The sequence below is a fragment of the Apteryx mantelli genome, chromosome 2, assembly GCF_036417845.1.
Source record: "Apteryx mantelli isolate bAptMan1 chromosome 2, bAptMan1.hap1, whole genome shotgun sequence".
Classification (NCBI taxonomy): domain Eukaryota; kingdom Metazoa; phylum Chordata; class Aves; order Apterygiformes; family Apterygidae; genus Apteryx; species Apteryx mantelli.
The window spans coordinates 172139217-172210427 of NC_089979.1; the positions used below are offsets into that span (position 1 = coordinate 172139217).

General features: G+C 44.4%; 2 protein-coding genes across 5 annotated transcripts in view; one reads left to right on the forward strand and one right to left on the reverse strand.

The window, feature by feature from the left end:
* Positions 1–1086: 1086 nt before the first annotated feature.
* Positions 1087–43766, reverse strand: LOC106493894 (KAT8 regulatory NSL complex subunit 1-like). The gene is made up of 13 exons (XM_067292229.1): positions 43363–43766; positions 31470–31611; positions 29076–29261; positions 19170–19300; positions 14015–14219; positions 12074–12239; positions 10688–10852; positions 8223–8389; positions 6215–6333; positions 5197–5251; positions 4532–4644; positions 3561–3792; positions 1087–2486 (listed from the first exon to the last, which is right to left on the reverse strand). The coding sequence occupies exons 1-13, from the start codon at positions 43764–43766 to the stop codon at positions 2187–2189; spliced, it is 2385 nt and encodes a 794-aa protein (XP_067148330.1). The 3' UTR covers positions 1087–2186.
* A 6736-nt stretch (positions 43767–50502) lies between these two features.
* Positions 50503–71211, forward strand: part of DHX30 (DExH-box helicase 30) — a 34870-nt gene continuing 14161 nt past the window's right edge. For 2 of the 4 annotated variants that reach the window (XM_013959871.2, XM_067292087.1), the window contains exons 1-5: positions 53216–53429; positions 54451–54502; positions 66240–66370; positions 68479–68589; positions 70630–70985. In XM_013959871.2, coding sequence (XP_013815325.1) covers positions 54472–54502; positions 66240–66370; positions 68479–68589; positions 70630–70985 — 629 coding nt within the window. In that variant the 5' untranslated portion in view covers positions 53216–53429; positions 54451–54471. Of the gene's footprint in view, positions 50536–53215; positions 53430–54450; positions 54503–59136; positions 59330–66239; positions 66371–68478; positions 68590–70629; positions 70986–71211 lie in introns of those variants that run through there. The other 2 variants (XM_067292086.1, XM_067292085.1) reach the window with 2 other exon arrangements.

Below are 71211 nucleotides of genomic sequence, written 5' to 3' on the forward strand. Positions count from 1 at the left end.
CTGTTTTCATTGCTGCTGTTTCGCTGCATCCTCAGATACTGCAGAGCAACTGAAGATCTTCCTCTACGAGAAATTATACAAACTGGGGCAGCTGCACGGAATCAGATGGATCAACAGTAATGAACACGAATCTGTAGCAAGTGTTCACTGCTGGGCACATTTAAGTTTTATTTATCATTTCATAATCACATCTAGTCTAATGTACTTCTGAGTCATTATGAAGCAATTTTCCCACGTTTCCTCTTTTTAAGACACTCTAGCCTTGATTGAGCCTCTGCTCAGCTGTTTTATCTGTGAATCCAACCATTCAAAACAATGCAAAATTTCAAAAAGTGACAGGCAAAAAAAAATTTCTATATAAGTTACACTGTATGACAGACTTTATATTAAAGAAAATTTAGTACTCTTATATGCTTCACTCCTGTATTTAACTCTAGAAAAGTAAAAAAGATGAAGGTGTTTCTCCAATTTTCACATTTTCAACGTAAAATAGCAGCAAAGTCCTTGGTCCACTCAAGCAGTAACAGGAACCTGCACCCAGGTGTGGCAGCGCCTGCTTAGTTCTAGGCTTTTTATTTTCTTTTCGAAGTCTTTATCATTTTGCCCCATGTGTACATGCTGCGGTACAAACTGGATAACTGCTTCTGCCTGCCAGGTTGCAGTTACCCGTCTGCAGGCTGCGGGCAGTGCACCACTGCACCATTACAGCAGGGGCCAGATCTCTCCGGTAAAAGGGAGGGCGTCCGACAGATTCTGCCACCTGACTCTTACCCAGGGCACTGCCGAATCCTGCAATCTACCTTGCAGAATGTGACTGGGCAGCATTTCTGCATCCGACTGCCACTTTATTTCATATTTCTTCTGGCAGCCCCCAAAACACTCGTCAGAATCACAGTCCCAGGACGCTGCCTTCACTATAGTTTTGTAGTATTCCCACGGCCCCTGAGCACTCCAACCCAGAAATAAATACTTGCAAGGAAGGACACTTCTGGGGATAAAAGAGAATGATGAGAACAATCAAACATCCAGAAACCTAAACTTCCCAGATCATTTTTAAAGACAGCAAAGCAAGTATATTCCTTAAACTGGTAATAAGAACTTTTATTTATTTTTAGCTCTAGAATGTAAAAGAGAGACATTCTTTAAGATAGTTATTTCAAGTGAGAAGATTTAGTCAAGCTGGAACACACCACTGTTCCCGATTAACTTAATACAGTTCCAAGTCCTTTTAAACAGCAGTATTAGATCTGACACATTCTGGTAGGACACCTATCAGACCTGCCAGGTTTCCAGTGCATTCCCTGAAAATGGCTTACTGCCCTGCTCACCGTGAAGCAGTGGGCAACTTTAGGTCCCTTTTACAGAACGCACATTTTTTTCCCCAGCTGTATTGCTTTTCCGTGGCTTGTTGCTAAAATCCCTGAGACAACGGCTTCACTCCCAAGAGAGAAGGCAATTCTGAAAAAGTTCAAAAAGTCAGAGAAATTTCCATTCATCCTGTCAATTTTGTTACAGCAAGGATACTGTTAGACAACTGTTACAAAATGGACCTGCAGTTTCTTTGAAGAAAGTTGATACAAAACTTTAATTGTGCAAGGCAAGGGGAACCTGATTGAAGAGTAAATAGCAACCAGTACTAGAGAAAGGCCTTCTCCTTCCTTCTTCCTCATCAGGCCTTTGGTTCATACCTAATTCACAGCCAGACTTCCTCAGACCTTCTGGGGCATTTGTAAATTGATCTGAAAGTGGGTGAGCACCACCTGAAACCTGTTCACGTGTCTGCCTCTAGCCCCTAAGCACCTGATGGCCCACTGGTAGGCACCTTTACAAAGATCGAGATCAAACAAATCCATTTCCTTTCTGTCACTGGAATTCCTTTTACCTGACTCTTTTCCCCTCCCTGGGTATTGCCCAGTGTTGCTGTGGCTGTAGCAGCACCTAACCTTCTTGTGGCAAGGCAGTTGAGCCTCGTTTTCCAGAGCTGATCAGAGACTGGTCTTTCTGAACAGCACCACCCTCCGAGGAGCAGCACCGTAGCTCTGTCTGGTGCCTAAACCCCTCCTGGATCTGGGAACGTCACCTGCTGAAACCAGGTCTCATGCCCAGCAGTGCCACACGCTGCTGCTGCTCCACTGCAGCGCTTCAGCAGCCAGCCTTTTGATACCGAAGCATGAGCATCTAACACTTCATACACCCCACAGGTCAGGTTTATCTTTGTTGACAAGTGCTCCTGGGTTGTACTGCTGGACCATGAATTCCTCCATGTTTTTATTGCCATCTGTTTGCAGGTACGTACTTGCAAAATGCATCTCCCTGAAGTTGGATATGGCAGTGTCTGCAGACGTTGGCCTGATGCCCTGCTTATGGCTAGACACCCATGGTTGAAAATCAGCCTGTTCACAGCTATCTTCATTTGACTGCTGCAGAAGAGCTTGGTACGCGGCATCTGAGAGCGGAAACGTGCGAGGCTCCCACGGCTCGACGCTCTATGGAGTGGAAAGGAGAGAAAAGGGAAAAGTTTCAGTGTTGCTGGCTTAAAAGCCTAGAATCAAATAGCCAAAGAGCACTACAATACTCATCTCCCTGTCTCCTCCCTCATCTCCTGAAAGACCAACAGATTCAGTTTAGAAAGCTAGCTCTGAGTTTATCAGGGTCCCAAAGCAGAGCCCAATTTTAAGATCAAGCATTGTGTGCCATTCACAGCATTCCCAGGCTCACTAGTTCAGTTCTCCATTGATAAAGACTACTGCTTTGCCATTTCTACTTATAGTCCTTATTTTTCATAGTCTCATTAATTGAACAGGCTTCCAAAGCAAATCTTGTGCCCTGACACTGAAGTCCATATGAAGGACAGATGTGGCACACTTCGTTATGACCATCTGTATGGTCTTATGGCAATATAGGTAAGTGAAAGACCATACTTGTAAGATTTCCTAAGACCATCCCTAAGGACAAGAGGGAAGTCCAATTCCTCTGCTAGCTTCAGAATTTAATCTATAACAAAGTTAACTCCTTCTACCAAAAAAAGTAGTAGCCTATGATGTGGACAACTGTCTGAAGAGATGTCATGTAGGTGACCCGGTCCCACCCACCAGGAGGAATCTCAAGCTCCTGGTCAATATTGTTTTAGAATGATTTAAACTATGACATAAAGAAGAAAAGTTCTTTATTCCACTCTGAATCCTTTAACCAACCCAAGTCTCTGCAGAGATACAAACTGAACTATCCTTTGAGCACTATGAAGCTCATCACGTAGCTTTCAGAAAGCTTACTTTATATGCCAATATAAATGTCCTTGTTTTTAGAAAAGAACACAGAAGCTGAAGCCAGCCGACATTTATATATTAGCATAACTTGGTGAACAGTTACCTGCCTGTACATGATTCCATTTCAAATTTGTTTTCAAACTTCAACTTTTCCTAGCATTGCCTTTGCATACCAAGGCCGCAATATCACACTGTTATGACCACTGTCATTGTTTTACGTCATTAACTCACTGCAACGTCACTGAACAAGCCCGGAGAACAGACATAAACAAAACCTCCCCGGAGGAACCTCACCCATATTGCTCCGTCTGATGTTTCTAGGCAAGATCTGGCGTCTTCGTTGCAGGACGGCACCATTCTGGTCCTACTGTTTACGGAGGGAGAGTGCAAATTGTTGCAAGTCTCAGGGCTGTGCAAGCCAGCAGAAGAAGAGTGCATATACAGATCATTAAGGCAATTAAGTCCAGTGACTGGAGATGCTGGCTGAGGCTGCCCAGTCCATCGGCCATCTACTTTGTTGGAGGACCTAAAGCAAAGTAATATTCGGAGCACAGTTAGTTATAACATGAAACCCAAATAAAAATAAGATCACTGTACAGTGAAAAATGTAAGCTGAAAAACAGTTTGAACAAAATCACTTTATTGCCTCTATACAGTAAGATTATCATATTGCCCAGTTGGTGCTTTAGCTGAATTGCCCTTTCTCTTCTATCACCTCTTCAAAGAGCATCTCACTGTCTTCTTGGGCAACCATCGACCATTTCACTGACGCTGAACATGAAGAGAACAATTAAGCATTAAGAAAGATTAAAATCTTGTAAAAAGCAAGACGAAACAAAACAACGCACCAGCTACCAGAGACACAACCACTAGAACTGAAGCGTCTGGACAAGGGGCAAAAAGGCGAGGAGATAGAGAAGGCAACCTCCACACAGGGGTACACAGAGCAGATTCTGTCAAAGGTGTTAAGAAAGCCAGAGGAAAAACTTTTGGAAAAAGAAATAGGAAGTTACAGTTAACGCAAAGCTCTTAACACAAGAGACTGAGGTTAGTATGAAGCTATTTAACATGACTACAACATGCCATGTTACTATCCTGCTGATTAGACCCCGTTTTATCAATGTTTTGTTTCTGCTGTTTAACAGACTAATTATATGAAAAAAGTGACAGGCACTTAAGAACCACCTCTGGAATCCAGGTCTCTGTACAACTTAAAATGAAGAACAAATAACGGTGCCTTCTGCATCTGCTCGTGAGACCAGTACCTGCTTCCTCGCTTATGGGAAACAGCCGGTGCCCAGGAAGCCCAGTGGGCTCGTTCGAGTTCTTCGTATTTGGAGTGATGACTCAAGTACATCTCATCGGAAGTATCCTCCAGCTAGGAAAAGATGTTTTGTCTGAATACTTAGAGCATGAAATCTTGCCTGCAAGGCAAGACTACTGTTCTAAGAATTCAGGTAGGCAATATCTAACACGTTCAAACTGTTTGGGAACCAGCATGCACATTTGGAATCGCTACCTCATTTTTCTATTTTTCATTACATACTGAATTGGGACCTTGTCAGCCTGAATTCTCAGAGGTACCCGCGAGACGCAGGCGCTTCTATGCATCATACAAATAGATGCCAAGGCCATTAAATCATGCACAATTGAAAGATTTGTTCTGCCTGCAGCTAGCGATGGTGACGCACAGATGACTTTTGTAACAGCTGACATCCCACTATGACCCTCAGCTCTGACACCTTTCACTGACTCAAGCTGCAGCTGCAGCGGGCAGAGCTGAACAGCAGCTGACGCGCTGACTTCGCTTACCGGGCCACCTGGCTTTAAGAAATAGCAAAGACTGACTACAAAACCGTTAAAGTGCCATTTGCACATTCTCAGCGCGGCTACGTGTTTTTGGGACAAATTGACAAAACAGCGTTCTTACCTCGAAATCCACTTGACTGAAAGGCTCCAGTTCCTTGAGCTGAACTATCCTCCAGCTGCAAGAGACAACGCTCCATATCAGCACCGATAGTCTTGGCTTTGCTGGCATTTGGCCTGGCTCGTGCCCAGGGCCTTTGGCCTCTGTTTCGCTTTCAGTTGGACCTGCACTGTGTCCCAAACTCAGCAGTGGGTTTAAACAGCCAAAGCAATTCTGAAGCCACTGAATGTCTACTTTATTCACAAAATTTCCCAGTAGATACCACAGTACTTCACCATATGTGGATCTTTTCAAAAAGAAGGGTTTTTTTCTCTCAGATTTGTGCCACTCAAAAACGTGACATCAGAAAAACTGATCAAAGCAGTCTCGTTGGTGTCTGCAGAAGTGACTAAGCCCATGAATAACTGGAATTAAACACATCAGCCGCGACTGTCTATCTTCTCCCACAAAAATACTCCAGCCTATTTACATTGCAAAGAACCGGTCTCACTGCATGCTGGCAGCACCAGAGCGCCGGCTGCTACACGAGCAGCCAGGACAGCCGGGAAACAGCAGAGAACTGCATTCCTCAGCGCACACTTCAGTAGCCTTCGCCCTTGACCTCCAGCAATGCACAGTTATTTCAGTCTTCAGAACGGGGAACAACATTCTTGGAAACACCAATATGAGAAAAAGTTAACTTCTTGGACTAAGTATGCGCTGGCAGTCAAACAAAACTTCAGTTTTCCCTACAGTCAAGCGTTTCATTTCCCAGGCTAACCTGATAAATATCTAAGAATGAATCAAGAGCTGGAGGTCGCTTATTAAAGGAAAAGACCTGTTTGGTACTAACAATTAAATCCAGGAAAAACTAATCACTTATTTTTTTAAAAGATGTACTTTTTTTTTTAATCCATTAGGAATAATTTCTGTGTCATTTCAAATTTCAACACAAGGGGAACAAGCTTTCATTATGCATAACTAAAGCAATTTCCTCCTGTCATCCACACCAGAAAATCATTAAAGCTCCATTTGTAAATACCTCGGTGTCACAATCTCTTTGTACTGAAGCTTCTCCACCCGAGTGGCTGCTGCCATCGACGTTGGGATCACAATGTTATTGATGTCGTAGGAACATTCCACTTTTCTTCTTTTGGAGGACTGCAGAAACACAGAATGATAAGAAACCCCCTAGAGGCAGAATACTGATTTAGCACAAAAGCATATTTGAATATATCACAGAAAGCAACTTCATAACAGCAAGTGCAGTAGATTCTTTTCATACCACTTACACTGGCTTTCAATGATATTTTGGTCCCATCGTACAACCTCTATGGTTCAGTTTATTCCTATATTAAGCAGAATAATATTTACCTACCTTTGTGGGTTGAATTTCACTCATGACATTGAATTACTTTTGCTATAGGGATGACTTGAATATATACAAACAGGAAAAGAAAAGCTACAGGGATGATTCAAGGAGTAAAATCCTGTTATTTTAGTAGAATAAAGGAGCTTTACTTGTTTGGCCTTGCAAAACAAGGGCTGAAAAGGAAAAAAAACAAACCCCTTCAATAGGAAGGTAAAAACATAGAAGAAACCACTTTCCTAATGTTGAGAGGAGTGTTGCTGAGACAACAAGTGGAAACATCATCTCATTTAGGCTGGAAGTCAGAAGATTTCCAAACTGAGGAGTCAGGCTCTGGAACAACCTCCTAGGAGCACTGGGATAAAAGGAACCCTGAACAGTTCTGAGATGCATTTTGATCAGATTATGAAAAGGGCCCTATACTGTGATTGCCCGCAGTAGCTGGGGATTAGACCCATGTTTCAGAATGGACATTTCTCCTCTACTTATAAACCAGAAGTTTCCAAGATGCTACTGCTTGCTTGTTCCATTCTTGAACAACCATCCTTTCGGTTCCAGGCGAAAAGGCCAACCCCAAACTGAAGCTGTTAGTGGCCAAAAGGTTAGGTGTGATTTATCACTGATGCGGTATTATATAAACGCCTTAGCAGACACAGGGAAATGCTCAGAAGCATCCTTAAAAATCCGATTAGGAAGCTTATGTAGAGACTGTTCCCTAAGGAAGAAAAGCCAACAAGGCAAGCAGCCAACTCAGAGCTGCCTGTTAAAACTTCTGTACCTGAGGGGGGGAGAAGAGCAAAGGTGGCACTAATAACGCAGGAGCCATAAAAACAGAAGATGGGCAGCTGTTGGCAGTGAAACAGGTGTAACGAGGACTGCAGGCTCCACCAAGGACTCACTGCCCCCTACTTCTGCAAGAGTCCATGAAGGTCCACACAAGCGCTGTGTCAACCCCCATGAGAAGGGTCTAAAGCCTAAAGCAAGCCTGGAGTTGGTCAAACCTAACAAAATTATATGAGGAAGCCTCTACGCTGGGAAAGGTCTGCTTCTGTCACTCAGACCTGACACTGACCTATTAGCAAAAAGAGCAAGGGAATAGTGTTAAATATAACAAATCTGCAGCCCTGTCCTTCAAGGTCTCCTTTGACAACGTACTTGGAGAACCAGGAATTATTCAGTGCTTTCCTACACTTAAAAATGTTATTGCAGGATGTATTTTTTAATCCTCTTCTACTTCTAGAAAAACAAGCAAACGTTAAAGATCATCTCTTGACTGATGTTCCTGCTTCACCTGGAGAAGTCCACAGCAATTAAGTTCTCTTCTGTTATTTTTAGCCAAAATAAAGCTGTAACATGACGTGTGTATAGCTATTCACTTAAAACCAAAACAAACAAGAAAACCCACAGTACTAAATTCACAACCGACCATTCTGGCTGGGGAAGCAGCGCTGCAGGCCCCTAGCCAGCCAGGTGCTGCCTCAGGAAAGATGAAGCAAGTAGTTGTAACTGTTTATTTAATCCCAACATCCCAAAACACACTTCCCAGGAGTCCATCCGCAAGCTGAATTCCCAGCAGGTCCGCAGCCCCGAGGCAATGCCGGATAAGAGAAGCGTTTGCCAGTGCCTCTAAGGCTGCTCCCCCTTTTCAGATTCACGGGCCGCAGCTTTTGTTTCGACTCACCATTGTTGAGCCGCCAGGGAAAGGGATTTGGCTGCAAGGAGTCGGAGTCTCTGGGGACAAGGATGGCGAATGGTGCAAAGGACTGTACGTATGGGCCTGAGGACTGGAAACAGGAAAGCTGTGGCTGTACGTTCCTTCAAGCTGCCTTTCCCCTTTAAACAACGAACCTGTTAATAAAACGTGAACAGAAAACCAAGATGAAGTCAGACTATTTTAAGACCGGTTGGTGAAGCTGCTACCCGAAAGTTCACCGAAACCCTCCTGGGGAACACCGTGCAGAACGCTGACACGGGAGAACAAACGTAACGCAGAACACAGGGGCCTCAAATGAAGAGTCGCTGCTATGCAGCACTGAACCTTTTAGCTCAAGAATGTTGCTTTTGCTGTGTGTTTCCAAACTGAGGGGGAAGGTGAAGTAAAAATTTTAACCAAAACCAAGACTTCTCAGTCCAAAATACAACCACGTAAAACAACCCCCAAAACAACAAAACAACCAAAATCCTTCCTTCACTGTAGAAATGGTCAAGCTGGTCCCATTTCTAACAACCACTCCAGTGACAAGTCACACTGATTTTAGGACAAATGTACTCTCCTCTTCAAAGTCCTATATAATATCGGTTTGACATATTTTTTTTTTTCCACGTCAGTTAATTTCTTATACTTTCTCCCATTTGCAACTGGGTTCTTCCATGCTGGATACCACAACGGAGCAATCTTCCGAACCTACCGTGCCAAACTACTCCATGCTTCACTATTCAAATCTTTCCTACAGATCTGGCTCTTCTGTGAGGCTCTTAGTAACTTAAAAGTATATAAAAGTTATCCTGCATTACTGCCTCGCCCATTAGAACATGCTCTTCGTTGTGGGTGCTGTACTCACACAACAGACATGTTGTCCATAATAATAGCTTTTGTGCAGTTTCCTGGCTAAATATTTGAAAAGGAAGGAGATTTAGAAAGGCGGATTAGTTAAAAGTCAAACAGCTGCTGCAGTTTCTCTTCATGAGACTACTTCGAAATCAAAGACTGATCTTTAATCCATACTGAAATGCAAACAATCCTTCAGTGGTGAAATTCAATAGGAGATCAAAATTACTTAGCCTCAGTACACAAAGAAGTACGCCAGCTTGTTTAATTAAAATAACAAAGAAAACTATGTGCTCTCCCGACTCCGATTCAAACTGAATTATCAGTTCAGGCGTACAGGAAGGAGGCAGACTGTTGGCGAAAAAAATCGCTTGCTGGAAAAAAAAAGAAATTCAGCACCACTGGAGAGGAGCCATGGTTAATCTCTGAAAAGAGCAACCTAGACTAGAATATTATTGAAAACAAGGTTCCACAGCCCACAGTAAAAGTAACAGGAACCGAAGGCAGGAGGAGCAGTCGATAGAGTTTATATTGGTGCGGTGTTCAGGCCTCCTCTAGCAGGTTCCTTACCTCTGCTCAGCACTAAGCGCCTGCCTGTTCTGTACTCACTCATCACATCCTGAGCTGACATTGAAAGGACGGTATCTCCAGAACGCTTCTCTCAGAAGAGAGCGTTCACCTCCATTCAAGAGGAACCTCAGCTTTAAGAAAGAGTTTAGCCTGATTAAACCGTGTTAAATCAAGCTGTAGCTCAGGACTCAGCTGGCAAGCACACAACCTGACGCTGCTGATTTACTTTCAGCAGGTTGGTTTTCTTGGTTTTTTGTTTTGGTTTGCTCATGACAGTTTGTATCAGCAACCGCAGAACATAACAGGTATTTCGGACTCAGCAGTTGCGTGTCCCATATCGAGAATGTCAAGGATACGTCCAGCTGGCAGCCTGCACGTTATGTTACTTTTTAAAAAAGAAGTATTTGGCATAAGAACATGCCTTTTAAAGAAAGCCAAATGGAACACCAGCTCTAGCTCATTAAAGAATTAGGATATTCTTATCTGGGTTTCCCTGTTCCTAGCCTGAAAGTGGTTTGAGTCTTCTGTTACTCATCTTAAACTTCTGTAGATCATTTTAACAACATCAAGTCTAATGGGCTGAAGAAAAATGAGACCTCACAAATCAGTACAAGCAGCATGCAACTGTCAACAACAGTCAGTTGCTATCACAACAGAAGAAAAGATGTCAGGATTTTCCAGGCAAATACTGACTACTCTATTTTAAAATAAAACATCATAAAAGCTTCTTTTTGGTTAGCTTGTTCCTATAAAAGAAACACGGATAATGGTGATTTTTTTTGTTTTATATAATCTCACTGAAGCAAGTGTTTATGTGTCCTTTTAAGGTGGTCTGAATTTCTACAGTCTGCAAGATGCTGGACTCGGTCACTTGGGCGTTACTATCAGACAGAGTTCAGGATTATCTTCCACTGGAAGAAAGGGACCCACTTACTCCATTACGTCTTGATTGGTTGCCCTCAAGTACTGGTTAAAAACCCGTATTTAATTCTACAACCTCATGTCAAACTCAGTCTTGCTTAACTTACTGGAAGCGGACAGAAGCGAGGAGCGTAGCTTTGGAAACAGGCTGCTAGCTGGATCTTGTTGCTTTGCGAAACGGGACATCTTCAGAGCCGTGAGTTTACGGCTCAGCAGTCTGTGCAGTCTGTCCTCTCTCAGCAAGGTTTCAAAGTGCAAGTGGAGAGGGTTGCCTGAAGGTAAAAAGAACCAGTTATTCTGGTAAGCAGAAATTTCCTCTTTTCACAGACAAAAACCAGTGCTGCACGCACTTCAATAGCGATTAACACCTGCCGGTACTTGGGTAAAACAATGGAATGACATGGGTAATTATTTACTAAAAAATAAAAAATAAAAAGCACGGTCTGTTGGAGGTTTTCTCTCCACCCGAATGATGTGATACGGAGGGGGCAGGATGAGCATGTCCCCAAAACAGCAGCCTCTGTGCTGGCCCTCTGCTCTGGTGCAAACTGACAGCCCGAACCTGACACCCTGCCATGGAGCCTCCTCGCTCTTACACTATGACGGCTTGAATCCTGTCCAGCTACGTTACTTGGCGCTGCTTTGCATCCTTACTGGAGGAGCTTTAGCAGAGCTAAGAGGTGATTTTATGCTTGCTTGTTCTGTGGATTTTTCTTTTTTTTTTCCCCCCCCCCATTTAATAAAAACATTTTTTTAAAAGATGCTTTCATAGTCGCATACTGAAAATAGTCTATTCCTCTTGGTTCCTTAGCCTATTCAAAAACTCCTTAACACACGTTTTTGCTCTTCCATGGTTAAAGGCACTAGAGGTGCTACAGCCACTATCACCCTTCAGTTATTTAAACAGAAACTAAGCCTGTAAGATTCTGGAGGGTTAGGGAGCGTACTTCATAAATAACCACAGAGCACATCTGGAAGGCCACAGGGTTTTAAATGAAGAGTGACAGAGCGACTGTCAAAACTCAAACAGGGATTTCGCACTCAAAACTGGTGCCAGAGGTCTACGAAATAACCACCGCGTGGCCTGTCAAGTTGGCCAAGTAGCTCTCCAGGGCAGAGACCTGAAAGGAACCTGCAAGAGCTGTGCTGCAACTTTGCAGAATTAGAATATTCCTTGGAGAAGGCCCAGAGAGCCGATTCTAAGGAAATGATCTAGTCTGCACTAAGCTACAGATGGCAATTGCCTCGGACACGAGCGAAGACGCACGCTTTACTGGGCTCAGGGGTCTCCACAGACTGCAACCTTGTATGAGGATGAAGCAGCTCTGGTTGCACTGCAGAACTTCAGTGGAAGGCTTCTATCATCATCTAGAAGCTTGGTTAGAATTTGGTTAGCGTGCTTTAAACCCGCTTGCTTGTGAAAGGGAAGAGCAAAGCGGGCAACGGTACAATAACAGATCCTGCTTCACGTTATGAGCATGTGATCTACTCACCGTGAGATAGAGAGAGGATGGGATGGAAGCCAGAATCCAGCAGCGCTATACGCTCTCCTAATGACATGGTGTCAGGGTCGACCGTCTGGATAGAGGGTTTGCAGCTACACAGGATGCAAGAGTTGGGCCATTCACAGCCGCACTTCATGGTGAGAGGTTTCAGCGGCTAGCAGGAGAGAGGAGATCAGACAGTTAAAGAGGGAAATATTATGCGTTTCAGATTTAATAAATAAGATTGAAGTTGAGATCCGATATTTCCAGTTTGCTTTCTACAGATACGCTAGTTTCCATTCACTAAAACCAAAGCCAGGCAAGTTTTGAGAAAACTGAAAATACATCTCTGGCATAATCGTCTTTTCCAAGTTAGAAAGTAATCACTCACAAACATACAGATCCCAGCAGCGCTGGCAAAAATAAGCAGCAGATCTGCAGGGTGAAAAATAAAACCAAGACCTAGGGTCAACGTTAGAACAACGCGTAAGAGCACTACAACAGGCGCTCTCTCTCGTTTTGACCATGGATGAATTGCTATTTTAGCCAGTAGATATACTTGCACCTCTTATCTCCACCAAAATAATTAACTGTATGAAAGGGACACATTTTATGTGTTATTCTTTTATTAATATTTCCAAGCCAGAGTACTTCCTTCGCAACTCCAGTGAAGCCATAATATCACTTTCTTTTCTAAAATTTCAAACATCTCCATGCTTTTTCCCCTGCTGTTCTTTCTCAGCTTCCTTAAAGACTCTCCATAGCTGTGTTGCTTACAAAACCCTCAGTGCTTTGCTGGCCTAACGTTTTAATCGAGAACAGCATCCACCACTCTCACCAGTACTGTCTCCTTTTCCACCCTTTCCGTGTCTGTAACAGGCTGCTGTCTTATTTTTGGAGCATAAGCTCCTTACAAAGGGGCCGTTGGCTGTGCTGTACAGTGCCTAGCTTTAGTCCAGGCCTGAGGTATCAGTAAGCTACAACCAAAATAGCCCTGTCTTAGGTCAACTATTCTTTTTCCTCACAGTTGCTAAAATACACGTCGTGTCCCCTGTCCCCTCCCCAACAACAGATCAGGTTCTGTAACATCAGCCAAACCAGAAGAGGGAGCATTCACAGTCCTTTTACCTACAGCCTAAATAAATAGGCTGAATTAGACCATATTGGCTTTGCGCTCCGGCAAATCAAGCGATCCAAGACTGGGGAAAATAACACTTAACTTTGAATCTTCGTCTTAAATTTGCAGCCTGTTAATTTCTGTTACTTGTAAGCCAGTATTTGAAGTTTAAAAGGCAACAAGCAAGCAAATAAGGTACGAGCAGCATAATGAACTGCTGTTTATCAGCTGATGCATCTGACCACACACGTTCTTCGTTTGTCATAATTAATATATTAAACAAACCAGCTTAAACATCTTTTAAACATCTGCTTCAGTAACTCAGTGTTTCACAGCTAGGTGCCTGACGGGTGCTTATTTGATCAGGCCTGGTAGCTCAGCGTTTAGGTGACAAGTCAAATCACCACAACCCACTTAAACGCTCAGTCACACACCAACATCCCAAGGCTCAACTGGTGTTGGATTTTCTTTTTCTTTCTCTCTCTCTTTTTTTTTTTTTGACCGTTCCAGTGTAATCAACTCCAAAAAGTCAATGGCAGAAGGTTGCTGCCCAGGCTAAAATCTGAGGTACACTTTGGTCATCAAGACTCCGAAAAGCAGCCTGATTTTAAGAACTGAAATTTAGATTCAGTTTCTGAACCACAGTTAAACAGAGAACAGCTCATGCCATTCTTTGCGTATTATCTCAGAATATGAAGTTTAGAAAAGAGCTCAGAAAACTTTGGATTAGGAACAGAGTCTTGTGTTATGACTTTTTTGCTAAAAATAAAAGCACGCGTTCTAAGTAAAAACACAGCGTAGCTTCATAACCACAAGATAAATCCTTCACTTACCTTCCTGCTCAAGTGAGACACAGAGGTAGCTCGGACAAGCCTGCGTTTCTTGTATTTGCAAATAGGGCGGATTCTAGCAGCGACGCAGGTACTGTCCGACGTAGGTGACGTAGGCACAAGGTTACGAAGCTGGTTTTGTTTGCCGAGTATCTCTTCAACGCTCAAGCTGATCAGAGAACTGCTGCCGGAGGAGCCGGTGTGCAAACTGCAAGCAAATGAGAAACAGCTGTCGCTATCTCAGAGCAAGAGGGAAACTGCGATGCTGCATCATGGCCCTGCTGCCTGGTGCCTCCTCAGTACTAACAACAGCGGCTAGCGCTCATCAGTTTTGTTCTCATCACGTTTTTAGTCTTTCCTAAACTGTATCTCTTTAAGGGTATATGAACTTCTGCATGTTTCATTCTCAACACAGAAATGGATATCAAAGGGTCTTAACAGCTATATTTTCACTAGTGAAGTGCAGACATTCTCATAGCAGAGGCGGTTGCCATTAAGAACACACATTCTTTCTCTGACAAAGAACTTTAATCAGCAGCTTTATTTATCATCTGATAACACAGTGCTTTGCTTTCTATAGAAAGATAGCAGTTAAACTTAGACAGTGCCAAACATTATAATCTTATAACCGCAGTTGCATAGTGAACAGAGAGAGAAATGGAAATATTTCAATGAGCAGATAAAATGTTATTGCCTCACAGTGTACTCTTCTACCAAAACCAACCGCAAAAACGGTGCCTTCTTAAAAGATCTTCTCCCTTTGTATTTGGTCATGCATTCATATCAGCCGTAGGAAAGCTCGTTTATTCATTATCTTTGTTATCCCTATACAAGTGTGATAAAACCGTTTGAATAGCAGAAGCTCTATTGAAACTACAAATGTAAAATCCGTATTTTTATTACGTGAGCCAAAAAGACTAGCTGGATATTCCAACTCCACGCTGAGCTTGCAGGTCTGGCTGTCAGAAATCAATGTCACCAGATATCCACCCTAGGTGTTGGCTGGTGACGAGGCTTTAAAACAACAACAAACCCCTGTCCGTCCCCAAATTCTTCACTGAATGGAAAGTTGCTGGTTTCATCTAAAATTAGATCCTTCTACAGTGTCACCCACTTGTTTTCAGCTCCAGACTTATCAGCCACATCCTCTCTAACTACATACACACACGAGGCAACGTACCTGTAGGAAAAGGAGGCACTTAGAGCCCCCAATTTGCCCAGTTACCTCTTAACTGCACAAACTAGGAAACCAATGAAGTTTTATGGACAACAGAAAAAGGCAGCAATGCAAACGCGGGAGTGAGAAATATCGAATGTGCATGTTCCATAAGCGAAACCAAACTAATTATATAAAACGAGACAGGAGAAGCCCTTAAAAATCTGCAGCAGAACTGCATGAGATTATTTGTCCCCCCCAACAGTCTCACACTTCCTGTTGCCCCGCGCTGTGCTGCAAAGCGGTGATCACTGCCCGTATTTTGTACCCGAACAATTACAAACCATAACAACTTCCACAACGGAGAGCCTGGACGGGGAACAGGAGGAAAGGCTTGCCGTAATGGGACGTCAGCTCCCAAACCCGAAAGAACCGACTGCCGCGTTACACAAGCAGGCCATCCCATCTGAAAACAGGATCGTTGCAGAGCACGTTGTAGCTCTACCTACCAGTCCTACCAACACAAGCAATGGTTTGGAAGCAGTGTTAGCCCTGTGATGAGCCGTAAGATGATTTGCATTACAAATCAATACAAATTAGCGCTAATTTCTAGGATTTCATGGTATAATACACATCATCTCGTACTTTGATAACGATCCTCAGCATCCCTTCTCCCTTGCGACACTCGGTTGTGCTATGGTGCAAACCCTGCTGCCCGACTACGACGCACCCAGAAGACGAAACACCGTCATTCGGCCAGCTGGGGGGGAGTTGCTGAGGGGCAGATCCGTCGGGCCCTCCGAAGCCAGGCCACCACCTTACAATTCACTGCTACTACTGCTCCACACAAGCGGAATAACAAGGAAAGGGGGAAAAAAAAAAAAAAAAGGTGTCCAGAACCACAGTCATTAGGATCATCTCCTTCACCAAAAAAGCCTCATTCATGCACGTTTCTATTTCTGCCCTATTGGTATTTGGCACACGCGAGAAAAAATAAGCTTTAGAACTTAATTTTCTAATAGCACAGTATGGGAAAAGAATACAAACATGATTCATTTTATTTGCAATTTCTCAATACTATTCTCACAAGTCAGTCTTAGACTTCCACTGTGAATTTTTAATTTGGAGTCCACCTAATTAGCCTATAAAAACCTAGGGGTAACCACACTAAAAAAAATGTAAGGCAAGTTTTCAGATGAGTCACAGGTACAAACGTTTCCATGGCACTTTGAAAGTCTAACTTTAAGTGACTTGCACTCAAGTTGTCCAAGAGCTTGCAGTCTAACTGCATTTATTAAAATGCAGAAGCTCTTATTAATAAAAAAAAGTTTGAGGAATTCCTATTACCTTCTGTGTTAAATAAACAGGAGGTTCAATGTATCAAAATCGTACAGAAAGGAATTCTGTGGCTCGTACTCTTTCCTGACTGTTGAGTAAACTTTTAGGCTAAGAAGAAGTTATTGCATAGCTTGTACAGTCCATACATTCAGATCTACACAGTTAAGTTAACAGAAAATTTTCCCTTAATGAGAGATAGGAGCCTCAAAAGCCATTATAGAAACAACACAAGCAAGTTGAGACTCTGCTTCCAACACAAGCAGAGGATTTTTTTTTTTAATTAAAAGTCTGAAGAAACAAGGTATTTAAATTCTGAGATTATGTTTCCTGCTTGTTTAGGAGTGATTGATAGTAGATTATACTACAGAGCACAAGAACTAAGCACAGGAATTTATTTTACGAGTTCTCAAATGGAAGTCCTGTTTCTGAACATGCACTTGAAAACCTTTCATCTCTTCCCCCAAAAGGCACAAAGCAAATTCCCAACATCTTACAGAAATTCCAGTTTGGGTATTTATATTTCCACACTTATCCTGGGACATGATCTGGACACAACACAAGTTCTGAAAGATTTTCTACTCTGCCTATGAGAGAGTTGTTCTCCTCCTCCCCCACCAAGCACCCAGCCAATTCCGAAGGGTAAACAGCACTGGGAAAAAAAATTAAAAGTATTTATGTACCAAAGGAAAAAGACAGAACAATGCTTGTACCTCAAAGAGACTGCTCTCAATATATTACTGAAAACACTGAGTAATGCAATATTTGCAAAAAGAGGCTATAGTGATAGTCTAGGTAACAAGTTCGAATTAACGTGACCAGATCTAAAGGCAAGATGAGGATTCACACATTACGGAGTAGAAGATGAGAGGTTCTCAGCAGGTAGAAAAAGCAGGCTAAAAACATATATGCTTTACCGCATCTCTTCTTCGCCCCCCATCAGCCTAAGCTAGAGCCAAAACCTGACTGCTACAGCTCACGCGGACCTCAACACGTGCAGTTGTTTTCCTGCATTCAGACTGCAGATGTTGGGCATCAGGTCTCCAGTGGGGCCTGACCTCCCGAATGATGCCTTTAACCCCAGGGGCTGGAGAGGCACCGGGGGCTCGACCAGCTACCATGGCTCAAATCACACCCGGGCACTTTGTCGGCCCTGTTAACTCCAACACGTCATCAACCCTGGCACATCAAATGTCATACCTCGCGGAGTTTTATAACTTATTATTTCACAGGAACTAACAAAACGCTCACAAAGTTTATGGAACCATTTTTATGCTCTGGTGCAACTTCAAGCGTTAAGGCTGACGTTAGCTGCACTAAAAACACTGATGTTTCCTTTAGAAAAGAAGAACATTGTTCAAGGAACATTTTCTTTAAATGCTGCAAAGACGGCAGACATTCATTCGAAAACGGAGGCAAGCAGCATACAAATGTTGTCTTCATGAACTATACTGAGTTGCATGATCCAGACTGTACTTTGACAGAATAAGCCAGTCCTTTAGACGTGCATATTCCTAAAAAAATTGTTAAATATAAGATTGGCCCCTGACCTCTGGCAGCTCTCCGGGCAGAGCACAGGGCACGCTGACCCAGCTGGGGAATTACCTTACTGACCAGCCTGTACTTCGCTGTTCCCAAACACGACCACCCGAGAACAGCCCTGAGTGCCCTGGACATCTGTTTGGAAAAAGCACTGAGAAGTTTCTTGCAATCTGCAGAAACAACAAGTGATTGCAACACTGACATTTGCCTTAAATCCCACTATTGCTCCTGGTCTTTAGCTCCTGCTTTCGCACCATGGGACCGATCAATTCGGAGAGACGAAGCAAAGCAGTGGTTTTTCAACCTGTTTGCAGCACAGCAACCAAACATTGCTCCTTGCAAGATCAGAGCTTCACTAACGCTAGTTTGCAGATTTAGAGATTCACGTTCACCAGCTGCTTACACTGGAAGTACAACCCCAGGGATTAAACCAGACAGCAGGACAGTGAAATGAGTGATAGCAACTGAGAACGCTGGACAACAGAAGGGAAGTTCCCAATTTAATTAAAAATTACCCCCCCCAACATTGTTGAGCAAACAGTTGATTACGAATCTCTCTAATAAAGATTCAATTCTCCATAAAAATATGAGAAGTTACGAAGCTGAATTCCAGGCAGTTCTCCATCACCAACAAGACCGCCAAGCCTTACTTCTCCATGTTCAGAACACAAGAGGGGTTCTACATTCTGCGCACACGAGGGGACTGAAAAAGCTGAGAAATCCAGTCATTAGGAGAAATTTCAAAATTACATCAGCAGGATGCTGGGCAACCTCCTATCCTAATCTAGACAGGTAAGGTACACTTTGGTCATCCATTTATAAAAAGGAGGTTAACACCTTCCAACAGGCCGCCTACATGACATGCAGCATCATGTACGTTTGCCATTCTTTGTTTTTGGCAGTTTTTTCTCCCCCTTTACAAAATAGATCACAGCTACTCATTTAATATTCATCCTTAAAAGAAATTCCCCCCTGGAATCCTCCCAACAGGCATGCAAACTCATTTTCACAACATGAACTGTACATAGAAAAGTCTTTTACCTAAAGATCACATTCTTAGCCACTATCACCAGTGCCTTAAATACAAAGTTACTTTGATCAACCTATAGGAAAAGGAGAACTGACCAGTTAAACACTCCGTTGACTTGGCGGGGTGACGTGGTGCAGGCTTTGGGGGGTCCTGGAGACCCACGGATGGGGGCACAGGAGGGACTTTGACACATAGGGTTTCCTACAGACTGCGTAAGGCCAGAGCTCTGCAAGAGAAAAAAAATCTCAAACTCAGGAAAGCTTAAGGTGATAATGAATCTCAAGGAGGACGAGAGCAGGGGGGAAAAAGGCCAGGAAACTGGAAGAGCAGAGTAATCTAAGGAACATTTTGCAATTACAAACAATGTTGAACTTGAGCAGACCCAATGTAATCAGTCATTTGCAATTAATCAACTTAATTTCAAGTAACAGTCTCCAAATTAGCCTAAGTGCATATTTCAAACATTCTGAAATGTCGCAAAAAGTTACAAACAGCTTGTAGCTCTCTGTTCTATAAGCTGGAGGCCATTCTCAGAGCAAGACCCCCTAATTTTTGAGCTATTTCACCTTCTCAACTGGACAAATAAAGCTTATGCTGAACTAAAACCCACCAATTTCATAGAAACTTCTGAAGTTCTAATAAAACTCTAGGATTATTTAAGAATATTTGATGGCTCACACAATTATAAACTCATTGGACGTTTCTGAAGTGTCAAGACTAAAATACTTTGGAATTCCACATCACTAAACCTCAGTATCTTCAGTTTATTGCATGCATATACCTACGTTAGTGTCAGTTAAAAACAACAAAAACCCCACAAGGATACAAGAGCAACGGAAGTACAGCTTTCCTCATGCTGCACCATCAACATCACAGCAGCTTCACTTGAAGGAAGCATCTTTATGGGTACAGAGAACTCTTTCAGCAGGTATACGTACTGCTGACATAAATAAGAGTAGGTTTTCTTCAAAAAACCCCACAACATTAGATATATCTATCAGCCACGAAAATAAGTGCTTCGAATTCACAGGAGTATGATTGAAAAGACAGCCTCTGCTACACAAAACCCACTTTCTAGAGTGGCTGTTTGTGAACAAGGTAAAACTTAACAGGCAAGTTTACTTGCACTCATTTACAAGGGTACTGTTGACAAGAAATTATCACTGTTAAAGCTGGTTTTATTACATCTAAAAAAATAAAAAAAATTGTAGTAATTTTGGTTCCACTAATTATGCTGATATATTCTGGCTGAGTCTCATACTTCTAAAACTGTTCCCATGGCAAGGTGAAACCTAGATTTTTTTTTTTTAATGAAGAACTTTGTTGTTGCTCCCCCCCCTCCCTTTTTTAAACAAACTGTATGCTACTGAACACAAGAAAAATATAGAAGAAGAATACATTTTTTTTAAAAGGAATAGAGGAACTAGTTTGCATGTCCACCTAAAGACTACACTGATCCTGCTAAGTCTCTGGAAACTAGTTTCCCCTTTATTCGAGTCCTACCATCTGCCCTGGCAACACGTATTTGTCAAGATCACCGGAGAGGACACGGCAGAAGCCTCGGAGCTTGACTTCAAGACATCATTCCAGGCACCATCAATGCCGCCTACGGCTCACCCTCTTGCCGGGGCGAACCCAGAGAGTCAGGCCGCAGCATGGCAAACTAGCTTGTGCAAAATTCTTGACTGCAGCAACACTGTGAACTTGCAGCTTCGAAAGCAATCAACATCATTATGTTGCACTTATCCTCTACTTCCCGAAGCTTGCCTACGGCCTTTGACCATCTAGTCTCCCAGCCACGGGCAGTCCAAGTCTGCAGACTCTTGTTCTCACCAGAAACACTAAAAAAAATGCTCCGAGTGCTGGGCATGGCATTACTGAAAAGACCGTGCAAGCAGTAAAGAAAACAGAACTCACCTATTTGCAGAGTATACCTACAACTACATACGGATACGCACAACGGCATAGAAATGCAAGATTACAGGCTAGAAATCAGAAGGTTGGGTCATAACAAGAATGCTACACACCAGAGGAACTGAGCAAGAAATTCCACATACCAGGAGGTCCTGCCTGTCTTCTGCTGTGGGCCCACCCTAAGCCGTTCCTGAGAAATTAAGATAACCAAGGAGCTCTCTGATGGTAATGGGAAGTAGGGGTTTTTATCCAGAGTGGAAAACAAGCTCCACTACAGGCTGGACAAATGAAATCTGAGAAAGTGGTCAGAGCTGTTGACTTGCACAAATCAGCACTGGCTCCTACCTCCCCCCTTCTGAGAGAGGATAAAAATCAGGAGTTCGAGTTGCCTAATGATACTGCGTTAAGTTTGCTCTCATCCACTCTTCAATCCCAAGCACTTGCTTTGCCGTATCCTCTCATCAAGAGTCTTGTCTCTTCACCCTGTTTTCTTCTAGTACACATTTAATATGTGACTTTAGAACATGGCTTTATCTTTGCATGTCCACCTTTATTCGGGAAGTCCTCAGAGGAAGTGGAAGGAGCCTCATCACAGGAATCACTTCTGCACCTGGGACAGCATTGGTTATATGTTCTGCACGCTCCTGGGATGGAGAAGTCTTAGCCCCCTAAAAGTGGGATTGGTCTGGAATCACTAACAGATACATGGTGACACACAATTTTTAAGGGTTAAAGAGGAAAGGGCTGCTTGTTGGTGACAGTAAGCTACATCTGGAAACTTTCAGAAGGGAAGGGGTAAATGGACAGATTAGTTTTAGACTCAGTTCTAGAAGACAAAGACACAGAACAGGAGGAAGGGAAGGGAGTAGAAGAGGGCAACTGGAAGAGATGAGGAGATCATTGGATGATTACTCCAGAGATTTTACTGACAGCTCTCGCATCTGATAGTATGACAGTGACATGCATCATTCAAATTAGAAAGAAAAAATTGCAAAAAAATCCTCTTCATTCAAACAGGTCACAGTTCTCCCACCCTATACAGTCCCCGCTGAAGTCTTGGCTGCAGAGAGCATCCTGTGCTGATCAGTAAAGAAACCTACTCTCTTAGGTAGTTTGGGGAGAGACTAATCCGTTATACTGAGCTAACATTCAATTTTATATCCCCAGTGCATTAGCCAAGATGTGATGCACTGTCCATTAGCCTTTGTTCAGAGGTGGACAGGGGATCAGGAGCAGCTCTGCCTAACTTGGCTCAAGCAGAAGTTCACAAAGTAGCACAACTTGCTTTTAAAATGCCAATGCCTGTATTTGCATTTATTTTAGCTACATTGTCATCATACACCTTGGACAAGCAAGTTCAGAGAAACAGCAACGTCAGCAAGGTATCAGGTGCTGAGGATGCAGAGAAACAGCCCTGGACATGGTGGACACTGCTCGTTGGAGGCATACCAGCCTCAGCCTACCAACGTACCCAGGACAAAGCTAAACACAAACTCAAGCTGCAAAGGACAAAAGCAGCTGTCTTGAGCTAACTTCTAGCAAGAGCAAACTGCTTTCACCTATGCTCACAGCTTGTATGTTCATAAGCAGGTTGCCACAAATTTTGGAAGAGCAGAACTTTAAAGACTTTTAGATGTACAAAATAACTCAACTAATGCGTGTGAACATTTTGAAAATTGCACAAACCTTCTTTGCTGTTGAGAGGAAGGGGAAAAACCTTAAAGAGAAAAGGAATCTTATTAAAATGTGGGATATTTCATTAACTCAGAAGAACTATAAATGTTTGATTTGTTTATTCTAAAGTTTAAGAACACATTTCACACAACGCAGAAAGATTAATATGAACCAAGTTTTCATACTTAACAAAGTGATCCCTGAACAAGTGTAAGATTTATCAGATACAAGGAAAAGACCATCTAAATCCATTTGACCTAAGATTTGAAAAAGATGTAAAGCTCTTGCCATATTGGCACTGAGTGGGACTCGGATCCTTGAACCGCCAAGTCTTCTGCAAACTCCTGTACTACCTTGGTAAGTCAATTAACTCCTGTTCTCAGCTTCCATTCATAAAACAACAGTTTAATATTGTCCTTAAATCTCATTTGTTTAGATAGCACACATATGGAACAGAGACGGTTACCAACCAATGCTATATAAAATAGTTTTTAAAGAGTACTAGATTTCTAGACATCTAGCTCTCCTGACCCACTGGGATTACTAGGCACTCTGAAAATGCAAGTTAATAAAAACTGTCACTCATAACACATAGTCTCTTGTAACATTCAACTGCTTACTGAAATAATGGAATTCAGAGCTTGCAAAGCTGGCTTTCAAAGGGGCATTTCATCAGGATACAGTGTGTGAATTAAGCACTCCTTTCTTGCCTGAGTGAAAATCAACTGGAAAAAAAAAAAGCTTAAGGCAAACTGGGAAAAACATGTACCTAAAATGCTTTGGAGGAAGCGAGGGCAAGAGAAGACAGAATGGCTGGTCGCTTAGGTAAGTAACTGAGCCCCTAGCACTCACCTGGAACAAACTAGTAACATCTTCACTCGCGATTTCAAAGAACCTGCATATTTTTCAGGCCAAAAGTTTTTGACAGAGTGAACAGAGAGCTGTAAGTTCCAAATGACTTTTACAGGAATGGAAAACAGTTAAGTCCAGGAGACTGTTACCAGGCATAACTGGGAGAAAATGGAAGCAGGCAAATCTTGTAGGGCTCTCACAAGCAGTTGTTTCTGAACATGAAAATGCAGAAAAGGGACCATTACCTATTAATGCATTACTTAAATTTACTGAGAAAGTCACTGGGTAGGAACAGGATGTCTTAAAATTGAAAGTGATGCAAGGAAGAAAGGAAAGGAAGCATATATGGCAAGGTTAGCAAGTATGAAAGTTATACAAAAATAAATAACAGTGATTGAAAAAGTTTCACCTTTTTAAAGGCTTTAAAATACTAATATTTACCATATTTCACCACAAATCCTTGCGTGTGGGAAAAGTTATGGTAGATACCTTTTCATAGTGGAGGTCACAGTCATCAGGATGGACGGGAACAGACCTCTCTAGAAAGAATTTCTACGCCTGTAAGGTACTTGCACTTACCTGTTTGACTGTACCGACCTTTTGGAAACTTCTCCCATCACAACTACTGCTGAAAATCCTGCATGTTTCTAGGCAATGCTTTATAACCTGAAAATTTCCAGCAACTTTAAATTGCAAAGGGTCGCAATTTTGCCTCATTGAGATGAATTTATGCTTTCACAAAAAGCACACACAATAATCTGGTCCTGGGACAGCACAGGCTATCTGCTTCAACTAGGTATATTTAAAAACTGAAAAGCAACATGAGGTTTATGAAAGTTTGTGGGTTTTTTTTTTTTTTTTTTTTTTAAATGAGGAAAAAATCCCTTTGGCTTTCAGTAACTAATCTGGCCAACCCAGAATTAACATTCACGGGCCGTACATAAAAATGCAAAAACCATACTTCTAGAGTGACACAAAATGCCAATATCAAAACATTTACAGCTTTCCCACATAAATAGGTTACCTGTTTCTGTTTATATATGTGTATCAACCATCTTGATTTATGAGAAGCACAGACAAAATTAGACAAGAGTTAATGAGTTTCACAGGAAACAAATAAAAGCTTGAAACGGCTGGGAGCAGTACAAATACCACAGCACCGGTGATGCAGCCAGTACTGAGCACCTTATTACTCTTCAGGTTTCTTTCCTAGACAGACTTATCACAGTTAGAAACTGCCCTTGAATCCTTCAAGGTTATTACTATTTTAGCAGACCGTTTTGGCTCTTGTTGCAAGAATTTTCAGTAGCTTTCATCAGCCACCAATTCAGGTAGCTACTAACTCCCTATTCACCCAGACACCTGCAGCTGTTACAGGACTCTGCAGCTTTCTCTTCCGGGGTTTCAACATGTAGTTCCACCACCACCCCCCGACGCAGAAACACCAGAAGAACAAGGTACAGTGCTTGGCAGAGTGCAATCACACCTTTTTATCGTACCCGAGAAAGGTGGGTACAGATATCCCACTATACCAGTGGAGAAATGGAACCACTAAACCAATTTCTCTACCTACAGAGAAAGCACGAGGTTTTAACCGCAGTTTTCACAGTACTTAACACTGCGCCCGCGAGCTTCTGTTCCCCTGCACTAAACCAGGGAATTGGCACAGAAGCCAACAAAAACACATAAAATGTTATGGTACAGCTAAAAATAAGTGTGCTCATATGAGTGCTTTCCCCCCTCCCTCTCACTTTGTGTTCTGCCCTCTGCTAAACTACTTGTGCGTTAATAACCTTCCTGGCAAAACAGTACTACTACAAAATTTTTTAAGAGAAAGCACATTATGAGCTACTCTTTACAGTTAAAGAAAACCAAATAGCCCACACTTTTCCTTGGATACTTTGTCTACAAATGGGTTAAATAAGTATACTGCAATCAGTAAACCACATTCACATAAATGACAACATGACCCACTGTAAAAGACTTTGTATTGATTTTCACAGATATGATTCCTTTGGTCAAGATGTTCCTTAAACATCTGGAAGAAAAGATAAACCTGAAGTTACAATTCTTATGTTCTCACTTGAGAGAGATTTTGCATGCTGTTTCTACAGCTTCTGTGTTTGCTGTGTGATACTGAGCTAGCCACTGAACTTTTCTTTCTCAGAAGTCCAACTTTTAAAGCCAGATAGATTTACAGGATTATAATTGTCCCATCTTCCACGTTACATAGTTTAGTTTCAAAAACAAAGACTCCCTGGATGAGCTTTATGGCTCCCATCAGAACCATTCTGAGACTCCTGTTGGCCTCAACTTCTTCTGATGTGTTGTTCTAAGGAAATGCGTCTAACTGTAAGAGATTACGGTACCAAAAAGATGAGACTTTCTCCAGAAACATGGTGTCAAAATGGGTCAGACTAAAGGGTCAGCTAGTGCAGCCATCACATCAGCAGCAGCAGCCGTTGCAAGAAAACAAGGCACCTATGGAATAACCCTTGCCCTCATCCATCCTCTTTATTCCCATCTTCTTGACAAAGAACTTATACAGAGATTTGAGTTAGAGACTGTATCTGGACTATAGTGTTCCTTGGATAGAGCTCTCATTAACTTGTTTGATCACTTTCTGAACAATTTAATTTTGCCATAGGATGCTTCGATTCTGAATGTAATTATTCACTGCACCTCCTTTCAGTAGACACTGATTTTTATTGTATAGTGAAAAATAATCATTCCACGTTCATCGTGAGTCTATTGAGCACGACCTCTTGCCTTTCTTTCCACAAAAAAGAGTGTCTCCAGTTACTACTGAAAAAATTTAGCTGGGTTAAAAGAAAGGGAGTTTCTCCCTTAAATTCCCTGCAACACAGATATTCTCCCAGCCCTACAGCTGCAGCTTGTGATGGCTGACCATTTCATAGCTTCACAGAAGTTAAGGCTAAAGCAACTGCTAAGTCACTTGGTCTAAAGACCTGTATACCTACCACAAGCTACCTGCACCACCCAAGAATGCTCCAAACTTTTACTGAGAGATCAAGTATTTCAATCCTTAAAAAAAAGTCCTTAAAAATATGAAACAAAGAACATAAGTCAGAAGTACCATCAACACCAAAACACAAGCAACACCTTAAGATCAGAAGGTAAAATATTCCTAAGCAATGGTTTTCAGTTTGTGACTTTGCAGACTCGAGCACCTTCCAGGGACCCTGAACAGTAAATGTAAATTCCACAGTAGATTAGTTTGTTTTTCTTTATTTTAGGGGGTCTTTTGCAGACCCCTAAAACTCACGGATCAAAAGATGAAAATTACTGGCCTTCGATTCAAGCAGGCAAGCCAAGACCAACACTGCAAGAGATGCCAAAAAACCTAAGGTCGTGTCCACGTGATCTTGAAGGAAATTCCTCTCTGGTTTGGGTACTCAGGTTTATCGCGGCTGCTGAACTCCAGCAACATGTTACTCAGAGAGCTGAGCAATCTTCTGAGCCACCCCGAAGTATTAGTCTTCGAACTCTGTAGTCTTCGTTTCAGATAAAAATCAAGAACATACCAGGGAGAAAATGATTCCTTCCAACCTTCTGGAACACAGGACGATCTGTAAACTGCCTTAGTGCATAGCTGCAGGCATTATAAATTTGCCAACAGCAATTCTGCCACTCCTTCCCCCATCTTTTGCCCATCAAGAGAAGAGACATACCAGTTTGCACCAAGAAATGTTAGTCCAATAAACTGTCCTAAGGATGGAAAATAGCTGATGTCTAGGAAGGTCTAAACACAAGGGGAAACGTGTTGAGAACCCTGAAGACTCTGCTGATTTCCAGCAACTTGCTGTTCAGGGACTTTTTGAGCGAGAAGTAATGGCCTTGTATTCAAGAGCTCTCAGTGCATTTCTCAGCTCCTCTGGTCAACTTTTGAAACCATTTATCATCCATAATATCCAATAACAAGGAATTCTATGGTTTGTTCCACACAAAGTATGAACAGGCAAATTAAGGTCAGACTCCAAAGCCAAAAAATAAAAAAGGACTAAATTAACCACACAGCTCAGCACAGCTGCATCCCCCTTGCACATATAAATAAAAGAATCATTATGAGGCAGGCTACAGCATTTTTAAGATACCTAATCTCCTTTTTGATTTCAGTGATATCAAATTGCTATTTCTCTTATGCTCCACTGTTTAAATCATTCATTTAAGTCTTACAAAGTAGCCTTGCAAGTTCCACTTTACTCACTGAGAAAAAACACATTGGCCAGCTAAGTACAATGTGGTTTTTATAACAGACTGTGACAGTCAGCTGAAGGCTGCTGTTGCAAAGCCAGTTTCAGTTGAATTTATCTTTAAACTTTCACTGACCTCTAAAGGATACTTCCAGGAGAACTTCAACTTAAAACTGCAGCTGATGAAAGGATCACTGTCTTCACTGATCAAAGAAAAAGTCTCTCCAATACTACACTGCTTATGAGCTGGTTGGAAATTACTCATTTAATCCATCAGATATTTGGTGTCAGAGGCAGGGAACATGTTTTCCAAGCCAGAAACGCACGGGTGATTCTCAGACATCAGGCCCCTGTCATCCTCTTTTCATCTCTCCCCCAGCAAGAAACAGCCATTCTGACCGTGATTTTAACAGAAACAACCGCATTCCTGGCACTACACAAACTGCTTGGAAGCAAAATCCATGATTCCCTGCTCCAACTTGCCCCTGTCATCTACCAAATGAATAGAGCTGATCTCCAAATTTCTTGTGGGGGGGAATCAAGTCAGAAATTTGTATGCGGTCAACCCACTGGAGTTTTGGGTCTCACAAGTAAAACAGCCAAAGCACTTTACCATCCTCCGACTACGATTAACTTCCACTTCTCCTTACCCTCTACACCTAGAGATGAACATAACTGTACCTATCACCACAGCTGCCTTGTGTATTTTGCTAAGAAAAGCAAAAAGTTGCTCGTGGCTCTGACAATTAGCAGTCAATTTGCCGTAACAGGGATCGTTTTAGACGTACATATTGGGCACACAGAATTTCAATGAAATATGTTTATCTTCTTTTGTTACTGCTGTCAGGTAACCGAGTTCAGGTTTCCTACCATCAAGCACTGTTTTCCTTGGGGCACTGGCTTCTGCTCAGTGAGCATGCAAAGTGATAACACAACAACTGAGTCTTTATAGTCGTGTTCTAAAGCTCCAAAGATCAAGCAGTAAGGCTTTAAAATTCCATTCCTAACAATGCTTATCCATTCAATTTGACTGAAGCAAGAATTTAAGGATATGCAAAAAATGCAAGAGGTTTTTAAAAGCAAAGGGTGAAGCAAGTTCAGTTATCACATGTCAAATATAAAATACTGGTTTGCTGGTATCAGCTGAGGTATTAATGTATGAGAAAAATTTAAAATGGCAACAGTGAATTATAAACATTAGAATAGTATACCAAGACCAAAGTATTTGATGTGATTTATGAACTAGCTTCCGCAAATCATACTGCTGTTAATTTAAGACGCTCTTTAATGCATGGAAGCTTTCTTCTTTCCTTCCATCACTGCACAATGCGTTTCCCGAGTACTAACCTGCTTCTCCATATTATGCAAGAAACGGGAGGGAACAGTGTCTCCTGTAGGGCATTTTGGGACGGAAGACAAAGAATGCAAGAGCCACTTATTCTTTTTAGAAGTCATCAGTGATACAGAACCCAACTGGCCCTGCTGTTTCATCAAGTCTTCAGGCTGCCGGTCACCACCAAGGACTACTGGACCCTGGGAATAAAAAGTGACACAGAAATTCACTCAAGAGATGCCACAGTCCAACCAATTATTTCTTGAGAATGCTCTAACAGGGAAGCAAACAACGAGGAGTTAGATTTCTATAGAACACTGATAAATTCTGAATTAACAGTGTTGACCCCCAAACTGAAGCAGTTTAAAGAGGAAATGTTACTAGGCCGGTATCAATACCATTGCTTCTTGTCCTAGCACCATGAACCTCTGAGAAGAGTCTGGCTCCGTCTTCTCTGTACCTCCCCATCAGGCAGGACAGCAAGATCTCCCCTTCACCTTCTCTTCTCAAGGACAAGCAAACCCAGTTCTTTCAGTCTCTCCTTGCACACCGTATGCTCCAGCTCCCAACCATCTTGATGGCCCTCTGCTGAACTTGCTCCAATACATCAATGTCTTTCATGTACTGGCAACCCCAAAACTACACACAGGACTACAGATGTGGTCCCATAAGCAAAGTCAATTGCTAATGAAAACAGGGTGGTTTTTTTTTTTTCCTTAAAGATTTGAACAAACAGACCTGTCCATAAAGCAGCTTTAAAAAAGAGGCAGTGGCTTCCTGATTTTTTTTCCAGGAAAGTAAAACAATCTCCAATAGAAGAAAACAAGTTCGCCAAAAGACAGGTATTCCTGTCACTAAAGTTCAGCTAGGTTTTATTTCCCTTTTAAATCTCATCTTCATTTATTGGATTTATCAGATAGAACGTACTTTCCTGTATTCACAAAACAATGGCGATGAGAATTAGGGTTTAAAACCAACAGATCACTAATCCTAATAGTCATATTAGCAGTCATGCCCGTTATATAGGTGGGGGGAAAAAAGCACAAGTCATCCTTTGAATTGAAGGGATGGCAAAGGATACCTAATGGGACACACTTCCAGAAACTATCTGCCATTTCTAATTAGCCTGTGCTGGAAGTACACCAAAGCTATAACCATCCCATGGCTGTTTGACAGCCTGGGTGGTGTGACCTCCCGAAGGAAACAGATAGAAGTCTGGAACAGCAGAAACTGTATTACTGCTATCTGACTGCAGGCTTCCTTCTCCTGAGATCTTGCAGGACCTCCTACAGAAGAGGAGCAAAGGCACAGGGACACTACTCTCTTTTGTTGCCTCATGGACACATTATAACCCAGCAGAATGTAAAGTTTTAGATTTATCAAAAAGCAGTCCAACATATTTGATTTATAAAGCTGATGCAAAAGGAACATGCATTTATCCAGAGAAAATATACACATATATATTATGGACAATACTTAAAAACACTGACAATTTCTCCTCCAGAAAAGAAAGGAGGGAAAAAAAAGCTCAAGCCAAGTACAAATCCTCACACACTGTTCTTTTCAAAGTCTAAGGAAGCGAGCGTTGCGGTTTACACTGAGAGCCAAAGAGATTCTTATTATTTCAGATTGGAACATGTAAATGATTTCAAGACTTAAGTTATCCTTTCAGGGTGCTTCTGAAGTGCTTCCAGAGGCTTCTGCAGTAGGCTGAGAGACTCTTAAAAAGGGGAAATCCCAAAAAGCATTTCGAGTTTTGAAGATGGAAAGCCATGTTGAAATTTCTCCCCAGCAAGCCTAGCCACGCACTTGCAAGTATCATTCTACTCAAGAAATAAGTATTTATCCTAGCCTTTTTCTATCATAATACTTCTCAGATATTCAAGAGAATTTTTAAAAGGTAACGTCCTAAAAGGAAAATACAGGGCTTGTATACACAACGTCCTTGAGATTTAAAGGCTAGCGTGCTTCAAATGATAACACTTTCCAGTGGGCATCAAGGTGTGCACCTTTGATGCGAAGCAACAATATCCACAAGGTGACACCGGTGCTCTGCCAAGCTAAACTGACATTGGCACAGATCTACCTGGTGTCTTAAGCCACCATGGAAACGGGTTCTTATCAATGACCTGCTGTGCCTGGACTTGCTGATGAAATCTTGTCCCCTTCCCTCAGCAAGCTCTTACTTTAGTCTTGGAGAAACAGACAGAAGTCACAGCCCTCAAAAGATGCAGGTGACACCTCCTACTGATATGGGTGAGCTCAAATGGGTTTTCCGCCTGCCTTTATTTCTACAGAGACAGTAATACATTCTACACTACCACCAACCAGTGACCTCGGCAAAAGAAATACTCAGTTGACAGCTTCTAGAGAACTTTCCAAGTCACAAAATAGACAGCTGAAGTCACCTTGTTAGCACGCAGTTGCTTGTAGATATCCGTCTGCTGCCTTATTCGATATTCCAAGTCAGAGATCTGAGCCTGCAGCCATGTCCAGCGGCAGATAATGGCCGCTCTCTCCGTTGCCCACTGACACTCCGCATGATGACGTCTGAAAAGCAAAAGTTTGCTTGTGCTTATCATGTATATTAAGTAAATTAGTTGCAACAAAAAAAATTAAAATTCACAGAAAACCAAGAATAATTTGTTTATTAAAAAGAGATATAATGCATTTTTCTTAAATCACTTAGGAGTTCGTCTCTGATACAGAACCAATGAATTTTTTCCCCCACAGATACTATGAATAACAAGCCTTAATACCAGCCCCTCTCCCCAAGATGGAATGGGCAATTCAGCTCAACTGTGCAACAAAATAAAGTGAGGAGCAAATTTTGACTATCACAAACCAAGGCAAGAGTCCAGCTCCCTCTAGATAAGCATAGAAAGATTTCTCTCCTTTGTACAAATTCAAAAAAAAAAAAACCAAAAAAAACCCAGAAGGGACAGAGACTAGCTTGTGTTGCTTGCCACAGAGCAGCACTAAATGGTTTTTGTGACATTCCTCATAGCTTTTTGTCTGACATGTTCTTAAAAAACCTCTACCGAGAGAAATTCCCTATGCCCTTCAGGAAGAGTACCCCAATGCTTCATTATCTCAGCTGGAAGATTTTTAGGGCATCACCTGAATCTCCTTTGCTGTAACAGTAGATCATTCTACTATTGATATGAAGAACACCAGATATCATAAAGAAAGAATTATTGGTGTTTCTTTATTATTATTTTTTTTAAATACTTAGATTAAGAGTCACTGCTGTCTTCATTCAAAGTTACCATGGGAATGAAGGTCTACCTTAGAGGGCTGCACCGTAAGCCGTAGCGGGTTCAGCAGCTAAGGTCCGAGCGTTGCACGCTGTGCAGTAACCTCATCCACCTGCCACGCAGCAGCCCTGCTTGCAAACCAGAACCACTGCAGCACTCGGACAAGAGCTGACAAACCTCACTCCGGCATTTTATCCTGCCCAGCACAAACGACAACCCGGTGCAGCCACTGTAAAACTCGGCACAACCATTACGCCAACAGGAAAAGGGAGACGATTAGAAACAATGACTAATGCAAACATCACTTTTAACAAGCGGAGGTTTGTAGAAGCTCTGGTGTTTACAACAGTCTACTATTGCTATCACCAGTAGCATCTAATAGAAATTACACAAAATTACTTCAAAATCTGTTAGTGCAGACAGGAACCTGCCTGCACAGGGAGAGAGAGAGAAAAAAAAACATGCTCAAGTTTAATCTCTTGTTTTTAAATTCAGGACCACTCGCTTCATAATCTGATGTATTTTCCATCAGCAGTATGACGACTAAAGAACAAAGAATAGATAACAATTAGGTCTAAAATCACTTTGGGAAGAGGTTCCTTTTCATCAGCGTGGGAAGGCTGCTGTGATCAGATGCAGTTACAGTTTAAGAATTCTAATTTTAATAAAGAAATGCACCAAGAAATTGTGTTATTTTGGAACAATAAATCAAACGTAAGAACAGAGCACTGACTAGATGAAAACATCAGCTTTCTCAAATAAAGAGAAACCTTGGATTTTCTTTAAATTAAAATGTCTAGAAAGCATCAGGAATCAATATGCGAGCAGAGATAAGACTCAGAAGGGCCCCAACCTAACGACGCAGCCTCAAAGCAGCTTCAGAGTCCAGTTAGCGGATTAACGAACGAGATTCTTCTCATTAACAAGTTCACACCAAAATGAAACTAAGCAACAACTCAACTGACCAAATGCTTTGTAATGAGATTCTCCTCAGGAAAAGTTTAGTTGATACGCACTCCCCAAAACAGACCAACCTTTACTGGTGCAAGGACCTGATCAACGCAAACGCTGCATCTCCAAAGTACACTTCCATTCCAGCCTGAAATCTGTTCTCTTGCAGAGATTTCCTTTCATTGAATTCACTTTCTGATTACTACCACCGTCCTCTTCCAAAGGTCAGGATCTTTTTGTTTTTTTCAAATACACTATGGTGAGATCACGTCGTTTCAAATGCCTTAAAACACTGGAGCATCTAACCCATTCCCAAACATGGCAGTGCAACATATCAGAAAGTTTAAGATGCGCAGTCTGATTTTAAAGGATAAAAAGCAAGCACAGTTCAAAAGCAGCTGGTAAAAAAATTTAAAAGTCTCCATGCTAAAGATGCCTAAAGGCCGAGAAAAAGAAAAACAGGAGAGAATATAAGGCTATAAGATCTACAGAAAGGTGAAAAGCTAAGTGAAAGCCTCCTCAGAATTGCTGCTTTAGCCTAAGAAGCCACAGAAGTAGCAGTACACAGTGTAATATAAAAAATGTAATAATTAATTGAAGTGGTCTATGCCCATACAATCCTTGGCTATTTAGTGCTGGATACAGTGGCCTCACTTTTTACCTCTCAGCCGGCTGTACTCTAATGTCGAGCAATATGGGAGGTGGATGTGTGACTGATAGCAGGTCACCTGTTCAGCTTGCAGCTGTTTAGGCACTCTCTTCTCGCTACACAAGTCTGGTTTTAATCTTTTTCCCAAGGAATCTAGTATACTGCTTTTACTTTTATTTTCCATTAACATCTTGAACATACAGGTTAATCCCTTCCAGTTGCTCCAAAAGAGCTAACTGCAACAAATGCAGCAAACAAATGAATTCTTAAGATGCACCTTACGAAATCTCTCAAATCCAGGTGAGTCCCTAGAAAACCCAAAGTAAAAAGAACAGTACGCTGCAATTAGAGTTTTGAAACCCAAGTTCCTGTACTATCAATACGTTTCAGAATTTATTTGTACAGAGAATTAGGAAAAGAAAAGGGCTATTACATGAAAAGGAGTCTATAACAGAAGCAATTTATTAGTACCAAATTGCTCTTGGGAAATTCATAAAACTAATTAGATCAGACACAAGCATTCTGAAAAAAATTCAGGACAACTTGTGAGAGCACTCATATGAATAATCAGTGAAATTTATATTACATTTACTACCACCATTATGCAATCATCACAAGGGCATTACCAGCTTTGGCATATCACAACTTTCCACAGCCTTGATAACAACTGTTATACTTTAGTATCCAACCAATTAAGACTTGGATGACCGTCAAAGAGATTTTTCTGTCTTTCTCTGCAGCAAGAGCAGCACACAGGCAAGTATTGAAATAAGAAAAATCACACAGAAGTTGAATTTAGTCATCAAACAACATAAAGTAAGTAAAATGGTCTAGGTCTGCTATTTGATAGAATGCAGAAGAATCCATTTTTCAAAGGATTAACAGGCAGTAAATTTCTGGAGTTGAATGACTTAGTTTTACAGAAGAAAAAAACAGAAAACCCAAACAAATACAGGAATGAAATAGCACAGTTATTTCACACTTTTCAGTCAAGGTAGTAAGTTTCCCCACCCCGTGCATATATACTTCAATGAAGTTTATGACTTAAAGAGCATGGGACATTCCTGTTGCTAACGGTAGAGCATTTATCAGAGAAAATACTGGTGGACCTAATCAGTATCATCTTGTGTATATGTATGTACCCATCCAAACTAGAATGACATTTGGACAGAAAGTCAGCAGAGTTATAGCAGAAAACCCTAAGATCACCAACACGAGTATCCACAGAAAATGCATAAAACCACCTCCTATTTTAAGCAAGCTTTGCTGATTTCCAGGCAGACACCTCCAAAGCCTTTCACAGAACAAGCCTCACAGTGCCGCTGTAGCTACTTGACCCAGCCAGAGTAGCCATGCACTCAATTAGCTCTAATGGTTTCTCTGGCGATACCCAAAACACGAAGTCAATAGTTTTTCCCCTCTGAAAGCTCTCATCTGCAGTGACTCCTGTCTTCACTTCTCCCCAGCTATTTCTGCACTAACATTGACAAGAGAGAGCACGCGCTTACTGACAGCCTGACCATGGCAACGAATCCCAGACAGTTTCTTCTCAAGTGACACCTGCCACTACTACTAAGGTCTTAAAATACCTACAGAAAATAATCTTTTGCATAAAGAACAGACAACAAGCCAAAACAACGCCTTAAACGAATTACTACCTCTCCTTTAGGTATTTTGACGAAGAAGGCCATTCACAACAATGCAGTAATGTTACTGACTTCTGGCTGAGCTTGGATAACCAGACTTTTGTTTGCTGGAGATGTCTATCTTGCTAGTAGTTTTTCGGGAAGCCTTATCTCTTCCTCCGGGCAATAACTTAAGCTCATCAGATCTAATGAATTAAAAATACTAGTTTCAAAATGAAATAGAAGGAACTGCAAAAGCCTTGGGTTACATAGGTAGTTGTTCATCTTTACCTGCATGCATGAGGTAGTTTTTTTAAGCTAGGTTTTGTGTATCTATATAAACCTCTAAACAATCCACATTCAGGTTACTAAAAAAGTATTGCATGAAATTAGAATATGGGTAAAACACCTCGCGATTAAACAGGGGTGCACCCAGAAACTGGAAGAGCGCTCAAATTGGTAAGCCACCATTCCAAGAGGAAGCACCAACACCTTTTTTCTCCTTGGTGATATTTTTCAGCAAAAGGTTTCTGAATGTTCTTATAACTGTGGGTACTGCAGTTCTTGTGATCTGATGAAGTGATCCCAAATGGGATCACTTGCCTCAGAGAACATAAGCAGAAGATACCTCATTTGAGCATCCCAAATAAATTTCATCTGCACAATGAACTGCAGTCATGACATGACACGCACACAGAAGCGGATTATGGTGTCCTATAAACTTCATGGGGTTTCTCCTTTCCCACGTGAATTAGCTCTTCCCTCCACCGGCAGAAGCATTCTGCTTCAGGATCTGGCAGAAGCTACACCCAAGTAAGGCAAAAAGTTGCATAAGGCAGGGGTGAGACCAACTATTAGCAAGTCATTTATCAGTACAAACATTTCCAAAGCCCTTCATCCCCTAAAGCAGTGCTGGAGTTTAACAGGTATTGCTACCTGTCCATCAAAAAGAAAGAACAGTCTGCAAAATGGTTTAGGAGATGCAAGTCTCCAACAGCAGCACAGTTTGCCACGCACCAGATGCCAAGATGAGGCTGAAGGTGTTATTAACTATCACTACACTTGTGATAATATCATGGTATTTTGTGTCTTACCTCCCCTTCTCACTGCAAAAAAGCCCTGCCTTCAGAGGAATGTTTGGAGTGCTTCGGAGGCAAACTTGTCGTGTTTTCACCTGGTATCAATATTCTGTGCAATTCCTAAAACGCCTATCATTTCCACCAGTTCTGACCAGACATCTCAACCAGTGGCATCAGGCCGTATACATCCAAGATTTTGGTGACTTTCAGATCTTTACTAGAACTACAATATGGCAACAGAGAAATAAGAAGTTTGTCCTGTAAATCAGGATCACTTATCCTTTAGTGATAAGTTATAGAAGTAAACCTATTCCTAACAGTTTAGAAATGCCATTTTGAGCATACACGCTATAGAGTGGAAATAGTATTTTCAGCTCCTAAACAGCCCAACTGCTGCTCTTGACTCAATACCAGGAATTCCTTATTAATCTAGTATTTCTCTTAATCATGGTAAGGTCAAGAACTCAATTATTGAAGGTTTTAAAGGGCTTAACGCTCTCAGAAATTACCCTGCAAACAATGGAAGAAATGAAGTTATTTTCCAACCGATCTGTGTTCTGCAGACTCCACTTCCCGTCAGATAAGCCCAGCTTCTCCCTGCTTGCCTGTGCTGCGCCTTCCCTCAACACAGCCAACAAGCAACGACTAGTCCAGAACTAGTGTGTGGTCAGGGGCACACATTTGACTGGTCAGCCACTAACAACCATCTTCCTTCAATTAAGAGCGCAAGTCTGAACTGCTGTTTTCATAAAACTTGTACTAACTTATATTATTCTTCAACTTCTACTTTTGCCAGAGCGAGTTCAAAAGGGCTTACGAACAGAACCGAGGCAGAGCAGAGGCCTCACTTCCTAAGCAAACCTGCTTAAGGGCAGAACACTCATACTCGCCAGCTGGTGCCTCTCTATCTTCTTTCTCTAAAGAACTGAGCATTTTAGCCCCAGACTCGCCTTGCTCTCCAGTCAGTGATCCCCAACTAAATTTCAGTTTCATTTTTTAAATTAGTATTTGCACTTACAGAGTTAGCTGACACATTCCTCATACATATAAATTATGCCAAAGCAAAGACAGCAAGCTGCACAAGGTTCACAGACATTATCCATAAATACCTGTATACTGCATGGCGCCTTTTGCGCAACATGCATTATATATACAGAATCTTTGATATAAAACTGCAAGGAACTTGGTTTGTAAGATGTCTGTGCATGCAAACTCTGAAGTAAAAGGAGGACAAAGAAAATACAACATTCGTCTAATACTAAACCTGTGGATGCCTTCCACAGATTCAGAATTTGAACTCAAGAATGTACCCAGATAAGGCTGTCTTTCTGCAAGGTAGATAAAACGTACAAAAACTAAAATAAGATCTCACTCAACCAAACTAAGCTGAAGTAGCCAACGCAGCAGATTTGTGGATGCCTGCATGAGAGTACATGCAAAGGAATACAGAAAGGCAAGCTTATGTCTCTAATAACCCCAAAAAAAGACTGTGAGCTCAACCTGAAAGCTATAGCGATCTGCTTGTTTCTGCTGCTTCAGAAAGATGTAAAGCAGCTGATAGTACATTGAAATTTGAAACCGAAGTTAAAAAAAACAAAAGAAAACGCCACACACCTTCTACTTATTCTATACACCTTCAAGTCATTTGCCATATCAAAAGTTAATTTCATCCCATTTCTGCACTATTACACAAACTTAGAACAAAAATTCCTTTAGATAAGTTGTTTTATGAGAGCATTGCAGATTAAGCAACTCCATCTATGATATGGAAACAGATCATTCAATTTTAAAGAACACATACAGGACTGCAAAACCTCCAAAACAGCTGTAGGTCTGAGAGAGTTACAGTTTTCAAGAGAAATCCAAACATATTAAACATGCAATTCCACACCTTATAATGCACAATCCACCTCTATCCTTCAAACTGCACTAAGCAGCAGAGTAAGAAGTAGCCTCAAGCAGAAAGCCGCTCCTTTTCACAATACACATAATCAAGGAACCAGACCAGAGGGGAAAAACAAAAAGTATCCCCCCACCCATTTCCTTTCCATCCAAGTTTCTCTACTCTCCGATAAAACTCGCTCGGATATATTAATTAGCCCTAAATTCTGAATCTCAGGCTCACCATTTGGAAATAAAGCCCTCTCAACAGGAATTAGTCCCAGGGGAGTGAGGGTGGCTTAAATGATGCGTGCGTAAAATTAGAACATCATCTCCACCCCACAATGAACGCATGAGTTCTTCAGTAAAATCCATGTCAGGACTTGCTGCATACCATTTAATTAGGAGATAGATCAATGCAAAATTAGTGTTCTGGTTTAGGATACAAAATAAACCTTAAACAAACTGGTTCACTTTTTGCGCTTAAACCAGATCCAAGCCTAATATCTTTAGGGAGACAAGTAAAAATGAGGCACCCATTAAATTTTTAATCAAACTGAAGACAGAATTATCCATTCTTTGTCCTAAGCAGAATTCCATATTTACCAACTAATGTGTTTGGCAAGTACGCACATTACAGCCTGTGTATTGTTTGTGGAGTGTGACCTTTCCTTCCCCCCTCTCCTCTTCCTCGAAAACAAAAACACCCTATCAATAAAGCTTCAAAGCATGAATAAATTGAAAGAGACATAACTCCTGACAAAGTATTGTCCAAGAAGAAAATAAATGCAATATCACAAGGCTTCGCCTCTAAACAAACTGGAGAATTTTTAGACGCTGTGCCATTTTACATTATAAATTACATTATAATTTTACATTTGAAGAGTCTTTCCTTAAAAACACAGATGATGCCGTCATAATTAACTGTTACATATGACGTAGCAACAACCACATGCCTTTGTTTTACTGGGATGCTAAAAACACACACATGAGTTCTAAAAACCTCAGTGCAAGAGGATACATTTGTTCAACTGCCTACTGCTCCAGCGTTGAGAGGGAGGTGGGCAGCACTGCTGCCTCACCCAAATAACACAGCATGATGTACGTGTTGCACGGGTTACAGAGGAAGGGGCAAACGAGAAGGTCAGTACAGGCTAGGTAGCTGTCCCACCTTTTCCATAAATCCGTACTACAACAGCCACACATTCCAAGAACAAACGCTCCCCCTCCAAATCAACATTTACAGTTTATAGCTAAACTATGAAACAGTATTAAGAGATTTGCAAAGGTATTCAATCAACTCAGCATTAACCAATTAAAGCCTCCGACTTTGGTAAAAGTGAAAAGCATTGTCTTTATACCACTCGCTCCATATGTACCTTTAAAAGGTTTAAATAACAGCACACTAACTATACAGTTAATGGAGCAAGCTCAAAAACATCAGCAGACACGCATATTGCACCTTAGGGCATTATACAAATCACTACAAATCACATAACTGAAAACAGACTTGCTGGAGCTACCAATTCACCCTCTAAGGGTGCCTAACATTTCCCAGGGCATTGCCATTTCCATTTGTTCATAGCGCTCTCAAACGAATCCTTTGGATTGAAGCTGTTTGTTAAGCAGACCAGCTTTCCTGGAAATCCTCACCTGAATTCCAGCAGAAGTTAGAGTTTCTGCTGTAGTTTAGTTAAGAAATAATCTTAGTTAAGAATTTAGTTAAGAAATAATCAGCCATAGACTGATACAAAGAGAAAATACTGAAGAGCTGCCTGTTCAGTCATCAGCATCCCATACGCTGAACAAAGCAGGGGTTCTTGGGGAAAAACATGGCAACGTAACCAAAACTAGCATAACACACACCACAAAAAATGCAGCTGCACAATCCTAGTATTTCCTGAGGGCATAACCTGGGAACATCAATGTCTTTTAGAAAGTTTTTATGGGAGGTTCTTCTGTTGGTTTTGTAAGAGTAGAATGATGCCAAAACCAGGAAAAATATTTGAAAACAAAATTGTGTTTTTAAATACCTTTACTACAAATAAATATAAACACACAACACCCCTTTGAAGTGTTTTAGTTCCCATAAAAATCCAAACAAAATTACATCCAAAGGAAACTACACTGCACAAATCCATAATTATAAGTGAATATGGAATGCGTCTTTAAATTCTGCATATTTCTAAGTGTGCAGCGAGAGATACTTTTTGGACATACAAGCCAAAGGAAGAGAAAAAAAGATCAGCTCCATCCTCCACCACTGAAGCAGGAGTAAAAACTGCTAAGAAGGACATCATAACTTTATGAAGCTGCTGCCTTGAATTCACTCACAAGAATTCTTGAATCTATTTCTGACTGACAAGTAAAAAAATTTAAAATCTCTCTTCCTTTTTCTTTCTTTTAAAATGAATAGAGAGAAGTAGAAAAACATCCATACAAAGACATAACTCCCTGGCTGCTGCCCTCTATTCCGCCACCTTCTCGGCCTCCCGGTGGGTATGCTTTTCCAACAAACACCCTTTCAGCCAGTTTTTTGGGTCCTCCATCCTCATACCAATATCTCTCCAAGGGGCTGTCACTTCTTATTGTTTTTCACTGCTGCTCTCAGAATCCTGAGGGAAGGAGAATCAGTTCACTTCCAGTTTGCTGATGCTTAGGAAAGCTGCAAGGATCACCAGAGACAGGAATGCAGCTGTTTACAGGGAAGGGAGAGCGCGCAGAACTCCAGAGATTTCCACCTGAACAGCCTGCAGGTTCTGAAGTGCAATGAGGACAACTGATGTGCAAAACATTTACTCATCACAGACTGACAAAAAAAAGGATAAGTTATATTGGGAACAGCAGTACCAAGAAAAAACACAGCATATACGATTCCCTAGGCAGCTGGAATGGCAGGATATAGGCTACATAAATCCAGATGCAGCCTTTCCTTTCCTTCCTTCTCCCTTTTTCTTTCCAAGTCAGCCATCCCAGTTTCCACTTAACAAGTCATCTGAGGGTGGAGAGAATAGTTCAATAAAACAGTTAGAAAAAGAGGTCTGTTTTAATCTGCAGTCTGTGTTAATCACTAAAATTACCATACAGAACGACTGCTGGTTTGGGTCTTTCCTAAGAAATGGTTAAGTCTTCCCAAGAGCTTAGCAGTAGCCCAAAGAGGTAGTTCTGTCCCCCCACCCCAACAGCCCCCCTTGGCGAACACCTGAACTCGTGACAAGCAGTTCCAGAGACAGAAAAAGACAGAACACCGTTCATTTTTCTACAGAGCCGGTTTTCTCACACTTCCACCCCATCAGCCCCTCCACAGGGAGCCAGGTGCGTAGCTGTGCTAGAAGGAGAGGGCAGAGTCGGGGCAGGGAGCAGGCCACCCCTTTGGCCAGCACCTAGCAGTTAGCTGGCTTAGCTGCATCAAATTGCATTCTTAAACGCACCACACAAGTACGGTTTTGGGCAATAACATTAAGAAAAAGATAAAGATCTTCTCTGTTCTAAACATGGGCTAGTTTTCAGACTACTGGCCGCCTCGCACAAAAAAAAGCAAAACTGATCATTTGGAAAGTCCTGCATGTTTATTGCAAAACAGCCCACCACTGAAATCAGTAACTCTAACACATCAAAACTGATATGTACTGCTTTCTAGTGCACTTCAGAAACATTACTATTTCAAAAATACTTTAAATTGGTTTTGGAATAACATAAAAGACCATTATCAATGCAGACACTGGGCTCCAGGAAGATGGAGCAGGAAGAAATTTTTTTTCCTTCAAAAAGATGAAAGCTTTCTCTTCATATTGCTTGTTTCTCCCCATTTGGTATTTCTCGTTCCACAGTCAGCTACCTTTTGGTTAGCCTCACCACGTTACATTACCGCAAGCAGTCCTATTTTACCTCTGTTTAGTAGACGGGTGCCAAACCTTGTCCTTTTTTCCTCCCCGGTTACATCCGGTGGTCTAACAAGAGGTCACCACTGCCTTCAAATGTGGCTTTGCTCATATCCTTAAACGAGGACGGATAGAGCAGTATTGCACTGTAAAGCAGCATGCACTGCAAGGGCTGTTTAAACATACCACTTTACAGATAAAGTGATAGTAAAAATATTTCTGACCTAATATATGCAAACCAAAGTGAAACAGAAAGTGTGTCAGTAAACACCAAAAAAATACATATGCTAAAGTACCTGGCGTATAAAAAAAAGAGCAGCTCACGAATAATAGTGTCAAAATGAAGCCTTACATCCTTTGCTAAGGCTTCACCACCCAGTGCATCAAGACCATCTCCGAGTAGTCTGAAGCCTCTTTTTTCCCACCACATCACCACCTTTACGCTCAAAGAAAGGACTCCCGAGAGACGCGGCTCTGAATGCTGCTCCCTACGTGGGAAGAAAACAGGGACACAACGGAGACCACAGACAGGACTTCCCCTGTGAAACTCGTACTTGGCACCCCACCCCCCGGTTTCCTTTCGCCAGAAACCGGGACGCGGAGCTTCAGGTCGCCCCTTCCTGACGGGGGGAGGGGGGCCGTTCCCGGGCGCTGGACGACGAAGCTCGCTGGAAGGTTCCAGAGCGCGGGGACAAACGGAGACGGCAGGGAAACGCTCTCCCAGCCCGTCACCTCAGGGAAGCAGCCGTTTCCACAAGCGCCGGCAAAACTATGCTTCGTGGCGAGGCATCCCGAAAAACCCACGTGTGCGCAGCCGCGGCACTTCAGCAACTCCACGAAACACCACGAGGTGGGGGAAAATAAATTAAATAAATAAATAAATAAATAAATAGAATCGAGGCCCGTCGGGACCCCGGGGAGCCCCACTCGGGTGGGGGGGGGGGGTTCCACCGGCGGCGGCACCTCCCCGGTACTCACCGCTGCGAGGCCGCGGCGAGGCGCTGCCGCCCCGCGCTCTCGCCCTCCGTCTCGGTGTCCTCGCCGGAGCCGCCGCCGCCGCCGCCGCTGCTGCTGCTACTGTCGGTAGCGTCGGAGTCGCAGGCGCCCTGCGTGGCGCGGAGGCGGGCGGTGGCGCTGGCCGCCAGGAGCCGCAGGTCGGGCCCCAGGGCGGGGGACAGGCCGCCGCCGCCCGCCCGCCCCAGGTACCGCGCCAGCCCGGCCAGCTGGTGCCGGACGTGCCGCTCCACCTGCCGCGCCTGCAGCGTCCGCAGCCGTCGGCACAGGCGCCGAGCCCGGCTCCGCAGCGCGGCCTGGCGGCCCCGCGCCGCCGCCGCCCGCGCCGGGGGCAGCTCGGCGGGCGGCGGGCGCGGCGCGGGGGCCATGGCCGCCGCCGCCGCCTCCCCTCAGGGGGGGCCCGCGCGCGCCACGGAGCCCGGCCCGGACAACGCCCGCCCCGCGCCGCCGCGCAAGCGCAGACCCTCCTCCTCCCGCCCGGCCCGGCCGGTGCCGGCCGCCCATTGGTCCCTGCTGCCGCCACCGCTGCCGCCGGTTGGCTCCCGGCGCTCGCGCTCTCTGGAAAACGGGCGCTCGCGCGCGCGCCCCCACCAATCAGAACGGGTAAATACAGCCAGCACGTGCTGGCGAGGGAAGCAAGGCGGGCTGGTGAGCCAATCACGACCGTCAGCCCGCCTCCCGACTCTATATAAGGCAACCGGGGAGGGGGAAGGAGGTGCTACTTTGTGTGGGGCGCGCCGCCATCTTGTCCCGTGGCAGGAGCGGCCGCAGCGGGCGTTTCTCCAGCACTGAAGGAGGCTGGGCCGGGCCAGGCCGGCGCTCTGCTGCCGTCCGTGATCACCACAGCGCACCGCGGTCCCCGGTGCGCAGCCTGGGCCTGGCTGCACAGCGGCACGGCGCATCCCCAGGCAGAGCGAAACAAAGCGCCGGTCCTGTCAGTCCTGTCAGCATGGCGTGGCCCCGGTGTAGGGCCAGTTTCCGCCGTTTAGCCGTTCCCCCACCCCGACCCCTTTTGCATGCTAATCCAGTTTAAAAGCATCTCAGCCCACCATTAATCCAGCCGAAGTAATAAATAAATAAATAAATAAGTCAAGGCTCAACTAACTCCCTGAGGGCTTTCCATCCTGTCTGGGCATGCAGAACAGATGTGCTCAGTATTTGCAGTCTGTAACAACAATTCAAGAGGACAATGATCACAACAGGATGCAACCAGGTCTTCAAAGCGGATAACTAGCTAAACCAAGCTCTCTTGGTACAGGAATTCTCAGTATAACTAATTCAGAATAGCAGGCACAATGGGAATATTCAGCTCAGGAGCTTTAACAAAAAAAGCTAATGCTGTAACTCTTTACGTGAGTGGATCTCACAAATGTTCTGTCAAACCTTGTCAGGTAAAGCCACAGTTTAGCACGTGAAGCATTTGCTGAGGTCTTGGGGGAATTTAGTACAGTGACAGGACCGTGACCATGACCAAGGTCAGTGTTTCCAGGATACATCATGGGCTGCTGTCGCTTCTGGTCTCTTCTAGCTGACATCTTTCTGAATTACCCTTTTACAGTTTCCTGTAGAAACTAGGCAGAATACCGATTAAGCAGAGTTACATGACTCTACTGTGGAAGAGGAATCTGTTCTTTAGAAAATAACAAATGAAAACCACATAAAGGAGTTGCACAGAGCAGCTGAAGCATATAAAACACCAAAAGAAACATCAAGACTGAAGCAGCAGTGTTTCCACACATGCTCATCAGGAGACGGGCGTTTCTATGTTATTTCAAGAAAGGGCAGTAATACTTTTATTTGAAGTTCTGCTAAAAAAGGTCACTGAGTTAGCTATTGTGCTCTGTAGTGTTTTATTAGAGGTTTGTGGCAAGCTTTCCTTATTGATGTAGCAGATTAAAAACATGGTTTGTGAAAATGTTATTTAATATTTGATTAAATATTTTTATCAAAGTAATCAGCCAAAAGCAACATTTAAGAATTTAATGTTCACAATTGTTTAATTTGGCCATGCAAAACCTATCCCCAAAGGTTTATTTTATGATACAGCTGCAGCTGAGGAGGTAGTGTCATTATTGGTCATATTTTCAGGCCCATGTAATTCAAAGAAAATTGTATCCTTTATAACAAACACTAAACCACAAAAAAGTGCCTGAGGCAAGGCAAAAAAAAAAGAGGAAGAAAAAACGGATTTAAGAAGGGAAAGAAGATCAAAAGGATAGTTTTTCTGAGATCCTTGATGAGCCTGTCCACTGCCAAGCAACTAAGATTTTCTGTTCCTAATAGTAATGCTTAATTGGGAACTGATTATAAAATTACAGTAAGATATCATTGGGTATAACTGTTTCATAATGGGGGGCCTTGGGGGAATCCAGTGGTCATACGTTATTTCTTGACCTCAGGGACCTCAGCTCATGTAACTGCTTTAATACCCAAGAACTATACACATCCAGTCAGGTCTCGTCATGAGAGCCATGAAGTGATATTAGAAATGAAAGCATGGAGTTTATTATAAAAACTTAAGATATGATGTGTTATCAACCAATAACCCAGCATAAAAGCTTCCCTTAGAGGCACATTTTATATTTTTCCTAGCAGCTCAATCACATAATTTGCTTTCACAATTCTTGGACTTAATTTAAAATGCAATTTATCCACTTGCTCCTGTACCTTCTTTTCTGACATCAAACACCTTATCCAGCTTACCAGAAATTTTAAAAGGTACACCAGAGAATTTTAACATCCTCCTTCCCAACACAGGAGATCAGAAAATGATCTTTCTTATTTGTTCCATTGATTACAGATGATGTATGAGGCCAGACAGAGTTTCCTTTGGGAGGTTTGGGGGTTTGGGGACTTTTTCCTGGTTTCCCGCTTCTTGTATTTTTAGAATACTTTTTGTTTTTAACAACTTCAGTGATTTTTTTCTTCAAATTCCACCTCAGAAGTTCTAATATCTTATGCATTGCTTGATAGCTTATGTTCCTTTCTGTTGGCTCCAATAGAAGCCTTTCCAGTTACAAAATAATTCAGTCTGATTCAATAGACCTATAGTGCCTTGCTATTTAGCTAGACTGGTTTACTTGCTTCTCTGCCTCTTCTTTGGCCAGTTACACACACTTTCTCACGCTACGGTTTCCTTAACTCATCCCTGTGCTAATTTCAATAATTTTATTTTGTGTTTGTCTGATTACTAAATTACTGCAGTTTCCCTTTAAGATTCCATGTCACGGTAGCAGTTTTTGGTAGCATTCCAAGGACAAAAAAAAAAAAAAAAAAAAGGATTTCTGACTCTCTAGGAATAATTATAAGCTCAAAAATTGCATTAATGACAACTGACTTTTCAAGTTAATCCTCAAAGCTTTTCCAAAAAAAAATGTATTAGCCTTTTAGTATAGACAAAGATTAGAAATGCTTGAATTAAAATGGAAATACTTTCCTCTATGGTACCATATTTTTCAGTATCATTTGGGTATTGTGTCAGAAAAAGTATCAATCTGTCTTACCTCTTCTGACGATAATCTTCTATAAAATGACATTAACACAGTATTAGTTTCTTTGTTTTTAGGACTGCAACAAGAAAAAAAAAACAAGTATGACCACATGCAGAACTGTATGAGCGAACCTGCAAGAAAGTCTAACATAATAACTGGACTGTAAAGGTGTTAGATCCTAACAGATTCCAAAAAGAATATCAGCTACTCAATTAATTCACTGAATGAGAGCTACATGTGGGTAAAGGTTTTCCAGGAAAGGAAATTCAAATTAAAAAGCATGTTTTACCAGAACTACCAGAAGTCTTCATTGCTTGTACTCACTGAAAACTGAACGGTTTTCCACCTCCAGAAACAGAACCTTAGTGTTTTGGGTTGTTTTTATTTTTTAATACACTATTTCCATTATTTGTAAGGAACTTCATTTGGGAGAGAAACACATCCACCTGACTATTCTGATTTAAGGACGGGGAACGGGGATGTCTTTTTTTCCTAAAGCAATACTGTCCCTCTGATGGCGCTGTCCACCTGTCATCTTCTCTAATAACTTTCACAGCTGCTGACCGATTTCAGCTGAACTTGGCACATTCAATGTAGAGACGCCAAGTTCTTTTGTGGGAGAGAGTAAAATCAGCCTCCCATCTGCATGCGGCAGTATAAGCTCAAGCAGCCTGGCCACAGCAGTCCCACAGTGATGGCCACAGCTTTCACACCACTTGCTGCCTGTTGCACAGCCGATGGTGAAGGGACGTGGACAGAACGAGGTTAACGGAGGGGGAGTTTAGGGGATGCAGCTGGGGAAAATACAAGAGTGTTCAGGTGTCTAAGTGAAGAACTAAAGAAATTAGAGTGGAGGACCACGAGCTATTTCGTAAAGTAGCAAGGTGTGCTGTTTTCCCTTGTTTGGGGTTGTACATGGGGCAGGGAGACAGGTGCTGTAGCGATTGTTACTGCAATTTGCTTTAAGTAGGGGGCAACAGACAGGAAACTTTTTACTTAGTTCTGCTGCATGTGATGTTTTTTAAGTTTTTTTTCTTTTTACATGTATGACCCAATATAATCAAATATCCTTGAAATAAAGTTTCTTACTCTAGCTCAGTAATACATTTTTCAGAACAGAAGGAAATTATTAGAAAAAAGACAGTGGAGAACAAAAAAGAAAAATCAAAATATCAGTTGTGGTTTTATCTTCATCTTACAAGTTACAGGGAGTGATCAGCTGAATTTAAATCTTGTCTAAAAAACAGCCTTTGCAGCACCTGTTAAGTTACTTGTAAAAAAGACTACAAGATAATATTAATGAAATTATTGTGATCAGTAAGTAGAGTACCCTATATTAAATGATCATGCTTTAGATGGCATGTCATATTCTTTACAAAGTCATTATATTAAAGCATTTTCCATTCTGAGCCTGCTGAAGCTAATTGCATTACTTAAAGTAATTTTACCAAATGACTTTTGAATGATTATGCAGGGTTTTTAAGCTAAGCCTGTAATAATGGCATAAGTTGTTCCCCTTATCTTAACGCCTTCTCTTCTTGCACAGCCCATCTGTAAACACTACAGAGCGATGCAGGTTACCCATTAACCTTTCTGCCATCCTCCACAGTCTACAGATTTAACTGGACTTCACGCCACATCTTCTGAACAACGCTGAGGAATAAACCACCAAGAGGAAAGGTGCAGTAGCTAGAGATAGCTAATCATCTGCTACAGATGCAAATTTTCAATACGCTTTGTTACTTCCTCCCATCCCACGTGTACTCTCCAGTCTGCATTACTGGTCTTACCGCTCTAAAAACAGGCAGATAAATTTTTGGGAAATTCCACTTTGACACTTTCTGACTTGTAGGTGGCTTCCTTTCCGCCGCATTGTCTCATGTCCTTTGTACAACTAGCGTGAACAGAGCTGGGGCCTGCAGACCACGGTACGAATTTGAGAACTTTAGTGAGTTTAAATATATTGCAGGCATCTCAACGCTTCTCTGGGAAGAAAGCTTCTAAGCAGTGGGAATATTTCAAAATGTCATTTCAGTCACCCAGAAACAAAGCTTTTCTTGGGATTAGTAGTCTGAAAAGTTTGCTTTATAAATACATGGGGATGGGATGAAAGAGTGAACAGAAATGGCCAGAAAAACAAGCAAAGAGCTGTGCATGCAAGCTTGTTGCTAAAACTGGTTAAGTGTTTAGTGTTAAATTGCTACACAGAACGTAAGACATTACAAATTTCCATAATTTTAAATCTACCTTTTTTCATGTTTGCCTTGTTATACAAGCTCATATTACCAGAGGATCAGCAATATGATGGCAGACTAGCACATCCAGACTATAACAGTATTTTTTTTCATCTGAGTCTTTATCAATAGCCCATTTCCCTAATAAATTAAGCTACCTTCCTCACACATTTCCTATTAACCATTAACACAGCTCACCATTGCACCCCAGCAGTTTTAGCATTTTGTAGAAAGCAAAGACACGTTTTGGCTCCTAAAACCTTTGATCCAGAGAAAGAGAACGTAACGAGTCTTTGTATGTCACTGCGGTACTGTATTCCAGTGGCGGTGAGAAGCAAGGAAGCACGCTGCAAGAGTCACGCTATCTTAAGGGTTACCACCCCGTATCTTTGGGCAGTGCCTGGAACCGCACGCAAGCGTTTAGCGAGGCGACGACCGCAAACCAGGGCGCCGATGTTGCAGGCGACACCAACGCTGCTTCTCTTTGCTCATGTTACGGCTGCCGTGACGGGAAACGGCAACGAGCCTCGCGCTGCAACGAGGGAGCTGCTAGCCCAGTCCGGTTTCGGTCGTTAGTAAGCCTGCTCCAGAGGAAGAGGGGGCAGCTCCTCTGCGGATATTCAGCAGATCTAAATCTAAACGGTAACGGGGTGCTTGAAATCAGCAGCGAGCTTCTACGTATGGAACAGCCAAGCCACAGGCTGGTTAAACACGAACGCGGCTGCAAAGGTTGGCGCGAGCTTAGCATGCTAACGCACACCGACGCCTGCGGCTTCCCTTGGCTCGGGCAACACAGCAACAGCGCAGCGTTCCCGTGATTTTCAACCGTCCTTACGCGGGGCCCGTGTTCCCGCTCGTCCAGCTCCGCGGGCTGCCGCGGCCTCCCCCGCCCGCCCGCCGGCGGCAGCAGAACCGGGCCCCGGGCCTGCCCCCGGCAGCCACAGCCCTTTCATCACCGCCGCCGGCCCGCGGCTCCGGCGAGAGCCGCCCTCCCACTCGGGGCACCGCAGCCGCTCTCACAGCGAGGAACCGAAACCCCGTGAGTCACCCGCAACGCGGCCCCGAGCACCGGGCCCGGTGCCACAGCGGTGCCGCCGCCTCCTGTAATGGCGGCCGCAGCGCCCCCGCCGGCCGCGCCACGCCGCGCCGCCCATTGGCGCCAGCCGTTGCCACGGCGACAGGCCCCGCCCCCCGCCCGCGCTCTTCCCGCCTAGCCTCGCGCGCGCCTCTCTCTCGCTCGTAGGGTGGGAAGGGGGAAGGGGAGGGGGGGAGCGAGCGCGAGGTTTCGCATCCGGGGGAGCGAGGCGGAAGAGAGGGCGCGGGGAGCGGGGGCGCCCCGGAAGCAGACCGCGGAGGCTCCTGGGAGTTGTAGTCCGAGCGGCGGCGGACCGGCGCCAGAGAGTTGTGAGGAGGTCGGTGGCGGCGGAGCCGGGGCCGGCGCCGCGCCGGGCGGGGGAGGCGCGGGCCGCGCGCGCGGTTGGGGCGGGGCCGCGGCCCGGAGCCCACGGCCGAGGCCTGGGGCGGCCGCGGCCTGAGGCCGGGCGGCGGGAGAAGGGGAAGAAGCGGGGAGGATGGCTGCGAGCCGCCGCCGCCGGGGGCCGGGGGGCGGCGGCGGCGGGGCCGAGCAGCGCGGAGCCCCGGGCCGGCGGCGGCGGCGGCGGCGGGCGAGGCGGGCGGCCCGGGCGCGGTGCTCGCCCAGGGGGGCGGGAGCCCCGGCCCGCGGGGCAGCGACCGCGCGGGGCCTGTGCGGCCGCGCCGTGAGGGCGGCGGGCGGGATGCTGGGGCCGGCGGCGCGGGGAGCCGCGGGGCCGCCGCCGGGGGCCGGGGGGAGCCGCGGCGGGCGGGGGGCAGCGGCCTGGAGGCTGCGCTCCGCCTCGGCTCCCCGGGCCGCGCCGCCCGGGCAGCCCCGGCCGCGGCCAGGAGCGGCTCCCCGGCTGGGTTTGCAGCCCATCGCCTCGCTTCGTGCCTCCTTCCTCCGCTTTAAACTCGCTGCGTGGTCATCGCTGTCGCTTTTTTCCTCCGCCCTCATCGCCGGAGCCGTGACTCCGGGATGCCCGGTTAGGGGGTGCCCAGGAGCCCGAGGGAAGTCCTACCCTGGCTCCTTCCTCTGGGACTTTCTTGGTTCCAGCTTGTCAGAGTTCAGCAACAGGAACCCTGCGGAATCGGGATTGCTAAAGAGAGGTTTCTCGCAAGCATCCGCTGCTCCTTTGGCCCAAATGGCAGCAAGTCAAACTGCTCCGCTTCGAGTGGGTCCCAGCGTAGGTGAGGGAGAGCCTTGAGCCTGGGTGATGGGCGGTAAGACAGCGCAGTTTCTCCTTTGTTCTCGTGGCACGCCACTTCTTGGGGCTCTACCTCTTCGTATGTCGCTGGAAGATCACAGCTTCGTTCCTTCTGAGCACGCTAGACAACAACCAGAAATTCTATGCTGTTCTCTTCATCTTGGTGTAGTTTTCTTCTTGGGGAGATGTTTTTTCCTCATACTCATGTGTAGATGTTTTCCAGTGGATCAAAGAAGTTCAAAAAAGACCTAATTCCTGGGCCTTTGAAAATTTATCTAATAACCTCCAGTGCCCCACTCGCTGGTTTCCTTCTTTGCCTTTGCAGCAATGGCAGTAAGTCTCTTGCCAACAAACTCTGAAGGTCTCCTTTGCTGCCTGGGATTCCAGTACTTTGCCAAGTGTGAGGCACAAAAGTGCTCCGCATCCTGCCTGCATCATCCTGCGTGGTTGGTTCTCATTCCAAATGTATCATTAACTTTCTTAATGAGAGTCCTGTGTCATCATACGTAAATCCAGTGTCCTATAAGGTCCCACGTTTCTCTGCTGTTCTCAGGGCCTAACCAGATATATTATGAATCATCCAAAGTCTCCCTCTTTCAATGTTTTTCATGGATCCTATTAATTTTGGTGAATGGTGAAGCAGCTGCCGTAACTGGACATCTTCTTTGGTATCAGTGCCTTCAGCAATGTCAACACCAATAATTTGGGATTTCCACCAGGCTACTGGCTGTGCTAAAACTGGTGATTTTTGGTTCAAGGTCTGCTGCGCTAGGAGATCTGGTGCTGGTTACTCCAGTGATTATGCAGCAGGGGCTGAGCTCTTGATGACCTTAAACCCAGCCATGTCTATCCAAGCTCTTCTCTCTGCTTTGACCATGCTCATACTGGAAGCTCAAGCTTGAAGTACTCTGGCTCCTCCCTGTTCTTTAATAGGGGTCCCTCATCAGTGGGACAGCAGGAGCAGGATTCTGTTCGTGGACCTCACTCGGGCTGTTTCATCTGTCCGTGCTTTTATTCTCCTTCCTCCTGCTCCCATCCAGTCTGACTCCAGGCCTTCTAGTCTAGGGGCTGTTTCTTGCCATTGATTACGCAGTGAGAGTCCCCATCTCGTTTGGGGGTGTGGAGGTACTATTATAAATACTAGCTTTGTTAGAATTTTCTTGCTGGGGGGGTTCTCGGTTGTTAATCTTGCAAGTTCATCGTTGTAGTTCTTTTTTTTTTTTTTTTTCCTTTGGCCTTGAACAGAAAAGTCTCCTTTCTTCAACTTTTTGCCTTGCGTTTATTTTTCGATCTTCTGGGCTCAGTGCCCTTCTGCCCATCCCAGTTTAGGCGAGATGTTCTTTGTCTTCTTTCCGCTAATTTGTGCTGGGTAGGTAAACCTTGCCTGTTTATCTGCATGAATTACTCCAGAGAGCTGTTGTAGACTAACTCCCCTGTATTCATGAGAATACACTTAGTCTACTTACAAGCAAACAGCTTCCCAGTTTTTGTCACGCTTAAAAGTTTGGGAGGAAGAAGGTATTGCAGATACCTCTATGACTTAGATCTAAGAATATATTGCAGTATTCCATGTCATGCTACCATTTGTCTCTCTCCAATGACTTCAATGTGTTCAAGGACTTGTTCTTTTGTGTTGAAATAATACTGGAATCCTATAGCTTAGCAGAAAAACTACTGGCTTTATGATTATGAATGGGTTAACGAGAGGTTATGGAGTCTCCATCCCTGGAGATATTGAAAACCCGACTGAACAGGGCCAGGGCAACCTGCTGAAGTTGACCCTGCTTGAGCGGGAGGTTGGACCAGATTATCTCCAAAGGTCCCTGCCTAACTCAACCACTCTGCGATACGATTTGTGCTTGGACTGAGATGATCCCAACACGAAGGAGGCAGAAGACTGCTATCTGGTCGGCCCTTCGCCCTTTGAATCTGCATTACTCCCTTAACGTAGCTCCACGGTTGAATGCTTCGGCTTCAAGAGTCTTGCTCGACCACCGCAATAGAGCTTGCTAACTTTGTGCAATGCAGTGAGTTACTAGTGCTAAGAATGTTTTCCTCAGCCATCTTGTTCATTACTACAGCATGTACGGGGTTTTTTTTTTTTTCATTTTTAAACAAGTTGAATAACTGCGTTTTTATTTATTTAATCATTGAAGAAGACAAAGTGTGAACTTGTCGCAAAACCCGGGCTGGCTTCTGTGCCTGCAGGGAACGACTTGCTGGGTGAGGTGTCGTTTCCACGCAGTTCTGTTCTGACAGTGGTGCTCTTTTAGGTCCTGTTTGCTGTCCCTGAAGTAAACAGTAATTTTGTCATTAGTTTCAGTGAAAGTAGGAGTGAATCACTTGGAAGCGTAATAGTTTTGGGACATGAATTTTAGGCACTGCAGTAGCCGTTAAGACGGATAGCTAATATTAGTTTTGCCTAAACAAGGACCCTTGCATCTCTGCTTCAACCTTGTTATAAAATCCCTGTTACTCTATTATCAAGAATGCCTAAAATGTATTAAATAATTGGCATGCCAGATGAAGCACCCCAAAAGCAGGTTGATTTGTTTTTTTGTATTTTTCTTATTTGAGTAGAAGCTGTTTAAAAAAAAAAGAAATAGAAAGTTTAACTTGATATCGGGAAAGAACGCTTACAGATGTATGTGCGTCTTTCTTCTCCGTTTGTTTTAAGGAAGGGGTGAATAATGACAGTGGTCTACCTACATGTGGCGTTTTGATTTAAAGGGGTTAAAAACCAATATGCCTAAATCATTATCTTCATGAGGGTAAAGGATTTCTAGAACCTGCAGACTGCTCGCTGAGAATGCGCTTCCTGCCTTTGGATGTAGAGCAGCCGGTTGTAGCACGTTAGCAAAGGGTACCTGCGGGATTCAAATGAACCTTGGCAGGATATGAACACCCAAGGCGAAGCGTGGTTGAGAGCGATCAGCTTTGTCTTGTGCTGAAGACAGTTGGTTTCAGAAATACTAAACACTTGATACATCTCAAAGGAAACACTAATTCTGACTTCCTGTTTCTTTTTGCTACCTCTTGCTTTCCTAGGAATCAAACCTTTTCGCTGTAATGGAGATGTTCTCGTTGGATTCCCTTAAAGGTAAGGACCTGAGAGAATCTTTACGTCAACTACTACTTTTTCCTTGTCCAGAGATTTAACACTGTAGCAGATGTAGCAGCTTGAAGAGAACAGATTTCTAAGAAATAGCTCTGTCTTTTTCTATGCTAGATAAATGAGAGGTTTGTCCTACAAATGCCTGTATTTGCCAGGCTTCCTTCTCAATGCGTTAGAGGCAAAAAGGAAGTGGATACCAACATGAGTATACCTGCACTAGTGACAGCTGCGTAACATATGATGCCAAATTTTATGTCTGTGAGACATTCTTCATCTCCGAGTGGAGCCCTGCATTCAAAACTTGCCCTTAACTTTAGGTGTGAAGCTGTAGTTGTTACAATCAGTGTAACTCAATTCTATCTCGGTTAGTGTATCGGGTGAATAAGTGTTGCACAAAAGCTTTGTTACATGGAGCACAAGAGAGAATTTGGGGGAAACAACGGAGCCCAGAAAGGGGAAAAGACCTGTTGTATCGTCTGGTCTAGCTTAATGACAAGGCAGATTTGCTCCCTATTGTTTAGCTTTAAGTAGTCTGGTTTAAGTAGGGTTTTTTTTTTCCCCCTTTTAATTTCATCCTCCTACACATAGCTGTATCCTTTTGTACCACTTCAGTAAGTGCTTTCTCCTTAGTGTTTGCATACTTCAAATATTTGTCAACTGTTATCATGTCCTCTTTTCCTGTCATTGCTTTGCCAACCTCTTTATTTAGAACTTCTTAGATTTTTCTTAATAAGTCCCTCCAGTCACTGGCCATTGCTGGGTTTGGGGGGGTTTTTTTGTTTGTTTTGTTTTGTTTTTGTTTACATCCTTTTCTGAACTCTGTTACTTGGCCTTAAAATAGGTGCCTAGAACTGAATGAAATTTTCCAGATATGGCTGAATCAGAGAGGGATCGCTGCCTCCCTTCTTGGCAAAGTCAGGCTTGTGCTTCAGCGCTTGGGAAGCACAACGGTGCACTGGCCATTCTTGCAATGCTGCCGTGCTAACAAAGTGAGTCACCAGGACCTGTGGGTTCCATATTTAAAACAACAACAACAAAACATGCTTTATATGTCCAGGATGTTAATTATGCGTAGAGCAATTTTAGTTGGGAATAAAAAGCCTCTGACCTGCCAATTAAAACGTGACCTGGATGGGAGCCTGAGAGAGTGCAGGAACTTTTCCTGCGAGGGCTAGTGGTTTGTCACGGCCGGACTACATTGGGGATTTTGGGTACTGTACCGCTTCTGCTTTGGGGGGAAAGGAAATCTTTAAACTACCCTAGTTTGTTAATAGGCTTCTGCGTAGTGCTGCTGCCTTTGCAAAGGCTTGGGTAAAAACGAGTTAACCACAGCTCACCGAACTGAGCCTGGATTGGCAAAGCCTGGGAAAGTGGCCTCAAGCTATTATTTATATGCTGTTTAACTCTCGTCACTGCAAAATAAATATATTTGGATTAAAATTATGCAACCTGTGACTTCTGGAATTTTTGAATAAATTGAGTCTTAACTTTTTTTTTCTTTGATCATATGATAATTTTTTTGTAATTTATGGAGACAAACCACTAGCCCTGCTCGTGTCTAACTTTGCATGCGTCACCACACCGACTTTCAGCATCTTCTCCCAGATTCCTCCTTCCCATTGACTGTGTGTTTCCGAGAGTTTTCCAGAGATGTGTGCCTTATTTATCTGCTTTTGTTTGTTTGTTTTGCTTTTAATCATTGTGGTCTACAGCCAGGGTTTTCATCATCTTCAAGCTCTTGTTATCACTTCTGTTTCTTCACTGACGTTCACAACTTGAAACAGCTTAGTAGCTGTGATTTTTCACTGATGGACAGCTGCTTACTTCCTCTCAATCTTGGGAAAATGCTAAATAAACAAGTTACTATATCGAGTTAAGTAGTTTCACAACAGATGCAGCTTTCCAGAAGGACGTATTGACATTTACCTAGTATCTCTAGCCACGCTTTCATCTGAGCCCTCTTTGAAGCTTTTGTTTACAAGCCAACTGGATTTTTTTTTGGAAAGTAAGAGTTCATGCAACATGCTAGCACAGATTTACATACAATTCATTTCCTTAAATTGGCGACTTGTCTAGCAAGATTGTTTTCCTTTTTGGTGCAGTGATGCTCTTAGTATTTGTAATCTAAGCCTTTGTCAATTAAGTGCCAGCATAATTTTTGTCTTTCTCAAAGACGTGTCTACGTTTTTCTTGTGGTTTTTCTGGTGTTGTTTCAAGATCTTTTTTTGGTTTTATTTTGTTTTGGGTTTTTTTAGTCAAAAATAACTGTACAGAGATAAATCAGTAGCTTATTCACAGAGGTTCTAAAAAGTATGTATATTGAAAAAGGCAAATGTTATGCATGTGGTAAGGTTTTTCAAGTATTTGTGCATGTGTTTGCTTCCAAAGAGTTTGTTTTTTTCCTCTATACCAGATTTTGTTTGCTAACTTTCACTTCTCGAAGCTCTTCTTGTGGAATACAGGCTTTGTAGAACTTACCTAATTATGCTAGTTAATGTTTTTGTGGTTTATTGGAGACTTCTCTCTCTGATATAAAAAAAAAAAATCTTATTCTTCTTTCATCCTGATGTTTAAGCAACCATTCATACAAAATTTCAGCTTACACACAAGCTATTCACTGAATATTGGGTTATTTAACATAACAATGACATCCTCACAGCTTATGCTGGTCTGAGATGTATGTTTTTTATATATTCTAATTGCTTAAAAAATAGTTCCGATTTTTTTAAATATAAAATTTCCCTGCAGTGTTTGAAATTCAACCAACACTACAGCACTGAGAACTTTGCTCGAGACCTTTAGCCGTTCATATAGAAGCAAAGAACCCGAGTTTAAGTAGGGGGAAAACGTGTAAAAAGGCGAAACACTGTCAATCTGTGTAAATGATTTTAAAATTCTTAGTGTTTATCTCCAATGTTAGTAGATAACACCCTGCAGACAGCCTTTATTGTTCGTTATAGATACGCTTGAATGCAAAACGTCCATGGGCGCGTAGGGGCGTTGAACGCGTAGCTGAGAACGAATAAGAAACCCGTCACGACTTTGAGGCTCCGGGGTGGATCCCGAATTCCCCGTTCTGATTTGGTTTTGCAGTTGCCTATGTTAAAACGCTCAAAGATTGGGTTCGCCTGTAAATGCGCGAGACATTTACGCGCGCAGGAGCGAAGCTGAGGGTATCCAAATAGTAAAAATCGCATATGCATTTTTTTTTTTTTCCCCCTCTGATTAGCGAAGGTTAGGGACGGTTGTACAAGCACAGGCCGTATTTGGAGGAAGGGCCTGTGGCTTGTTTGCAGTGTCGCCCCCAGGTTGCCCCCGTTTCCGAGCCGGTGACGCACGGTGGCGGTCACGGTCGCGCGTGTCCCAAGACATCCCCTTCCGCGGGCTTTGGGGAGACCTACGAAATACCCGTCCTGCGAGACCGGCTGGACGCGCCCCGTCTAAACTACGTGGGGTTTGAGCCGAGCCTCTCCTTGCCGTGCCGCTTCCCTTTGCAAAGCGCCCGGTGGCAGGAAAACCAGCCCCCGCGGGGCGGCAGGGCTCCGGGGAAGGAAGACAAGGCCCCGGTGCTGGGGCAGGGCCGCGGGGGCGCTGCCCGGCTGCGGAGCCTCGGCGGGAGGCTGCCAGGGACCCGAAAGCGGTTCTTCCCCCTCCTCCCCCTCCTTTTCCTCTTCATCTTCCTCCTTTTCCTATTCTTCATCCTCCTCATCCTCCTCCTCCCCCCCTCCTTTTCCTCTTCTTCATCCTCCCCCTCCTCCCCCTCCTTTTCCTCTTCATCTTCCTCCTTTTCCTCTTCTTCATCCTCCTCCTCCTCCTCCCCCCCTCCTTTTCCTCTTCTTCATCCTCCCCCTCCTCCCCCTCCTTTTCCTCTTCATCTTCCTCCTTTTCCTCTTCTTCATCCTCCTCCTCCTCCTCCTTTTCCTCTTCTTCATCCTCCCCCTCCTCCCCCTCCTCCTCCTCTTCATCCTCCTCCTCCTCTTCATCCTCCTCCTCCTCTTCATCCTCCTCCTCCTCCTCTTCATCCTCCTCCTCCTCTTCATCCTCCTCCTCCTCCTCTTCATCCTCCTGCTTTTCCTCTTCTTCATCCTCCTCCTCCTCTTCATCCTCCCCCCTCCTCCTCCTCCTCCTCTTCATCCTCCCCCCCTCCTCCTCCTCCTCTTCATCCTCCCCCCCCTCCTCCTCCTCCTCTTCATCCTCCCCCCCTCCTCCTCCTCCTCCTCTTCGTCCTCCCCCCCTCCTCCTCCTCCTCTTCCTCTTCTTCATCCTCCTTTTCCTCTTTTTCCTCCTCCTCCTCTTCTTCCTCCTCCTCCTCCTCCCCGGTGCCGTCTCATGGGCGTCCCTGGTGCGGGGTAGGGGGTTGGGGCCGTTACGCCCCGGTGCCCCCGCACCACCCCCCCCCCCGGCTGCGCCCCACCTGCCCCCAAATTAACGTGCGGCGCCGCCGGAGGGGGGAGGACGAGCCCCCCTCCGCGCCGGTCCTCCGCGCCTGCTGCGCGCCGGGGGGGCGCTGTGGCGGGCGGCGCGGCGGGGGCGGGGGCGGGGCCCCTCTTGCCGGCGCGCCCGGCCGCGTCGTTGCCGCCGGCGCCCTGCCTGAAGCCGGCGCCGGGCAGTGCCGCAAGATGGCGGCGCTGGGGCTGCTGCTGCAGGCGGCCGCGGCCTGCGGCTCCTCGGCGTCGCTGCGCCTCTGCCGCCGCTACCGGGCGGCGCCGGAGGCGCGCGGGCTCTGCACGCGGCTGCCGCAGTGCGCCGACGAGGCGCGGCCGGAGGAGCCGGGCGCCGAGGAGGAGGAGGAGGAGGGCGCCATGGTGAAGGGTGAGCCGGGGAGGGGGAGGGGGGGGTGCGGCGGGGGAGGACGCGGCGGCGGCGGGGCCGGTGCGGCGCGTGGCGGCGGCGGCGGCCGGGGCAGCGCACGCAGCGGAAGGGAGGAGCGAGCCCCGCTGCCCGCGGCGGCGAGGGGGCGGCGTGTGCGCGCCGCACGTCCCTCCCCCCGCGCCTGGCAGCCGCGCCGCCGCCGCCGCCGCCGCCGGCCTCCTCGCGCTGCGGGCCGGGCTAGGCCGCGCCGCGCCGGGGCCTCCAAGCGGCAGCGCCATGCGCGGCAAGGGAGAGGAGCCGGCCGGCTGCGGCGCCGCCTCCGCGCACGGCTGCGCCGCCGCCGCCGCCGCAGGTAAAGGGCCGCCGCGGGCCGCCCGCGCTCTTTGTTGCCGGCGCCTCCGGTAACGGGCGCGGGGCCCTTGGCCTCAAGGTCGCGGCGGCCGCAGCCCGCGCCGCGCCGCGCCGGGGGAGAGGCGAAAGCGGCGCTTTTGCCCCCAAATCGTGCGCGCCCGGCGGAGGCCGGTTCCGCGAGCGCGGGGCCCACGCGCGTCCTGGGCGCGGGACGGGGGCAGCTCGGGGTTGGCCTCGGGGCGGGCAGCGTTGCCGCCCGGGCTGAGCGCAACGCGAAAGGAAACGTGAAACGCTGCTGTTAACGTAAATTCCCTTATTCGCCGGATTCATAAATCCAGCCAAGGATGGTCTGTCCGAAGCCTCGCGCGCTTCTCTGGGCATCAGCGCGCGGCAGCTAGCCGTGCCGGGAGAGGCGCCGAGTCCGGAGTCGGAAGGGGAGACGCGTTCGTGCTCTTCAAAAGGAATCGTCGCTGCTTCTTTAAAAGAGCGTGCGGAAATGTGTTTTGCTGTTGTGTTTTGATGCTGTGTTTTGATGCTTGTCTTTGGCTCGCTTACGAGGCGTGAAGAACGTTTCTCGTTTGGAAAAATATACCTAGTTTTGTGCTGGTGCTTACTCTTCCTGGACTGTGACTTAGCCTGCTACTTTTTTCCGTTCTAAAATAGGTGGTTCTAGTGTGAGCTGTATTTGTTAGGCTGTCGTCTTCCACTTCAGAAATTCGGTTTCTGTTATGACATAAAAGCTTCTTCTTTTTTTTCCCTTTTTTCCCCCCTCCGTGTTCTGTGCTCTGCCCCCAACCTTCCAGCTTTTTTTTTTTTTTCCTTCTTTTTTTCTCTCTGTGGTTTCTGAACTCTTTGGGATCCGAGTTCCACTTTCCTTTCAGGAGCCTGGCTGTGCTTTAACTTGTAGTTCAGAGTCACGTAGTCTTCTGCGACTGCATTCATCCCGTGCAGATGCAAATTCACTTACTTCTAAAGTAAATGCTAATGCACCCCAAATTACTGGTTAATGAGCCGGTTCAGGTGGTGGTGAGGAAAGGTAGCAAACTGATTTTTTTTTTCTTCTCTTATACTTCATTCCTCAGATAGCACTTTCTCTACCAGGCATTAGAGAGTACCTGAGTACTTTGGGCCTCAGTTAGCTTTTCCGGAGTGCCTGTTTTTGTCGGCGGATCCGATCCGGTGACTCGTGGCGCTGTCCGGTGTTGCGGCCCTGCCGCGGTGGGTCCGTGCGTTCTGTGACATCACCCGGAGCCCCGGGAAGAATGTGTGGGAGAGGCTGCTGGGACTGGCCTCATCCTTCCGATTTCTCTGTGGTGGATCGAGCATGCAAGGCTCTTCTGGCGAGAGTTCGGCAATAGCGAAAGGTTCGTTTCGGGTTAGCGAGTGGAGTGTCCTTAGGGTCTCGTTGGAAGTCTGCTCTACCTGTTACTTGAACCTGTGGAGACTCTAAGAGTTACTTTAAGAACCTATGTTCAAAGGCAAGTCCTGAGCCTTCAACTTGTAAGCTGATGTCCTGTTAGGAGGCCTCTTTTGATTACTTTTGTTACTGGCCTTGGGTGCCGTTACAGATGTGGAAAAATCGACTCTTATCCGAGGCCAGCTTAAAAAATTGCAGTGTTATATAGGTATTTACACCCAAGGCTTCCTGTCATTGGGCTTGGTGGTAGGACTTCGGAGCAGAACCTGTGATGAAGATAAGCGTCTCTGCCTCCTCTGTCAGGTCTGGGACACTTCTCACTTATTGCTGAGACTTGCGTGAGCTTGACCTGTGTTTTGCTCTAAGGAATCTTTGTCCGTGGGTGGTTAAATTTGCCCACTTGTAGAGTCGCAGAAGAATTTAGGTTGGAGTGGAGCTCTGGACAACATCTGGTCTAAGGCTCTGCTCAGAGCAGGGCCAGTCTGAATCGGGTTGATTAGAGCTGTGTCCAGTCAAGTTTTGACTATCTCCAAGTGTCGTGATCAATCACCAAGGATGAAGATTTGACCCAAGTCGTTCTAGTTGTCCATGTGGTAATCTCACTTGCATTTGAAGAAGCCTTGTCAGTTTTATTGATTTTTTTTTTTTTTTTTTTAAGTTTGTTCTTCTTTAGGCAAGATCTGTGTGCTTTTTTTTTTTACTAATGTGTATACTTTAAAGGTGCCTTTATCAGGGTTCCTTGATGACATTTAAAAAAGGAAAAAAGTTCTTGTGTCCTCCAAAATGAACTGCCAGGTGGACTGGCTCTCTCTCGCCTCCCCAGTAAAACGTGCCTAGGCTAACTCCCTGTGAAACGGGTATTATGGAGCCACAAGTCTTCTCTTCCTTGTGAATTTTTGAGGCATTAGGAGCATTCTTCTCTGAGATGGATTTATTACAGTGGAGACCTACATCTTGATGAGTTTTGCATTTAATAGTTTGTCCTGGCTGCTCTTGCTTCTCCAGGGATGCTTGTTTGTTGTTTCTCCAGGGAAGAGGATTTGAGGGAAGATAGGAGCTGTTGAGGTCAATCTAATGTTCCTCTGTCTTCCTTAAGCAAGACTATAGGCCATTTTATTTGTCCTTCTTTTTGGACCTGATGTTGTTTTTACTTGTCAGATTTTTGGGGGTTAATAGAAGGTGGGGTTTTTTAATTATTTATTTTTTTTATTATTACCCCCTCCCTACCAGAGTTGTTTGGAATTATCATTGACTTTCACAATAAAGTTAAGCACTCACTGGCTTTGAAGAACAGAAATCGGTAAATTGGCTAATTTTTATAACACCACCCTGAATTGTCTGCTATCCAAGATAAGCTTTTAATATTCCTTTGTGGTCTTGGAGCTAAGCGTAGAGATCTCCTACAGTTCTGGCCTGATAGGGTTTGGGGGTGAAAATCGGGTTTATTTCATTGGGGAGTATTAGGTTATACTCGCTCCCTCTGCAGGGCTGTAACTACCATTAATATAATTCCTACCCAAACATCCATTCTCAACAGTCAGAACTAAGACACTCTTTGGATGAAGATGCCAAGAAATACAATCTGGCAGGAAAGGAAACGTTCTGCAAATCCAGTTCTGCAATTTAGGATTGTTTCTTTAAAAATTACTAGTTAGGCACGGCTTCATGCAAGATAAGATCCTTTCAGCTCTTGAATTCAGGATAAGAATGGACTGAGGGTAATCCATCAAGCCGTGGAGTTGCTGTTGATACGTCAGATGCTGCTGCTGAATATGGCTTTGTCAGCTGTGAAGAATACATTGTGTCTCGGCTGGTAATTCAGGGTCTGATCTACAAGCCAGAACTGGGCTTTGTTATTCAGAGATCCTGTTCTTTGCTCTGGAATGGATTAAGTATTTAGTCTTGACTGCAGAGTCACCTTAGAATCTAAGAAATTGGCCCTGTCATTCGATAATTGCATTTTTGGGGGTGTTTAAAAAAGAACATACTTCTTACCTCTGCCTGTTTCTTATCACAAAATTTCTCAGGGTATTGCTTTTGAAAGGGGAGACAATTAAAGGCCAAATAGCACATGCTGCTGTCGGAGGTCTTTTTTATTTCTCATTTATTAAGTGAATTTAATAGGTCGTTGGGGAATTGTCTTACTGCTCCTCCCTCCATGCATCCCAGCAATGTGGAATGGAACAGAACTGTGGAAGGTGCCAAAACCTTAGTCACTTTTCCAGTTTTCTTGAACAGGTCAAAGTCTGCGTGTAGTGGGGCTTGCTGTATGAGTAGGTAGGTACGTCACACTCGCTGTGTAATTACCGCAAATTGGCATGTGGCTCTTTGTTAGACCAAGGCCGTTTTCGTGCTCTCCTGGCCAACGCGTGGAAGATTCATGAGTTCCTGCTATGCTCTCCTGTATGTTGTCCAAGACTTTGCCCAAGTATTTGTCAGAAACAACAGCCTGTGGGTTTTTTATTGTTCCTTATAATGGAAGATACTGTGGCCGACTGCCGTGCATCGTGCGTGCGAGTGGGCTGGAAAGCCCGTTGCGTGTTCCATGCTCTTCTGCGCGATGGTATGGGCAAAGGAGAGCGAGCAGGTAGCGGTTTCGATCTGTCCATTTTGATGCTCTCCCCTAAATGGTGGATTGAACACAAGTAACACCAAACTGAGCCGGTTTCGGCTGCTGGTCAGAATTAGACAATTGTCGGATTACAGTGTTACCCGTCTTCGAATGATACCCTGCTCTTGGCATCCTTATCACAAGCTGTGGAGGTTGTATTTCACTATCTCCCGGTGTATGTTAAAGAATCCAAATTCCTTCTGTATCTGGTCCATTTGGCTTCTGAAAGCAGTTTCTCTGAGATTCAGTTAGCTCTCTGGTTTGGAGGAAGAGCTTTCAAAACTACGTGTCACCAGAGATTTTTTTTTTTCTTTGTCTGAACTCTGGATCAGCCTGATGGTTTTTGCTAGAGTGAGTGATATGATCAGCAATGTGGGTTTTTTTTGCTTTCCAACACCCGGTTATCTACAGTCTGACAAATGATGTGTCTGCGGTGGTACAACACAACTCTTTCACCTCCCCTAAAACCCTTGTGATTTATGCATTGGTTGGTTTTCTGGTGAACGCTCGTGATACCTCCTGATAACTTCCACCTTCCCTAGGTGAGCAGCTTCTTTGAGAATACCTCTTACGTATGTCTCTATTACAAAACCTTTCTCTTAAATGCTTTCTTTCTTTTCTGGAGCCAGTTACTGTATACCTTCATTGTAGCAACTCTGCAATCAGAGTTTTCAGCAAAACATGATAGCAGATCTTGGTGATGCTCAAGTAAGTGCTGCTAATGGGTCATTTCTCCTCCTTGGCTTTGGTAGCTCAATCTGAAATGCAGATTCTAGCAGTACAGATCATCACGTATTGCTGACTTATCAATAGTCGCTGAAACTTCCCCCCAAACACTGCCAGAGAATTAAACGCCTTCTAAACAGAAGTCCCAACACCCATTGATGGTCTGCAAGAAGATGATTAATGAAGTTCTGACTGCCTGGGAACGATTTGTTTGTGGTGTTGACCGAATGCAGGATCATCTGAATGTAGGACTGGTTTAGCTGAGCTTGCTGCTGCCAGAACAGGCGATGCCACTCCTCTGGCCTCTTCCCTTGCACTGGTTTTGGGTACCTGCGTGACTGTGCAGTGAGCTGATTTACTTCCCTAGCCCAGGAGAAAAGCAGTGCGCTCCATTTTTCTGGGCTAGGTTCCTCTCGGCTTAGGGCGGTAAGTCATCTCTCTGTATGATCAGGTCTGTGCCAGAGCTGGAAAAGTGGTGGTGTTAGAGCCTGGGGGAGGTGGCACCTACCGCTCTCTGCGATGGTGAGCTGTTAGATCTGCTCAGCTGTGTGGTGTGACTGTGTCCATAGTTGTTACCGCATTAAAGTGAATCTGGTCTCGCTTGGGCCGTTGCTAAAAGTAAGAGCTCGCTCCTGTTATGCCAGATACAAAGATGATGCGTATGACAGTGAGTTAGAGCAGCTTCCTTGCCTAGTAAGACTGCTGGCGTTGGCACTGGGGAGGAGGCTGGGGCCTGAGGTGGGGTGGCATTGCTCTGTCTGGGGACCGTGCGATTCGCTTGTTTGTTTTGGAGCAGTAATATCCCCTTCCTGCACGTGCCATAGCCCGAACAGCATTTCTCATCCGTCAAGGCAGGGGAACCTTCCTGCCGTCAGTACCTGCCTCCTCCGGCACTGCTTCTTGACGTCGTGCTTGGGCTGGTTTAGCTCTGAAGACTGCGCTGGCAAACTTATTTCCAAGGAGTTCTCCGAGCAATTTGATACAAACCCGTGTTCCCTCCTTTCGTGCAAGTAAATCCCAGTAAACTCGGAGAGAAGGGACTAGAGATGAAGTAGGAAATGCCAAGGTGCTATTTAACTTTATCCCCGATATCTGGATGTAACGTGGAGCTTGTGTGTTCTTTGAAGTTTGTGTTCTCGGGACCCTTGGTTTGACCCTGAGGTGATACGCTTGGTTCGGGGGGGGATGCAAGTACTAAAGTCTCTTCACGATGGTTATTGCCCGGTTGTTTTTTTTATATCAAAGGATGACAAACGGCCACTTTTGTCTCCGTAGTTAGAAAGCAGCACTGCCTCCGTGCATTAATCTGGACTTTGAATTCTGTGCTAAGTCGTCTGTAGCCAGATTCAGTCGGGTATTTTTAGTCTGCCAGTTTTTCTGTTGATACTGTATTAAAAAAAAAAAAAAAAAAAGCCTTTCCAAGCTGCTGTTTGTTACCGAATCATGGAACTGGGAACTCCAGTACTCAGGCAGTCTAACTGGAACACATGCAGACTTTTGAAAGAGGGGGAAGCAAATAGGGTCTGTATTTTGGGAAAAGCATGGGAGATACGGTATCGTTGGCCATTTTGGAAATGCAATGTCTTCTTGCGGTTGGGGCTTAGGATATTTGCACTCCTCTGTACCATTTTGCTGATGCCTGGAGACATGGTGGGTGAACCACTTAATGTTTCTGCTTACTTTTCTGTCTGTAACCTAGAGATATTACTGCTCACAGAGCTGCAGTGAAGCAGGTGTTATAACATGCCTTTGAACAGGACTGCACAGGAATTATAAGGCATTTAGTTCTTCTGTTGTTTTTTCAGATTCCAGAGACTTGTTAAAGGAATTTCCACAGCCTAAAAACTTGCTCAACAGCGTGATTGGACGAGCCCTGGGTATTTCTCATGCAAGGGATAAACTGGTATACATCCATACCAATGGGCCAAGAAAAAAGGTAATTCTGTTATCTTGCAAGCGGGTGGTGGGTGGGTACGTTGTACACGGAGTGGAAAACGAGCCGAGAATACTGCCAGACCTGAAAGTAACTCTTTAATATAGAAAACAGCAGTGTTATAACTCCAAATTCATATTGCAGGATAATCCTTTAAACAAAGGATTTCCCTCTCCCTCTGGTTTCTCTTTATTTCTGCACACTGTAATAGGTATGTAAATGTAGGTCCTGTCCCTTTCCTTTTGTTTGTAGAAAGATGTTATTTTTTTCTCCTCTCTCCTCTAAGTAGCTTGCTGTAAGTGGTTTCTCTCAGCGGAAGGACACAGAGTCTGCTCTTGAACCTGTTGGCCTATGTACCTCAATACCTTAAAATATTAAAGTGCAATTTTTTAGACCTTAGTAGGCCTAGATTTTATTGTTTCTAGATTCTTATAGAACAAATGCCAAAAATGCCTGAGGAAGCCTAAAATGTTCAACTGCAATCAGAAAATAAGAAGGGGGTGGGGAAGGGAATGGAGGGAGGCTTTTAATGCTACTTAAGTGCGGAATGAAATACAGACTTTTTCTTTTTTTTTGGTTAAACGAACCAGAAGAATTCCAGGCAGCCGGTTTGCCAAGCTGCTTGAGCATTTCGTAGGATGTCGGAGGCCTAGATCTAAATCTGTGCTATGAATTGAGCAGAAGGTCTCGACTGCCGGCTGCTCTGTGTTCAGTGGCTTGCCTCCTTTTATCGCGCCACCTCTCCAGCCCCAGACGTTCCGTTCTGGAGCAGAAGACCCTTTCCAGCTGAAGGTTAGCTGTAACGTACCTTCCAGGAAAAGCTTCGCTTCTGATGGATTAACATTTTCCAATAACATTCTGTCTAAAAGTTCCCAGGCAGTTCTTGTTACCACATCCTTTTTACACATCTCTGGGTTTTAGGCAATACATTAGTAATGGTTGCTTTAAAGTTCCTCTATTATTTGCCTTTTTGTGTTGCTTGCTTTTTTCAAGCAGTAGCGCAGTTTCCTGACTTACATTTTGGAATGCCATAACCAATGCGCGACATCTTAGTTTGCGTAATTGGTTCAAATTCTTGCTAGCACTTACATAGATTAACATTGAGCATAACTTCAGATTCCTTTAAGAAAATTAAAAAGATAGAGGCGCTCTTGGAGAAAAGGAGGGTTGGGTGGAAAAAAAAAAAACAGGGAAAAGATGTGTATGGGGATGGAAGGACAGGTGAGACAGACTGGAGAAGTCTTGGGTGGGAAGGGGACAAAGCTTTTTTGTGAGCCCCAAGTAACTTGGCGACCTTCGTGAGACATCTTTTCTTCTCAGCAGGTTTGTCCTTTTTCATGCAGAGCCCCTAGGCAAAATACGTAGCAATTTCCTACGGTAAGATGAGGTGCAGATGGCAGCCAGCCAGCCAGATGTAGGCAGTTGAAAAGTTAGGAGCCTTTTCTCAAGCGTTATAGGTGGGGTTTTCCCAGCGGACCTAAATGCCACCTTTCATCTTTGCTGCAGAAACAGGAGAGAATTCCTTAGGCATTTCCCTGCTTTGAGCCTTACAGAACCTCAGTAACAGCATCTGCAGGGGCAGGAGTAGGACGAGTTCTTGATTTGGAGACTCTTTTTTCGAAGGGGGTAGGGTTCAGCTTTCAGAGCTCTGTGCTTCTGCAGCTTTTCAGCTGCTCCGAGCCAGCTGAGCTGGTTTAAAAGGGGCTGATGGAGCTGTTAGTTCGAGGAACGGTTACTCTGAAACCAAATTGTTCTTGTGATGAGCTCTTGGCAGTCGATTCCTCTGAGCTGACACTCCGCAGTCGGGGAAGCTCTGGCCCAGAGTACGTGGCACCGTGCTGGAAGTCAGCCTGCTTTCTGGGCCTGGCTCTGCCATGCAGCTTCTGTGTGACCGTGGGCACCTCATATCCCCTTTTCAGGCTTTTGTTTCCGTGTTAGAGCCTCTTGTAAAGCCTCACCACAAAGCCACTGAATGAGCAGTATATTTGGGATTTTTATTCATGTTCTTTTCTTTCCCTGGAATTCAGAGATGTTTGAAGTGACCATGCTCCTGGTGGAGAAGAAAGTTGGCTGTGTATTGTCTCACCTTACCGGTTATCTTTGCTTTTCAGAAAGTCACTCTGCATATAAAGTGGCCTAAGAATGTGGAAGTGGAAGGCTATGGGACCAAGAAGATTGATGCTGAAAGGCAGGCAGCAGCTGCTGCGTGTCAGCTCTTCAAGGTGAGCTTCTGCTCTTCTTCCCTGGCTTGAAGAAACAAGCCTTTGAGTGCGCAGGCCTGTTCTTTGTGGTGAAATGACTTTTTTTTTATGCTGCTCTCTACCTGTTCGCTTTCTTAATTGGTGTATCTGTTAATTAGGCATAAAGAGTGAAGTCTTCAGCTGTCTAAATCAGTTTGAGCTTAAGGCCCACTTGCTTCCACAGCCAGGCAAGAATTCAAAAAATTCTTTGAGATTTGCTCTTCGTTCTTTTTGTCCCAGACTTTAATCAGCTTCCATCTCGGTCTCAGCATCTACGGTGAGATGTAGATCTTTCCTCCAGTGTCTTCGGTGCTGTTATTCACTAACTTACTTGCCCTTTCTGTCAGTCCCCCGAATGTATTTGCAAGCGTGTAGTAGCTTCCAGCTCTCTCATTTCCCCTGCGCTTAAGCCAAGGAGTGGCAATTACATGTGTCTGGTTTAAAACTCCACTAATCTGCCACTTGTTTATGGCTGGAAATGGTCGATATATATGCGCAGCCAGTATCGCCCAAGTACAGCGAGGTTATAAAGGGCACTGTTTAAGAGACAGTGTTACATAGCAGCTCCTGGGAATAAGATGCAGTTCTGTCCTCAGCTCTGCAGCTGACCTGCTGCCTAACCTCGAGCAAATGAGTCTGCTTCTTGGGATTTTGTTTTCTCATCTGTAAAGCAGAAGCAGTCGTAACTGCCTGTTAAAGAGCCTGGAAAGGATGCCACAGGTGCTCTGACAGTAAGAGGCTTTTTGATCTGTTTGTAGATGAAGAAAGCTAAATTAAGAAATAAATGTAGTTTTTAAGTTAAGCCTTCAGAAGTTAATGCAGCCTTAAAGCAAGCAGTTTCTTCAGCTGGCCTCTGTGCTTAGGATGGTTTCTTTAATTGCATGATTAGCAAAGCTTGTTCCACAGACTGACTTCATTCCACCTGAAGCACGGTGCTCATTCAGTTAGCATTCACTGAACATATATTTTTGTTTTATCCTCGCTATTCAGTGTGCGATGAAAGCCTTATTTCCTGCTTTCTTTGAGAGTCTGGAAGCGTTAGACTTTTTCAAAGAACAAAAAAAATCCTATCTACATTTAAAAAATGTTTTTGCCGAATTTCAGGAAATGGCTAAACTCTACTTTCTGTTTAGAACTAAAAAACAAAAAAACTGAAAGTACAGATTAAGCTTGGGGAAAATTTTAACCTGGATGCTTTGCTGAACAAAGCTATAACCAACAGAAAACCCTCATAATGGGAGGCCTTGTGCAATCTTAGCTATAGAAATAGCTACAAATGCTGCTTTAAGTAAATAGTCATCAATTCAAGAAAAGTGGTAGTGTCTAATTGGGGCAGAGACTGTCTAAATATAGTTACTTTGAGTATAGTGGCTAGCAAAGTGAATTCCCGCTGTCTTAAGCGCTCCTACAGAACAAAACAGTACAGCCTTATCTAATATGGGACTACTGAGAGGCCTCAGGATGGAAGTTTTAATTGTTTGCGGTGGTTTGGTAAGACATCGTGTGTGTTGTGCTCTAGGTATGTCCAAAGCTACATGTGGGTGTTCAGTCCTCACTGTAGGTAACAGACCAGCAATAATTAGGAACTCTTCTGTTTCAAGAACTGTTAGGTTAGGCGGTTCTTGCTACTCTGTATGCAAACAACTGTCTTTATGAAAAGAGAAGAAACATTCACTGATTTGCATCTCAGGTTATCCCGGATTATACTTGTTCAGACTTGTGCTTTCCAAAAAAAAGAGGCACTTCGTGCTCTGAGGCAGGTTTCAGAACTTCAAAACGCTGCTTTGTAAAATACCAGTAGATCCTGGTTCATCCTTTGTAACAAGCTACGTGGTACCAAACAACGGTGCGCTGAGAAGCGAAGTCAGTGAACAGATTTCTTTTCTTTCTCTCCTGGTCTGTGGGAATATGAAAAAATTGTTTCTGTATTTCTCTTCTTTGCCAGGTGTGTGTGTTTCCTGCAGAGATGCCCAGTTCTGTCTCTGTTCTGCAGCTGTCTAACACTGCCCTTCTCTATTTTAGGGCTGGGGTTTGCTGGGGCCCAGAAATGAACTGTTTGATGCTGCAAAGTACCGGCTTCTGGCTGACCAGCTCGGCTGTCCTGATGAGAGGTGGTGCTCCGAGGGCAAGTGGCGCTCCAAGTCCGGACCTTCTCTCGCGGACTTGTCAACCTGCTGGCGACGGATGGAGCCGGATGATTCCATCCAGCCCATGGAGCAAGGCAGGATGCCTAAAGCAATGAGGAGAGAAGAGCTGGAGGAAGGGGAGCTGGAGGAAGGGGAACTGGAGGAAGGGGAGCTGGAAGAAGAAGCAATTGATGTTTCTGATTATCTACCTATGGCGCATCAGGACGCTCGAACCCCGGGCAGAGATGCGAGGTTAGTCTGGTCTGATAGCTGCTAACGCAGGGCGGTAATGAAGATCGATTCCTCTTCATGGGTGATGCGTCCCTGTAGCTCCTCAGAGTTGAACTGCAGCTTCCCCCACGGCTGGTGTGCCCCGTGGATGGGCCAAGCCCTGGCTGCTGTGCCAGTCCCTGTGAGAGCGGTAGTGGGGCAGCCTGCTCTTGCACCGGGTTATCGTCGCGAGGGAATGCAGAGGCTT

Coding starts and splice junctions, on each gene's coding strand:
- LOC106493894 (XM_067292229.1), bottom strand. CDS start 43,766: ATGGCCCCCGCGCCGCGCCCGCCGCCCGCCGAGCTGCCCCCGGCGCGG. Junction 29,262..31,469: donor AGCAACTGCGTGCTAACAAG/GTGACTTCAGCT, acceptor TTTTATTCCCAG/GGTCCAGTAGTCCTTGGTGG. Junction 10,853..12,073: donor CATCCTCTCTCTATCTCACG/GTGAGTAGATCA, acceptor TTTTACCTTCAG/GCAACCCTCTCCACTTGCAC.